Raw genomic sequence first — 72,089 nt, 5'->3', positions numbered from 1 at the left:
AGTTCTTGGGAGGTTCTCTATTAAGAAAAATGTTCAATGGTAAAGACTGATCAGTTGGAAATACTTCTCCTAAAAAAAAGGGGGATGAGTTGAACAAAGTCCAGGACAAAGGGATTACTCAAAAAGGCTCAAATCTTATGGATGATATATACATTTTTTTCTTGTTTGGGTTTTTAAAATTATTTTCCTTTTCCAAATTATTTACAAAAGAAAAAGGAGCATAAATAACTGGACTTAATGTGGAGAGTTGCCTCTAAGGCATACTATACATGTTGAGAGAAAAAGGGGCCTACGTGCATGGCACGTTTCAGGCCTTGGGCGGGAAATTGGAAATAAAACTGCTCCGTAGCATTAATTGCATGTCATCACCACTAATCTATCATTAAGCCCCGATTCTCATATCCCATAACCTTGGTTGCCTTCTTCAATACTCATTGAGAAGGAAAAACCCCAAAATCTGTTTGTGTTTTCTGAAGCTCATTCTTCGTGTTAATCCTTCTACAGAATCTCAAGGTAAGTTATCTTTTTTGAATATAGTCTCTGAAGATTGTTCGTCTCTTAAGGATTCCTTTTAGGAATTTACTGTTCTTGCTTCTTTAAGAGTTGTCTGAAATACCTTAAGCTTTTGGAAGTCTGTTTGGTTTAAGACTTGAAAATCTATTGGAAGGGGTTAGATATGGTTTTGAAAAAACATGCATGTTGGGTTTTGTTGAGAAAGGTGATGAATAGAGTCAGCATGACTCTATTTGGCTGGCTTTAATGTTTTCATTCTTCACTTTGTATTGCATGACTTTTTGTTAGGGTTAGATAATTTTGCCCATCCCATAAAAATTATTGAACATATATGTGATTTCTGGAAAATTTTCTATAAATATGAGTATGAATGGGTAAATTTTTTAGGAGATATTATTTCACTTTGAGATCAGGTTACGTCAATACTCATAAAGTCATACTCATAAAGGATTAGTCTCTTGTGTAGATGAGATACAAAACTATTGCAAAAAAAGCCAAATTCGACCGGAAGGTATCTCCAGAAAATTCTTCTAGTAAGGAGGAATTCGAATCACTTGAGAAAACACCAAAGAAAGCTAAGGTAGCAGACTAAGGGTTAGCTTCGAATAAGGGAGTAGGGAGTACTTAAAAGCCCTTCTCCATAGGCTCAAAACCACCCAAGTTCTCTAGTAAGGAAGCTGACAGTGCATACAAAATAGTTTTCTCCAAAACAAACGTACTTGGAGAAAGAGATGTAACCTTAAATGACTTGAATGAACCTGAGTTTGAATTTATAGCCCACGGTTTTGTTGACAGAGGGTGGGAAAAGATCACTAAGGGAGATCCTGCTCCCGATATTCAAATTGTTAGAGAATTCTATTGGTTGTGTGAGAAGATTGCAGTTGTCTGAGTTGGATGAGTTAAGGAAGGATGCCTACAACAACTCTAAGTTGTCCAAAGAAAGAATGAAGAACTTCCATGACAAACACATCCAACGTAAGACTTTTGAGCCTAATCAAAAAGTGTTATTGTACAACTCTCAGTTACACTTGTTCCCTGGTAAGTTAAGGTCTCGATGGAGTGGGCCTTATGTGGTACAAACTGTTTTTCCTCATGGTGCTATAGAGATAATGAATCCTCTCAATGGTAACATTTTTAAGGTTAATGGTCAAAGGCTCAAGCCTTTTATTTCTAACTTTGCACCTGAGGAATCTACTCTACATTTGCTTGATCCTAATTGATGGATCTTAATCTATCCATTTCTTTTCATTGTTTTCTTTTGTTCTTCAGTTTTTATCTTTTATTTTGGTTGCATTCCTTTCAAAGCTATCCAGGTACTTCATTTTCCTCTTTCCTTCAGTTTTTCTTTGAATTTTTGGTTCTTCTTTTAGTTGTTTTGCCCCTTAACTGCTCTCTTTGTGTAAATTCTTTTCGTTTCTCTTACATCATTGAGGACAATGCTACAATCTAGTTGGGGGGTGGAAGAGAATTTATTTCTCGGTTTGCATGCCTTAGACATATTCTGGTCCACTAAAAAAAAAAAAAAAAAATTTGTTGACTACATTGTAGGCCTAGAAAGACTACATTGAGTCATTGTTGGTTGATTTACACTTCAATTGTTTGAGACTCTAATGAACCATATCCTAATGGCTTAGGAAGAAATTTGAAATGAATTATATGAGAAAAGGGACAAGCCAGGGATCCAAAAAAAAAAAAAAAAAAATCCTTTAGGTAGACTAGTGGTAAGGGCTGACTTGTGAAAGTGTGGATAGGTGCACATTCATAGGTCCGATTCCCCCACTAGGAAATCTAAAAACATAAAAAAAATAAAAATTACATTTGTGTAGTGGAAAAGGCTGCCTATTACCGGGGTCCTTACAAAAAAAAAGTAAGCGCTTTTCAAAGTGTAATAGCGTGAAAGCCGCCACTACAATGGTTTTGAATTAGAGTAAGACCATGTGGTTTTCTCAGATTGGTTGTTGTGATTGAAACTGTTAATGTCTCTTGGTAGTCGATCTTGGAATTCTAACCCCATTTCCATGCACTTGAAAGAAAGCAAGCTTTGTTACATGTAATTCCCTTGGTTGATTATCTAAATTGTATATAAATCTCTTAGTTGATACAAAATTCAAATTAATCTATCTCCAGTGTTCTTAAACTCAACAAGTCTATTTCATGGCATGTGATTCTCGAACTTCTTTTGAAATTGTAGTTGGAAATCTCACCTTTGCATGAATTCATTCACTTTATTTGCTAGAGTCTAGCAAAAAGCTAGTTGGGGGGTGTGATAAAGTATTAGAATTGCATAATTAAGTTGCTTAAATGAACGATTTATTTTATCAAATGAGAATTGAGCACTTAACTATGTATCAAATTCTAGTACTTGATGTTAAACTAATTGATGCTAATATTTTATACATAAAATTCTATAATTGTTGCAGGACATTTGTGAAAATAATAAAAGAGCAGAAAAGTGCAAACACATGCAGCAACAAGATCATTCGGACAGCCAACAGCAGACCATTCAGACCAACATGCAGAAAAACACATGCAGAAAAATAGATGCAGAAAACGTGGACCTACAAGACAGCACATGCAGAACAGAAAAATCACATGACAGCACATGCAGAACAGAAAAATCACATGATCAACAGAAGAGCATTCGGACCACAACATCACACATGCAGAAAATTCAACCATGCAGCAGACCAACAAATGTAGACATGCAGAAAAATGCAAACATACAGACCAAACTCACATGGACAGCACACCAATGCAGAAAAAATGTTGCTGGAAGGCAAGCTTTTCTTGCTTCTGCACATGGAAGAAAAATGCACACATGCAGGAGCACATCACAAGGACGCTAGTGAGTGAAAAGAGGCTGGAAATTAATAAGCTGAAAGTCATACAAAGCTGCTGCCTCTCCACCGAAATTGACATTGAAGAAGTAGGCTGCCTCTCCACCGAATTTGACATGGAAGTCATTAAAGGCTGCTGCCTTTCCACCTAATTGGACAATATTGGAGAAGGAAGACAGCTGGGTGGTTGAGACACACGGCTATAAAAAGACCTTAGAGAACAAAGAGAGGACACACGGTTCAGTAGCTAGATTTGTTATTGTCTTTTCCTTTGTTTCAGACACTGGGCAGCCAGTTTTATTTAGTTTGTCTTCTTTGTTTCTTTGTTTTTTTATTCGGCTACAGCAGTAGCTAAACTTTGTTTTCATTGTTTCTTTGTTTTATTTATTCGGCTACAGCAGTAGCTAAACTTTGTTTTTATTGTTTCTTCCAGTTTTTCATTCGGCTACAGCAGTAGCTTAGTTGAAGTTTTTTTTCTTCTTCCTTTCATTTCCTTTGGGCAGCGTTAAGTTTCATTTAATTTTCTTAAGTTTTATTCATTTAGTTAGTTTTGATTTGTTTTATCTCTTTGAGCTTTGACCGTTTGAATTGATGTTTTTTTTAGTATAGATCATCTATTTTGCATTTTAAAATTTATTCTATGTTAGTAATTTCTTTAATTTTTAATATGAGTTTATTTAGATTACTTTTTATTGTTAGAAATATTATGCGTAGCTAATTTCTTAAGCTTGGGTTGCGGAATGGGACGTGATTTGTTTTGGATTTTAGATCGATGCAATATTTTGTTGATAATATTGATTTCACTAAGTTACTAGTTGGATTTAAATTGAAAGTAGATTGAAGCTCTTGCTCTTGTTTTGTTGTTGACGTAAGGCACATCAAAAGTTTGAAAATTATCAAGGCTTCTCTCGTTTGTTTGCTAATGTGTGTTCGGCTAGTAAACTAGAAAATCCCTTAGGAAAATATTGCAAACCTTGAGCTTAACCTTTTTATCTTCCGATTATCAATGCCTTGATTGGGTTGTTAATCGAGAAAATTATTTAGAATCCAAAATAAAGAGAGTCCTAAACCCAACCCAAGTGTTCGTTAATTTGTTTTTTTTTAGAAACTCTAATTTCAATTTCGATTATCTTTTTGCATTGCGTTTTAATTTTATTTTCATCTCTCATACTCGATTCACTTGTTACTCACAAATCTTTTATACGCTTTGATAACCCATTGTCCTTGTGGAATACGATCCTGGACTTATCCTTGATACAACTTGACACTTCTACACTTGGAAGCACATTCGAAACCGAGTCAAGTTTTTGGCGCCGTTGCCAGGGACAACTGGTGTTTATTAGAGCATTCCTTTACTGCTGAGAGGACGTTTGTGGAGCTGTGAATCTCTTCACAGCCTGGGTGACATCTAATCTTTTTCCCTTCTCTCTGTTTATTCTTCATAGTCTTTGATTTTCTGGTCCTGTTTGTATGACTGGTTGGACTAGAGACCATACATCTCGACTGTTTAGGACAGAATCATTGACATCTTTTAGCTCTGCATCATCTTCTGTTGAATCATCATCAGACACTGTTAGCATCATGGCTGAAAATGAGCATCATGATAGGGAAGTGGAGAATCCAAACAGGACACTTAGAGAATATCTTCAGCCTGTTAGGACTAGCACACCTTCTTGCATCATTTTACCTATTAATGCAAATGCTTTTAATTTCAAACCTGGGATGATTCCATTGTTACCACACTTTCATGGTATGGAATCTGAAAACCCATATTTGCATATCAAAGAGTTTGAAGAAGTGTGTTCCAACTCTACAGGCAAATGGCAAGCCTTACCATACACTGGTCTATATGGAGACATGCCCAAAATGGTTTTAAAGGCTGTTCTATAAGCCCACAAGGCATCAGACAATCTCAAAGACCAATCCTTCCTGTTTGGGTTAACTGTTTTTTCAAGAATGTTTTTAATCTCCCTATTTGCTAGTTCAGCTTGTCCATTGGTTTGAGGATGATAGGGAGTAGAGATTTTATGATGGATACCATACTTCTTCATTAAGGCCGAGAAATGCCTGTTACAAAAGTGGGTGCCATTATCACTGATTATGGCTTTAGGCATGCCAAACCATGCAAAAATGTTTTCTTTCAAAAATTTTAAAATAACTTGATGATCATTAGATTTGCAAGGGACTACCTCAACCCACTTAGAAACATAGTCAACAGTAAGCAAAATGTATAAATAGCCATAAGAAGAAGGAAATGGTCCCATAAAATCTATCCCCCAACAATCAAAAATTTCAATCACGAGCATGGGTTGCATAGGCATCATATTTCTCCTAGTGATTCCTCCTAATTTCTGACAAGGTTCACAAGTTTTACAAAAACTAAAAGCATCCTTGAACATGGTTGGCCAATAAAATCCGCTTTGAAGAATTTTGGCCACTGTTTTGTGGGCTGAAAAATGCCCACCACAAGCTTCCGTATGGCAAAAATTTAAGACACCAGAAATTTCGTCATTGGGCACACACTTCCTAATGATTTGATTTGAACAATACTTGAAGAGGTAAGGATCATCATAGAAGAACGATCTCACCTCATGCATGAATTTTCGTGTATCTTGAGCGCTCCAATGAGGTGGTGTTTGTCCTGTCACCAAGAAATTTACTATATCAGCAAACCAAGGCAAACTTTCAACTAACATAAGATGTTCATCAGGAAAAGAATCAAGAACAGGTGTTGGTTGTTCAGTTTCAGCAACTGTGGCCTAGACAGATGGTCGGCTACCACATTCTCTACTCCTTTCTTATCCTTGATGATAATATTGAACTCCTGGAGTAAAAGTATCCATCTAATCAACCTTGGTTTTGCATCTTTCTTTGTCAATAAATACTTGAGAGCTGCATGGTCAGTGAAGATGACTATAGGAGAACCAAGAATATATGCACGAAACTTCTCTAAAACAAATACCACAGCAAGTAATTCTTTTTCAGTAGTAGAATAATTTTTTTGAGCAAAATTCAAAGTTTTACTTGCATAGTAAATGACATAGGGAAGTTTGTTCCTACGCTGTCCAAGAACAGCTCCTACAGCAAAATCACTTGCATCACACATGATTTCAAAAGAAAGTGACCAATCAGGAGGTTGAAGAATAGGAGCAGTGGTTAGCAAAGTTTTAAGCCGATAAAAAGCTTCTTGACACTCGGGTGTCCAATCAAATTTTACATCATTCATCAATAGCTTACATAGAGGCTTAGAAGTAGAGCTAAAGTCTTTGATAAATCTCCTATAAAAACCCGCATGCCCAAGAAAAGATCTAATGTCTTTTATTGACTTAGGTATAGGAAGTTTAGAAATCAATTCAATTTTTGCTCTATCTACTTCAAGTCCTCTAGACGAAACAATATGTCCCAGAACAATGCCATGTTGTACCATGAAATGACACTTCTCTCAATTAAGTAGCAATTGCTTCTCTTCACACTTGGCCAAAAAAGCTTGTAAATTGGTTAAACAACTCTCAAATGAATCACCAAATACAGAAAAATCATCCATAAACACTTCTAGAGTGTTCTCAATCATGTCACTAAAGATGCTAAGCATGCATCTTTGAAAAGTTGCTAGTGCATTGCATAAACCAAAAGGCATTCTCCTAAAAGCAAAAGTACCAAAAGGACAAGTAAAGGTGGTATTTTCTTGATCCTCTGGTGCTATTTCTAATTGATAGTAACCGGAGAATCCATCTAAGAAACAATAAAAAGCATGTCCAACAACTTTTTCTAACACTTGATCAAGAAAAGGCAAAGGAAAATGATCTTTCCTAGTGGCGGCATTCAACTTCCTATAATCTATACACATGCGCCAACCAGTAGGAATTCTGGTGGGAATCGATTCATTTTGCTCATTTGTAACAATGGTAAGCCCAGATTTTTTTGGAACTACATGAATGAGACTTACCCACTTGCTATCCGAGATGGGGTAAATGATACCCACATCAAGCAATTTCAACACCTCACCTTTAACCACTTCCTTCATTGTGGGATTTAACCTTCTTTGCATTTCCCTCGAAGGCTTTGCTTCATCTTCTAAATAAATCCTATGGGTACACTCCAAGGGACTTATACCTTTTATATCAGCCATTGTCCACCCAATAGACTTTTTATGCTTCTTAAGGACCTCTAGCAATTTATCTTCTTGTTCACTAGTTAAGTGAGAAGAAATCACCACAGGGAAGGTGCTTTGTGGTCCTAAGAAAGCATACTTCAACTCCAATGGAAGAGGTTTGAAGTCCAAAGTTGGGGATTGCTCTTCTGAAGGCTTGAGGGTTGATGCCAATGGTGGAAGTTGCTCAAATTTTGGCCTCCATGGTGGTGTAACTTGCTGACCTATTGAGGAAACAAAAGATGAGTCATTAACATTATCAAATATTTTCAAATCTTCTTCAAATTCTTCTAAAGAATCAATAAGTTGAAAATAATGTGCAGAATTTTCATCAATGAAATTTTCCAGCAAATTCACTTCATGAACTTCTTCAACTTCTTGCGGTTGCCTGCAAAGATTAAAAATATTTAGCTCCAAGGTCATATTTCCAAAACTCAACTTTAAAACTCCACTTCTACAATTTATGAGTGCATTAGAAGTAGCCAAGAAAGGTCTTCCTAAAATAACAGGTGCTTGGAAGGTAGAATGATTAGTCAATTGCATGTCGAGTACGACAAAGTCTACTGGATAGTAGAGTTTGTCTACTTGAACCAAAACATCTTCCACAACACCCCTTGGAATCTTAATAGACCTATCAGCCAACTGCAATGTGATAGAAGTAGGTTTCAACTCACCCAATCCAAGCTGAACATAAACATTATAAGGCAATAAGTTCACACTTGAACCTAAGTCTAATAATGCTTGGCCTATTTTTGAGCTCCCTATCATGCAAGCTATGGTAGGGGATCCTGGGTCCTTGTATTTGGGAGGAGTGTTGGTTTGGATAATAGCACTGACCTGCTCAGTAAGAAAAGCTTTCTTTTGCACATTCAATTTTCTTTTTACGGTACATAAATCCTTTAAAAATTTAGCATAGGTAGGAATCTGTTGAATATCATTCAACAATGGTATATTAATCCTAACTTGCTTAAAAATTTCAAGAATTTCCGCGTGATGCTTATCTTTGTGCAAAGGGGCTAACCTTTGAGGAAAAGGTGCAAGTGTAGTGCTTGGGACACTTTCAGATTTCAAAGGATCATGTGCCTCATTTTCAGAAAGAGGTTTAGAAGTGTTACCATTATTTTCTACCTCTTGAGCTGGAATGCCAATCACCTTACCACTTCTCAAGGTTGTAATAGCCTTGACTTGCTTGACATTTGAATCTCCTGCCATATTTTGAAATTGGTGGTTTTGACCTTGGGGATTAGGCTGAGATTGTGCAGGAAACTTCCCTTTCTCTTGAGCACTCATGGTTGTAGTCAACCTTGTGACTGACCCACGAATCTCAGCAATGGCTTGTGAATTTTGACTGTTGATAGCAGCTTGGCTTTGCATGAATTGCTGAAAATTGGTGGACAGCTGCTGGAAGTTGGTGGATAATTGCTGGAAATTGTCTTCAAGGTTCTTTTTCTGGGCTGGCACCATGTGGTTGGCATACTGAGATGGTCCTAGACCTCCTTGGATAGTGTAGGGTACAATTTGTGAAGGACCAGCTATGTTGGGTGCAGGTAAAGCAGCTTGATCACCTCTCCAACTGAAAGTAGGGTGATTTCTCCATCCCGAATTGTATGTGTTGGAATAAGGACCTGAAAAAGATTTAGCAACCATATTAACAGCATTAGATTGATCCAAAAGAACTTCTTTAAAAGCTGGAATGGTTGGGCAATCATTAGTTGAATGCCCTTAGCCTTCACAAATATTACAGCTCAAGGCAATCTGAGGTACAGCTTGTACTTCATTCACTTTCTTCAGTTCTATGGTTTCTAATTTCTTAGAAATCATAGCCAACCTAGCATTCAAATCATCTACTTCTCTCTGATTATATTTCCCACCCCCTGAAATTGTCCTTGAACTTTCCGACCTATCATGAACATCAGATGTATCCCATGATTGTGTATTTTCAGCTAGATAATCAAAATATTTAAAAGCTTCTTCAGGTTCTTTGTTAAAAAATGCTCCATTACACATGGTCTCCACAAATTGTCTCATTTTTGGTTGCAACCCCTCATAAAAAAAACTAATGACCCTCCAATTTTCATATCCATGATGGGGACATGCATTTAAAAGGTCTTTGAATCATTCCCAACAATGATAAAAAGTTTCCACATCCTTTTGGCCAAAATTCATGATCTGTCTCTTCAAAGCATTAGTTCTATGCATGGGAAAAAATTTCTTTAAAAACTCAGTTTGCATTTCTTGCCAAGTCCCAACGGATCTTGGTCTTAAAGAATTTAACCATGTCTTAGCCTTGTCTTTTAAGGAAAATGGAAACAGTTTCAATCTTATGACTTCATCAGTGCATGTTCTATCCACGAATGTGGAACACACTTCTTCAAACTCTTTGATATGCAAATATGGGTTTTCAGATTCCATACCATGAAAGTGTGGTAACAATGGAATCATCCCAGGTTTGAAATTAAAAGCATTTGCATTAATAGGTAAAATGATGCAAGAAGGTGTGCTAGTCCTAACAGGCTGAAGATATTCTCTAAGTGTCCTGATTGGATTCTCCACTTCCCTATCATGATGCTCATTTTCAGCCATGATGCTAATAGTGTCTGATGATGATTCAACAGAAGATGATGCAGAGCTAAAAGATGTCAATGATTCTGTCCTAAACAGTCGAGATGTATGGTCTCTAGTCCAACCAGTCATACAAACAGGACCAGAAAATCAAAGACTATGAAGAATAAACAGAGAGAAGGGAAAAAGATTAGATGTCACCCAGGCTGTGAAGAGATTCACAGCTCCACAAACGTCCTCTCAGCAGTAGAGGAATGCTCTAATAAACACCAGTTGTCCCCGGCAACGGCGCCAAAAACTTGACTCGGTTTCGAATGTGCTTCCAAGTGTAGAAGTGTCAAGTTGTATCAAGGATAAGTCCAGGATCGTATTCCACAGGGACAATGGGTTATCAAAGCGTATAAAAGATTTGTGAGTAACAAGTGAATCGAGTATGAGAGATGAAAATAAAATTAAAATGCAATGCAAAAAGATAATCGAAATTGAAATTAGAGTTTCTAAAAAAAAAAACAAATTAACGAACACTTGGGTTGGGTTTGGGACTCTCTTTATTTTGGATTCTAAATAATTTTCTCGATTAACAACCCAATCAAGGTATTGATAATCGGAAGATAAAAAGGTTAAGCTCAAGTTTTGCAATATTTTCCTAAGGAATTTTCTATTTTACTAGCCGAACACACATTAGCAAACAAACGAGAGAAGCCTTGATAATTTTCAAGCTTTTGATGTGCCTTACGTCAACAACAAAACAAGAGCAAGAGCTTCAATCTACTTTCAATTTAAATCCAACTAGTAACTTAGTGAAATCAATATTATCAACAAAATATTGCATCGATCTAAAATCCAAAACAAATCACGTCCCATTCCGCAACCCAAGCTTAAGAAATTAGCTATGCATAATATTTCTAACAATAAAAAGTAATCTAAATAAACTCATATTAAAAATTAAAGAAATTACTAACATAGAATAAATTTTAAAATGCAAAATAGATGATCTATACTAAAAAAAAACAGCAATTCAAACGGTCAAAGCTCAAAGAGATAAAACAAATCAAAACTAACTAAATGAATAAAACTTAAGAAAATTAAATGAAACTTAACGCTGCCCAAAGGAAATGAAAGGAAGAAGAAAAAAAACTTCAACTAAGCTACTGCTGTAGCCGAATGAAAAACTGGAAGAAACAATAAAAACAAAGTTTAGCTACTGCTGTAGCCGAATAAATAAAACAAAGAAACAATGAAAACAAAGTTTAGCTACTGCTGTAGCCGAATAAAAAAACAAAGAAACAAAGAAGACAAACTAAATAAAACTGGCTGCCCAGTGTCTGAAACAAAGGAAAAGACAATAACAAATCTAGCTACTGAACCGTGTGTCCTCTCTTTGTTCTCTAAGGTCTTTTTATAGCCGTGTGTCTCAACCACCCAGCTGTCTTCCTTCTCCAATATTATCCAATTAGGTGGAAAGGCAGCAGCCTTTAATGACTTCCATGTCAAATTCGGTGGAGAGGCAGCCTACTTCTTCAATGTCAATTTCGGTGGAGAGGCAGTAGCTTTGTATGACTTTCAGCTTATTAATTTCCAGCCTCTTTTCACTCACCAGCGTCCTTGTGATGTGCTCCTGCATGTGTGCATTTTTCTTCCATGTGCAGAAGCAAGAAAAGCTTGCCTTCCAGCAACATTTTTTCTGCATTGGTGTGCTGTCCATGTGAGTTTGGTCTGTATGTTTGCATTTTTCTGCATGTCTACATTTGTTGGTCTGCTGCATGGTTGAATTTTCTGCATGTGTGATGTTGTGGTCCGAATGCTCTTCTGCTGATCATGTGATTTTTCTGTTCTGCATGTGCTGTCATGTGATTTTTCTGTTCTGCATGTGCTGTCTTGTAGGTCCACGTTTTCTGCATCTATTTTTCTGCATGTGTTTTTCTGCATCTGTTTTTCTGCATCTGTTTTTTCTGCATGTGTTTTTCTGCATGTTGGTCTGAATGGTCTGCTGTTGGCTGTCCGAATGATCTTGTTGCTGCATGTGTTTGCACTTTTCTGCTCTTTTATTATTTTCACAAATGTCCTGCAACAATTATAGAATTTTATGTATAAAATATTAGCATCAATTAGTTTAACATCAAGTACTAGAATTTGATACATAGTTAAGTGCTCAATTCTCATTTGATAAAATAAATCGTTCATTTAAGCAACTTAATTATGCAATTCTAATACTTTATCATCTATGCTAATGCTTTACTAAGTGTTGATAACAATTTCATTACATCTGTGGCGAGGGGAGTTGACATGATTATCACTCCCGAGATCATAAGAGAGTTCTATGAGCTCCCAAGTGTGAAAAACCCAGGTTTTCCATACAAGGGCATAGGGACCCCATCTAAGGCCCAAATGAAAGATCTATTTTCTGGGCCCAGCACACCTACATGGCCCCCAAAAATTCATAGGCTCTCTATGAAATCTATGCTCCCCAAATATAGGTTCTTAGACAAAGTGGTTTTGACAAATCTGTGGCCCATCTCTAGGCATACTGAACTGGCAGTTGAGAAAGCCCAATTTATATATGCCCTAGTGAAAGGTACACCTATGGATCTCCCCACCCATATTGTTGATGTGATTTCAAAGGCTAGAACTGACAAAATAGACAAGGAAAGTTTTCCATTTGGAGGCCTTATCACTAAGTTGGCAAAAATAGCTAAAGTTCCATTGAGAAGCACCGAAGCCACAATCAAAATGTATGGGAAGATCTCCTCCAAAACTGTCACCAAGTCAGAAGCAGTAGTTGGTCTAAAGAAAATGAGTCAGGATGAGGCATCCACATCCTCTAATCCTCCCCCAAAACAATCAACTTAAGTAGTTGAACAACTTCAAATTTTGCATTTAAAATTTGACTCGTTTGTGGACAAATGGGAAGAGAAGATGGGGAAGATAAATCTGACTCTGATTGATGCTACCAAACATAGGGGGAGAAGGGATGAAAAGCAGGCAGAGGGAGCTAGGAGCTGGGCAATGTTGACAACATGCAACCACCACCACCATTTGTTTTGAATCTTTTTTTGAAAAGTTATATTTAAAGTTATTTGAGTTTGGGTTGTACATTAAAAAGTATGACTATCTATATGAGATCTTTGTTGGTGGTTGGTTAGTTGTTTTTGCATGTTAGATTACATTCATCCAATATAAGTTGGCATATCAATCAGCCAAAGGGGAGATTGTAAATGTAATTTATGTTTGGCTAGGATTAGATGCTTATGATGTTAGGAATAAATGTAATCCTAATTGGACTCTAGTGATCCGATAAGAATAAGTATTTGTATTATAAGACAAGAGTCAACAAGAGTCCTAAGTATGTTTAGAGTCTAAGCATTAGTTGAAGAGATAAAGAAGCAAGTCATATTGAAGAAACTGAAGCTGATCTGAACTTGATGCAATTTATAAGGATAATCCAGTCCAAGGTGTTCACAAGTTGCTAGAAACGTATTTGACTGTGATACTGGATAAACCTGTCAGGTGAGTCCTTCTCCTAGTCAATGACAACATTACATATTTATAAAGGATTCAGCTGAGGGTTTACCCTCAGGACTTGAACTACACATATTTACATTGATCAAAAGCTTAAGGATCTGGGTAGAACTTCAAGGGATTGTGCAAAGGAAAATTTTGGTGTGAAGGACTTTTTCCGAGAAGCTCAATTTGTGGAATTGAGGGGGAGATATTCCAAGAGGGAGTTGTTCTATTCGATATTCAACACTGGAGGTTCCAATAGGAAAGGCAACGGTTGGAGAGTGTCAGAGGTTCTGACTATTTACTGCAGTAGAAGACAAGCCGGTCGCATGTCTTGAGTAAACGAGTCTAGTTACAAAGGTTTTATAAACGGTTTACTTGTAGTTCTCACAATCAATGAATTGACTTTCTTGGGTTTGGTGGCCCTTTAGGATTTTATCTTTGAAGAGTTCTTCAAAGAGTTTCCTTTTGTAACCAAAATAAGTGTGTTAACATTATTAAGATATATTGGTTACTAATCGATGTTAACAACTTGTAGTGTGTTAACATGTAGAACCAGGTGTACTTGGGTAATTTTAATTATTAACTTCTAAAGTCGAGGTCGTGGATGATGAACTGACAAGTTTAAAAGAACGCCCCAAACCTCTTACCAAACTAGACTTGGTCCCAAGCACTTGCATGAATATGTCTATGTCACTAGGAGATAATTCTCAAAAGTTGACTGCCTCCCATCATTTTTTCCTGTAATTATAAAGAAAACACACAATAACTAACATATTAAAAGAAATACAAACCAACCATAATATTTATTCACATGTTGCATAATTTATTCATAGCAAATAACATCACTTACAGAATTATCTTTAGGCACAGTATCAATCCAGTCATTGTGCTAATCGGTGTGAGTAGCAGCATAGACATGAATGAGGGAGAAATTTTCAGGATCATAACATTTCTAACAAAGCCTCATAAGTAATTTTAAAAAATAATGTTCATAATTTTTTAATGGTAGTACTGAAAATAAAAGAATATGATAACAATTAGTGAATTTCTATAAGTTATTAGTGACCATTTTATTGGCAAGACACTAGAATTACGTTGAACCGGTGCGATGGTGGATAGTCAAAGTCGTTCTATTTTGTGCATTTAGAGAACTTAAGTACTACAAAACTATATACTATGTTAATTAACTAATATAAATGTAAATAAGTTATAGGGTATAAATTTAGAATACCTAATTATCTGGACTTGCAAACAGATTACAACACTTTCTCCAATCGTCTAACTTCATTTTCTGAAAAGGGGATAGAGCGGCCTCTTCCAACGTCTCAAATTTCTTGAAGTGGTCATGACATTGTCTCTTGTGATGCCGAAATAATGTAGCCATCAACTCATTCACAGTTCACACATCTTCACTATGGCCAAAATTGAGGTCGAATTCATCCTAAAAAGTCAATTACATAAAAAATGTATTTAATCAACATCTCTTAGAGAATCTACTATGGCACATTAATTCATCAGTACACTACATTGAACGTGATCCTTATTAATCTTGTTCGGAACTTCTCTGCATGAGCGCACATAAAATGGGGCATAAGCTTGGACAAGTTTATCGATCGACATAGGAGGAAAGTGAAGTTGCACTATCATACACTTCCCAAGTGGAGTTATTAGGAATGGTGTCCTTGATTTTTTTGTGCCTTTTATTTTTCTCAAGTGTAAGGCCACATGTTAGGCCACGATTGCGACGTGACAAGGCATCAACTAATAAATTTAAAATTATGAAATGCAATCTTTGGGAGTATTAGAATATAATTAATTATTAAAACATTTCCTTACTGGTAGGTGCCAACTGGCTGTTTGTCTCTTGTGTATCAACTTGTTGAGGAGTGGGTTCCTCAGTTGGGGAGTCGTCAACGAGTTTGAGACTTGGGGGGTAGGCATATTTCTTCGTTGTTGTTTTGGTGGTATCGTTGAAAATGATTGAAATGATAAAAGAATTCTATTAGAAAATTATTGGTTATTTATAATTATTATACATATGCATTCTAAATATATATTGTCCAATGTATAGTATTTAAAATTAAATTTAAATTTATTACTTATTTGGTCCTTAGCATGCTTTGATCTTATTTGTTTTAATTACTATGTCTTATGAATTAGTTAGTATGTTTTAATATTCTTATTCGATATATATTATAATATTACTTGTTCACAAATTCTTTATTTTAATTAGTATGCTTATTATACACATACTTACTAATAAGTTGGTATTCTATTTTAATAAGTTGGTATTTATTCAAAACATGGTAATCAATATATTTTAGTATTGTTTAGCTAGTGTTAATTATTTAATGTTTAATATTACATTAGTTAACCGTAGTATATTTTATTATACATGATATGTTTATAGTTTAATAATGAGTAATGCCCATATTATAGACAATCAGATGCAATCCTCGTAACACAACTAAAAATTCAATCACCTCAGGTAACTCCACCTCCCATTCAAACTTAGTAGTTGCCATTAGAACATTATCTTGAGGATCTCGCAGCAATGCCCCAATTCCTGCTTGATGAAGTTTATGGAAAGTGGCTCCATCAACATTTAGTTTTAGATAGTTCTTAGGTGGTGGACTCCACCCACAAAATTCTTCGTGGTAGCTCATGGTCTAGCTAGACATGCTTGTTTATTTGATCCTATTTAGTTGTAGTGAGATGGATTTTTGGATATTATCTCTCAAGCCATTTAGCTTGATAGCCGTCTATAAATCTTTATTTATTTTAATGGAAAGTTCTAATTATAAAAAAAAATACAAATTTATTATATATTTGTATTTTTTTAATCTAGGACATATAAGTCCTTGGACATGCCTGCTTGGTCTTTTTGTCATTTAATGCGGCGTATGACGGTCCCCCTCCTAACTTTATTGGCACGTTCTATGACGGTTGAATTCTGGCACTCGATTGTGTCCATTTTGTCCCTTCAGCATTGAGGTGTCAGGTGGTTCCCTCCAGGTCAAATCATAAAGTATGTGCCACGGGATTTGAGACGAGTTTACTGGCTTCATGGGGTGCTTGTGTCCCTATGACTCTAGGATGCCAACTATTGTTCGGAGCCTATATAAGGGTAGTTCTAACCTCCTTTTGCCCCTTTACTGCATCCTCATCTCCTTGTGCCCTAACCTCCTTTTTCCTATTCAACTCCTTTCTTCTTCTATCACTTCCTTTAACTTCAAGCCTAATGCTTCCAGGAAGGCCGTTCAACCCAAGATCACCCTGAGATCTTGTCGTCATTAGTTACAACTGGTGCTTGGTGGCTACCCTTGAGATCTTGTCATCATTGGTTTCCACCTACCACATCCCAGAGAAGGTGGCTTTTGAGGTCCCTGGATCACAAGAAGGGGCAATAAAGGATGAGGGTCATGCCTTGAAAGTTGTCGTTTCCCCCAGCATGTTTTCTGTGGGTTAAGGTTACTTTTTCATCACCCCATTTGTAAGGTGTTGGACTGTCTCAGACTGGCCCCCTCTTAGCTTAACCAAAATGCTTGGAGGATCTTGATGTGCTGCTGCATTCTATAGCAGCGCGCCTTATTGAAGTCTAACCTCGAGCATGCTGATCATACTGTCTGTGAATTTCTACTGACCTACAATCTCATAAAGCGTGAGAGGAACCTTTACAATTTTAGGGCAATGCATGCCCTCGTTGCATTGGAACTGCGCTATCCCAAGGTCAAAGACTGGACTAACAAGTTTTTCTTCTTGTCAAACCAAGGATGGAAAATTCTAGTTGGGTAGTTAACTCCCCGAGCCATATGGGGAGCTGTCCTTGATGACAAAACAGTATGACCGATAGCTTCTCCCAAAGATTTACGCCATATCACCCTTATTAAGGAGTGGGTGAAGAATCACTAGAATGTTGTCCTTTCAAAGGTCCTTGGGGAGGAGAATACAAGGGTGTATCTACCTCCCTTCAGTCACATCATCTTCGGTGTTCGCACCATTCCTATATGGTTGCAAGCCACCTCGGCAAAGAAGCATTCCCGCAACCCTCCCCTCGTAGGCATGGGGAAGACACCTTGCAGGGAGGTGACAAGGGCTAACAGAAACCTAGTATCCCCTTCTCAGTTTCCTCAGAGGCAGTCATCGAAGGTGGTCTAGGTGCGCCGGCCACCACCCGTGACACCTACCCCACTACCAGCTCCTTCCACTCATCACTCGAATCCTCTATAGACAGGAGTGAGAGAGCCCTATCATTCTAGAAGAGAAAGCTAGTCTATAATTGCTTTAGTCATGGAGCTCGTGATGGTTGTGGTCCCCATAGCACAGCCGCGTCGATAGTTCCGCGTAGGCTATCCTAGTGGGACAACATACTCTCGATTCAATTCTATAGGGCCCTTTTGGAGCAGGCTCCTTGTTGGTTGACCTTGGTAGAGCCTTATCTTGAGGTGAACATGGAGATTATCCCTTCTTCCCCATTTATTAGGCAATTATCCATCAAGGGTCAAGTCTTCGGGGGCGCTGATGATGATCATGCTAAAGGTCCCAACCCAAATACAGAGAGGGTGCCTTTACGTGAGTCCCCTTCTGGCCAACCCTCAAAAGTGAGTCTTGCTCATTTCCCTACTGTGATCGAGCCTGTGGTGGATTCTACTAAGAAGTCGGTCAAGAGAACTCCTGTGGGGAGTAAGATAAGTTGAACTTGGCTGTGACTTCTAGCCTCGCAGCCAAGAATTCAATTGCTCTAGTCTCTCCGCCTAACATTTTTGTATCACCAATTGTTGAAATGGAGTGGTTGTGGAGACGAGGGTTGAGGAAGGAGGTCTGCGTGACCCTAGCAAGAGGTGGGAGCACTCAAGTCTTAGAGAGAAGCATTTTTTAGCCTCTGAAGACCCCTTTCATTCCCAGATTTTCCTCAGCCTTGCATAGGGGGTCAATGGCGCAGCTGAGGTGGTGGAGACCACTATTTGGCCACCTCTTGAAGAGAGCCAAGTGGAGACTATCCCCTCCTCCACTCTGTTTGAGGCTGGGAGAGCTCAGGCAGAATCCTTGGAACGAGTGACTAAATCCCTAATAGGCTTCTTCTCAGAGGTCTCTTACAGTTCTCGACTTATCTCTTTCCCTCTTTTTCCTTTTTTTTCCTTTTCCCATTTTGACCCTTTTGGCGTTTGCTTTCATTGGTGACAAAGAGCAACTCGATTGGCCACCTTGCTAGTGAATGGCTAGGAAGTAGTCGAAGGGGAGAACTTGGCCCTCTACTCCTTGGTGCAGCAAGCCCTTTGATGCTTGCACGAGGAGAGTGAAGAGAAAGAGCGATTGAAGGTTGAGCTAGTGAAGGCCTAGTTTGCTCGTACACAAAGCCAGAAGCGGACTGAATACCTTCGCTAGTGGCAAAAGACCTTGAAGAATGAACTAGCCTTGGTGAATGAGCATGTCAAGTTTGCTTGCAATGACATCTTGATCACTTCGGCAGCAACAAGGTCTACCCAAGAGTTGGTTGATAAATGGACTACTAAGGTGACGACCCTCAAAGAGTCATTGAGCCAACAACAAGGAGAGAATGCTGAGTTGAGGGGGCATTAAGACTCTGAGGCTCAGCAACATAAGCTGTTAGAGGAAGAATGTTGGTCCCTCTCAGAAGCTTTAAAGGGATGGGAGGACTCATTGTTGGCTGCTTAGGCTATTGTTGACCAAGAGAAGAGAAGGGCTGAATAGGCTTCGAAGGAGTTGGAGAAAACCGACAAAGGGTAGCTTCCCAGAACAGTCATTGAGGATCTACGGAGCGACTTGCTTTAGGGGGACCAAGAGGTCGTTCCCCACTTAGAGGGGTAATTGAGGTCAGTCGTATTTGTCCTCGACTAGGCTTGGTTGTATGAATACATTGAAGGCATCAAGAGGATGCGGGACTACATTCTTTCAAAAATCTCTAGCAGATTCGAGGGCGCTTAAGGTACACTTAAGGGCCCTAAACGTCCATGATTTCCCTCTAGACGCTGATGCTCTTGAGCATGGCTACAACTTGGGCTAAGACATGATTCCCAACACCTTCCCTCCCAACTCTGATGCTCCTGAGTCTAATCCTGAGGTAGACTTTGATGCTTTTGTTCCAGACCCCAATGCGCCTTAGGTGAACCTTAATACTCTGGAGCTAGATTTTGATGCCTCTCTGCGTTAGTCTTTGTTTATGTTTTCCACGTTGTAAAATTCCTTGTAAAGATATAATTGTTTTCCTTTGTAAAAACTTCAATCATAAACAAACACTCATTTTTTCCTCCATTGTCCTTGTTACTCACATTCATTTACTCACTGCTTACATTTTACTGGCTGGCCTAATGGATCTTATAGGGGGGGGGGGAATAAGTTGAGTATGCAAAGACATGGTGCTTGACTCCCCCTACCTCCTCGTCAGCCTATTCCTTGGAGACAAGGGTTGGGAATTTGATTTTCCTTCTTCTTTTCTCTTATCCTTTTTTGAGTTCGCCTCCTTTGCTTTCCTTTGTTTGTGCTATGTATATCTATTTTTTCTAGCTTTGGGGGAGTGTACCGGGTGAGAGAATATGTCATTCACTTTATAGAAAATCTGTAAGTAGAATTGACCCGTCAATGTAATCAAGTAACCCCGATCTGGTGGAGCTCTTAAGGAGTTAAGTTGCATCGGGGAGAGATTGGGCCCCCATTCAGCGGGAAGACAGGTTAGGATGCCTTAGACTAATCCCTTCTCTTTGGTCTCCCTAGGGGAGGGATGAGTTTTCACATAGCTAAGAAGTTTAACACATTGCTGGAGTTATGTGGGATATGGACTTGACCCTATAGAGTGTGTACAAAGGTGATTGGGTAGGCAAGTGACTTACCTGCCTATTCGGGCACCTTTGAGGTCGGGCAGTCCTTGACCTTTACTACCTGTTGACTTGTTATAAAAATGGTGACAAGTTAGGAAATTTAAAGATCGGATCCATTTATTTAGCTCGACGGAGGTCGAGCAGTTCATAAGACTGGACTCATCTTATACGTTGAGAGAACATCAAGCAGCACATTTAGGCTGAACTAGCCTCGTTGCCCCTTGCACTTGGCATGGGGGCTGAGCAGTGTTAAGGCTAGACTCACCCTAAACCTCTAAAGGAGGTTTAGCAACACGTTCAGGTTGGACTCACCTTGTTGGCCCTTGCGCTTGGCAAGAGGGGCAGAGCAATGTGTTAAGGCTAAACTCACCCTAAGTCTTTAGAGGAGGTCAAGTAGCACGTTCAGACTGGACTCACCTTGTTGGCCCTTGCGCTTGACAAGGGGGACAGAGCAGCACGTTAAGGCTAGATTCACCCTAGGTCTTTAAAGGAGGTTGAGCAGTGCGTCTAGGCTAGACTCACCTTGTTGGCTCTTGCGCTTGGCAAGGGGGCTGAGCAGTGAGTTAAGGCTGGCTTTGCCTTAAGCCTTCAGAGAGGAGGTCAGCATTTGCTGGAGGAGATGCTATCCCTAGAGTAATGTCAGGTAGACGGGAGACTGAACTTGCACTTCGCCATGAAGCAGGATGTGTCACCATAAGGCTAGATCAGCCTGTCGACACTCGTTGGAATTCCAATCCTCCCATTTCTGTGTTAAGGAAAGTTGGACCAAGAGCATCCTCCTCACCAGACCAATGCGTAATGGGTTGTACGTGTTTCCCTCCTCTGCTTCTTCATCTTTACAGCCTTCCACTCATATCGGTGAATGCATTCCCTCTCTCAATGGCATCAACGTTTGGGTCACCCATCTCTCACCACACATACTGCACAACAACTGCTTGAATTTCTCTCCAAGCAATGTTCCTTTTGTCTATTCAGAATGTTGTGTGGCCAAGAGCCACCAGTTACCATTTTCTTCTAGTCGGGCCATGTATAATAGGCCCTTAGAGTTAGTACCTGCATTATCTAGACTGGGCTTGAAATATTATGTATCCTTCATTGATCATTTTACTCAATACTCATTGTTTTTTAATTTAAAACTCAAGCCTAATGTGTTATCTATTTTTTTTTTCTCAATTTCTTCTTTAGTTGAACATCTAGTTAATACCAAATTAATCACCCTTCAAACGAATGGAGGAGGCGAACTTACTTACCTTACTCCACCATGCCAAAAATTTGGTATTACTCATAGATTTTCATGTCCACATACATATCACAAAACGGTATTGTTGGGCGAAAACATCGGCATATCATTGAAACTGGCCTTGCTCTTCTTGCCCACTCATCTATTCCCACAAAATTCTAGCCTGAAGATTTTGAAATGACTGTGTATCTCATCAATCTTCTTCCCACAAGATCACTTAAAAATAAATCACCTCATTTTTTGGTTCATAATCATGAGCCCGTTTACAATTTTCTTAAAGTTTTTGGTTGTGAATGTTGGCTTAATCTGAGGCCTTACAACAAACACAAACTTCTTCCTCAGTCCATCTCTTGCCTTTTTCTAGGCTATAGCCCAGTTCATAAGGGTTATAAATGTCTGGACTTAAAGTCCAACAGGCTTTACATATTTTTCTAATGAGGCTTCTTTTCCCTTTCGTGGCCCAAAGCCCCCTTCTGAACCAACTTCATCGTCCCAGCCCACCGTTCCTCTTCCTCTTTTCACTTCTTCTATACTCGGTCTAGGCCCAAGCCCGTCTACCCCCCCTCAATTATTTAGTCCATCTCAATTTAATCCTAACCCTAATTCCCCTTCTCCCAATTGTACAAACCCCTTTGAGTCTTCTTCACTTCCGCCGCAACCTTCAATTCCCCCCTCCCCAACTATTCTGCAACCTCCTCTTTCCCCTATCATTACTCAGAGTCATACTCACTCCTCACGACCTCTCATCTCTGCTGATGGCACAATACCATATCCTCCACACCATTGCCTTCTTTCTACAAATCCTGTTCCAAATGAACCTACAAGCTACTCTATGCATCCAAGTTTCCTGAGTGGCATGCAGTTATGGCTACTGAGAACAATGCCCTCCTTTAGAACAATACCTGGAGCTTGGTACCTTCTAACCCTTCTTTGAATATAGTTGGTTTCGTTGGGTGTATTGTAATAAATTTCATTTGGGTGGTACATTTGAGCGAAGAAAAGCTCGATTGGTAGCTAAGGGCTACCACTTACAACTTGGACTGGACTATAATGACACCTTTAGTCTAGTTGTAAAACCATCCACCATCTGATTAGTACTTTTAATTGTTGTTACCTCTAGTTGGCCCCTGTACCAACTTGATATTCAGAATGCTTTTTTGCATTGAGAGTTATCTGAAAATGTCTATATGCAGCAACCGCACGGTTTTATTGACCCAAAATTTTCCACTCATGTATGCAAATTGCACTAAGGCCATTTACGGCCTTAAATAGGCACCGAGGGCCTAGTTTGGTAAATTAACATCTTGGCTAAGTGGTTATGGTTTTATTGCTTCTCAATCTGACCCCTCTTTGTTTATCTTGCATCGTGGTGACCTTCACATATTTCTTTTGATTTATGTGAATGACATGGTTATCACCTCATCACACCCACATACCATTGATGTTATTATTTGTGATTTGAGCATGACTTTTCCTATTAAGGATCTTGGTTCCTTATCTTATTTTTTGGGACTTAAAGTTGATTATTGTGAGTCTAGAATTATATTATCTCAATGCAAGTACATCAAGGACTTGCTTCAAGCAAAGTCAGTTTCCTTTCCTATGGCAGCATCCCTTAAACTCTCTCAATTTGATGGCCCTACCTTTGATGATTGTACATTGTTCAAGAGTATTGTTGGAGGCCTACAATACCTGTCCTATTCAAGACCTGACATATCTTTTGCTGTAAACAAAGTATGTCAGTTTATGCACTGCCCTAAACTCACACATTGGTCTACTATTAAAAGGACACTTCAGTATCTTAAGGCTACTATTAATTATGGGTTTCTCTTCAAGTACTCATCATCTTTTACTCTTCAAGCATACTGTGATACTAATTGGGCTAGCTACCTAGATGATAGACGTTCTACTGGTGGTTTCACTCTTGGTAGTCACCTTATCCCATGGAGCTCCAAAAAGCAGAAAATAGTTGTAAGATCCAGCACTGAAGCCAAATACAAGGCTCTTTCTCACGCGGCAGCTGAACTTATTTGGCTTCAAACCATACTTCTGGAGTTAGGTATTAGTCTTTCCAAGCCTCCAATCTTATGGTGTGACAACATTGGTGCTACTTACCTTTCTGCCAAACCAATCTTTCGCTCTCGCACTAAACACATGGAAATTAACTACCATTTCGTACGAGTCAGAGTTGCTACCAAGACATTGAAAGTATCTTTTTGTGGCTCAAATAATTAGATTGCTGATATCTTTAGAAAACCTTTAGTCTCAAAAAAGTTCTCCATTTTTCAATCAAGTCTCAATGTTGGTGAAGCCCCCATCGACTCGCAGGGGCGTATTAAACTAGACCGCTCTGTTGTACATACTCCAAGGACACCTTAGTATTTTTTTAGTTACACTAGATCATTTTCCCTTGTAACAAACATTATTCCCTTATAGGTGTGTATAAAAAGGGACCTCTACACAATACATTAATGAGATGAGAATTCAGGAATTTTGTTTCCCTGACAAGTTCTACTGAACTTTCAATTTCTTCATTGGACACGACGTCAAAATGGACACCAACATCTTCAAGCTCACTGGAATGATATTTTGCATTCTCTTCATGCTTGTATGCTAGATGGACTCCACAACGTACGAAGATCATGAACTTTGATATACAATTAAATGTAAACCTTAGATTGTCCTCTTCATTGTAAAGTGAGAAAAGGCATCCTAGCCATAAATGGTCTGAGTCTATCATATCAAACATGATAGTTGAAATATGTGACATTGTCCACCCACATGAGCCTGAATTGCAATATGCTCCATTTCTAGATTGGCCACCACTCTAGATCCAATAACCGCACATAAAGCAATTCCTTTTATGGCATCCCAATATTGATTTCACATGATTTACAATCAAAAGCTTCCTTCCAGTGGTTGAACCAGCCCGGATCTTATTCCCTGGAAGCATAGCGCCCCAAATTTCTTTTTGAAATGCTAGTTCACTCCAATTTTTTTTTCCTTATGATGTCTCTGTGATGCAAATATTAGAAGTTTTCAGCAATACAAGCTATTAACCAAGGCACACACAAACACATATAAAAGAAAGAGATTGACAGGAACAAAGACATATGTACCTTGTCCCACAAAGGATTTGGCACAAGATTCCCTATATTGTCTAGCACTTTATGGCATCCAGATAAGTCAATCCATCTCCATGTATAATCCCATTCATTGAATTTGATAAAATGTTTTGATACATCTGGACAAATTTCCAATGAAGTGGGTGTAAGAATTTTTGTTCTTTCTTTGTATCTAAAATCACACTTGATACATAATTTTAAAAATGGTGCATCCTATGAGAGGAAGAAAGAATTTACGAGATTGATGTGCTAGCTGTTTAGCATCAACTCCTAGGAGAGGCCAAGAAACACAGCCTCGAGTAGCTTTCCTTGTGTTCCTAATCAACGTAATAATGTTATGGTTGCGTTCTCTAGCTCCACCTACTCAGAAATTCTAACGGGGACCCGGAAGATGCACAGAATTTGAGCAAATTTACAAATCTAGAAAAATTGTAGTGTATATAAAGGATGGTGAAAGAGAAGTATCATGTCATAATACGACGATCTTTTCAACATGCCTGACATGGATTGTCAAAATATATGCAGACATGAGGCATACAACTTGGAGTCATGTAGATAAACAAAACAAGGATGAGCTAGCGGATCGTGTCCTTGTACTAATTGTGGAAATTCAGCAACACTCTTAATTCAATAATTTTGATTTATTCAAACTTTATTCGCACTAACATTGCTTGTGATTGGGCTGATTTTGTATTGGATTAGACTAAAAGTAACCATCGGGAGACGATGGCAATGGCACTTGCTCAAGTGTATAATAATTTTCACTACCTATTACACTGCAAGTACCTTGAGTATGAAACACATGGTGCTGCTATTTTTGGAGGGACAAAGATGGTTGAAAAAGTCATTTAGGAATCTTTATGTTAGAGATGGGCGAGTGAAGACTTTAAGGTAACAACTTAGGCATATTTTTTGGAGTTTATTAGGAGATATAATTAGTAATTATTCATGGTCAACATAGGTTTGATCATTTCATACAAAAATAATATTCAACTTGTTACATAAATTCTAGAACTTGTCAAGGCAGAATAAACATAATAGGAAAAATCAAAGGATAAATCACACGGGTGGTAGAAAGTTTTTTATTCGGCTATTGGAGGAAGAGGTAAATATTATATCTTCAAAATGAAGCCTCTCTTTAATTTCTTTCTCATCAAGAAGAATTGATGACAATGTTTAATTGTTAATTCATTGATGCAGGAACAAGCTCCATATTATGTTACTTTTTATAGAGAGGTACATTGGTCTACAAAGAATGGGAGATTTATTACTAAAGTTGCTGAGCACAATTACTCAAGTAAAACAAACTATGCAGTTATTTTTGTGACATTATATAGATCATTGTGGTTTAATGCCTAATATTGAAACATTTAGATTTTAAAGAATATGATGGTTGAAAGGTTGAATGAGATAGATAATTATTAGATTACCAAAATTAAAATATAAAATTAAATACATGAACCGTCATAATAAAAAGACAAACTTAGGAAGTATAGTATCATTTTCTCAAACACTTATCCATGAGATAACTAATCTAATACTAGTGCTTTAGTAGATATATTGGTCTTTTTTACTCTAAAATTTGAACATTCTAATCTTTGAATTTTTCACCATTTATCAAATTATTCCATTTGTCATTGCATTCACACCAATAGACCATTTAAAACGTCTTGTCGGCTAATAATGGTTCGAGATGTGTCATTTTGACATGCCTTACATGAAAATTCAAAAACAATAATAATGTTTTTTTTTATTGAAAAATTTACTAGAAAAGAAAATTGAAATAAAAATCGCAAAAATTAGATTTCAAACAAAAAAGGAAAAAAATAGATTTTATTAACAACGCTTGTGATCAATTGTATTCATGATTTACTTAATTATTTAAAGTTTAATCACGACCAAACATTTGGGATGAACAAAATGACGTAAGATATATCTTTGCTACTTAAGTACTATATATGACCATCTTCATATTTTTTTTTATTTTTTATAAAGAGAACAGTACACAAATTTATTAATTGCCCTCACTTGTAGCGAAGGAAAACCATGGTTATATTTTATACTTGTCGGGGTTGCACAATATGAAATAAAACATGAAGTCAAAATACTAAAACTGAATACAAACTATAACCATCTTCATTTATAAAGAAGTTGCTTAATGAAAAAACTAGGGTCAGGGATGGGAATCTTGAACAAGTAGAATTGCATTTCAAACAAAATGTGGCACTAGCTTCCGTCAAAAGTTATCGGCCATCTAGCTCAGATATTGAAGCTTCATTTATTGAGCCTTGGATAGCGCTACTTCCATGCCTATCTAGTCTTCTTATACCAACTCTCATGTTCTCCGATTGGGATGACACATCTGATCTGGTGCTGTGTATAAGAAATCCAGGTCTTGTGGGAACTGGTAGAGTAATAAAGTGGCTATTAAACATGAGGACGACTGTAGCCATGGTTGGTCTGTCAGTCACATTTTGTTGAACACATAATAATCCAATGTGGATGCATCTCATTATTTGAGTTGTTGACCTGTCCTTTAATGTGGCATCTACAAGATTTGAGGTTGTCTCCTCTCTCCAATTTTTCCATGCCTGCATGATGGTTACATTGAGAGACACCACAATAAGATAGACATTCATTTGTGACTTACTATCTGGTCGGACTTAATTGAGATAAAAAGGAAATGCATATAAAAAAGAAAATATTTGCACTTACATAACTTAAAAGGCCGCCAACTTCATTCTCTCCCTGCAAACTATAGTTATTTGTTTTACCGCTCACTATCTCCAGAACTAACACGCCAAAACTAAACACATCAGATTTTACTGAAAATTGTTCACGGATTACATATTCCGAAGGCATGTATCCACTGCAAGCGAACATTATCAGTAGCATTAGTTTAATTTGAAGGACATCATAGCTTTAGGTACATGTAGTTTTTTATGAAGTTCATTCCATCTTCTTTATTGGAGATGGTTTAAAGGATTTCCCATGTTGTTTGTTTCTTTGGCACAAACTGTATGTGTTACTTGTATATAGCATGCTACATCCTAGTTACTAGCTATAGATTATGTGGATATACTTACTAGGTCCCCACAATTCTGCTCGTTTTGCCTTGAGTTTGATCTGGTACAAATAATCTTGCTGTGCCGACATCTGAAATCTTTAGATTCATATCTGCATCTAACAAAATGTTGCTAGCCTTGAGATCACGGTGAATAATACGAAGTCACGAATCTTCATGAAGGTAAAGAAGCCCTCGAGTGATGCCTTCTATAATTTTCTGATGCATTTCCCAATTCAGTAGTGCACTCTTGTTTGGATCTGCATAATCATGCAAATGTACTGTGAACATGTTGAAGCAATGTACACGGAAGACAGGACAATTCCGTTAAGATGTAATCACTATGAATAGAATTTGGGATTTGAGAGGAATGGTAAACATACCAAATATGAACTTTTCAAGGCTTGCATTAAGTACAAACTCATAGATTAGAAGTCTTTCCTTTCCTTCCAAACAGAATCTTAGGAGCCTTACCAAATTCCTGTGTTGAAGAGTAGCGAGTAACTTGACCTCATTCTTAAATTCTAGATCTCCTTGTTGAGGAGCCTTGGACAACCTCTTCACAGCTATTTCTTGTCCATTTGGAAGCGCTCACCCTGAAAGATATGTATATACCAAAATCTAGCATTTGTAACCTCAACATTCATGATATTAGACTTAAGTAATTATGACGAGTAAAATGACATAATTTACGACTCGATTGCGTCTCATTACCTTGTAAACAATACCAAATCCACCTTGTCCAAGCTTGTTTGCAGCAGAAAAGTTGTCGGTAGCAACTTTAATTGTCCGGATGTCAAATTGCAAGGAATCAGAATTAATAATTTCATCCACGCCTTCACGTAAGAACAGGTTATGCATCTGAATTAGATTAATGCATTGCCACAAGAAAAGTAATACAATTTGCTATTTTCTTCATACAAAGAAACAACATGCTCTGCATAATTTAATGTCATGCATCTCATTATTTGAGTTGCTGAAGTACTGGCCTTGATTTCTAGAACTGATTGACTGTCTGACTGATGGTAGCAAATTTTGTTTTATATTACAGAATCCCCATGGTAAAGCCAATGCTTTATGTAGAAAGATGCAACCAAAGATAAATCTTAAAAAGCAATAACCGAAGTTAGTTTTACCAGTATTGCTTGGTACGTAGAGAAGAGACGCTTAGTACTTAGTTTTACCAATATTGCTTAGTAATTATAGAGAAGAGATGCATCACGTCAAAGGCATACAGCAAGGTGTCTAGATATCATATTTTCCCGGCTACTTAAAGAATGATAGCAACAATGTAAAATAAACAAATATTGAACTTACTTTTAAGTTTCTCCCTTGGCTTCTTCACTCTTAAATAGAAGAGGTAGAAACATGACATGCAGAAGATTAGTACAACAGAAACAACATCCGACGCCATTATACCAACCGTAGTTCTCGATGAGTTACTTTCCTTCCCGACACTAGAGTTCTACTTCTATCAAAATAAAACTAAAAATTCGTTTAAAAGAGACTGATTTTGAATTAGATATCTGATATTAGGTTTAAATAAAATTGTATGATCGAGTCAGTCTTATTCTTTTCCCTAATTCGACTTAAAGATATTATCAATTTTTAAACTACCAATGCAAGTAGTTGATCAGGACAAAAAATAACTATGGATTCTAGCATTTCATTTCTTAAGTACTTTGTATTATTATTGTTGGTTTTCACTGAAAATAAATAAATGTCACTAATAATTGAGTAGGTGGGAAAAGAAGCTTAATTATTTAATTAATTTTTTAACAATTTTCTCACTTTTTGATCAAATTCTTATTTAATTTATTAATTTACTTACTTTAAATAATAATATTAAATATAAGTTTAAGGTGGGCAAGTTTTATGCAAATCCTATATATAAAAAAATACTTTTTACCCTAAAAAACAGACCTTTTTTTTTTTTTTTTTTCTCTTTTGAGTAGTTCTACTCTTTTCAAAGGACTTACCTGAAACGTGTAAATTAAAAATTTATAGAAATTAATTTTTTTTTTAATTTTTTTTCAGTCGGATAAGATGTGGAGTTAGAAATAAATTTTAAAATTAATTTATACGTTAATACTTAATATCATTTGAAAGGCTAAATTAATAAAAAGCGATGAACTGAATTATATAATTTTATATTCTAAAAATATAGATATGGACCACACGGCATCTCTGCATGCGAGGCACTACATAAGAAGTCACTCCAGGGATTTAGTGGGTACAGAATTGAAAGGTTCGTTATTTCAAAATTTCAGCTGGGGAGACTCCGAGACGACACCGCCTAGGGTACCATTCGTTTGCTAGTGCACGAAACACCCAGAAATATGCGTCTCTTTCTTTGTGGAATAAAGTTTATTTAGACAAGAAAATACAGTGGTGCATAAAGACAGCTCATTTCGGGAGGTGAATTGGTATATTACATAGTATACGTCCAGCCCAAGTTCAAGATGCTGCAGCCCAGAAACAAGCCCAAGCCTCTACTTCATACTTGAGTGAAGATACCAGATATGAAAAAGGATAGCTTGTTTTTTGCTCATTTTGTCTTAGATGCATTTTTATTATTTGTGTAATTTTCCTTCAATAAACTGTATTTTCTATTTTTAGATGATTTAGTTTGTTAGAGAAAATGTGTATAAATAGATCATGGCACTGTACAGAAAAGAACAATTTTCATATATACGGGATTTTACCCTGCATCCATACGGTGTGCTTCTCTGCTATTCCAGGCTCTTCTTCTCTTCGGTTTCGTTACCTTACATGGTATCGTGAGCCAGGGAAGCATCTCCATGGATGATCATGCCGATAGTTCATCTGATTCTTCCCCAACCCGTTCCGTTGCTTGCTCCGTTCATCCCCATTCCCCAAACGACCTTCGTCCCAACCAGTATTCGAACCTCAACGACCCGAATAACCCATTTCGACTTGATCACGGTGATAATCCAGCCGTGATTCTTGTCACCGACCTCCTTACTGTTGATAATTACCCTACTTGGTCAAGGGCTATGCGCCGTGCCCTGCGTGCCAAGAACAAATTAGGGTTCATCACAAACGAAATCCCTAAACCCCAGAATCCCGATGACCCTCTTATCGACCTAGGGGAACGCTGTAACGACATGGTGGTGTCGTGGTTATAGAATTCCATCAGTGCCTCTATCAAGTCGAGTGTCGCCTTTGTGGATGATGCCCATGAAATTTGGTCTGACTTGCAAGATCGTTTTTCCCAACAAAACGCACCCCGCATCTTCCAGCTTAAGAAATCTCTTGCTAGCATTCTCTAGGAAAATGATTCGGTGAGTGTTTACTATGGAAAACTCAAAACCTTATGGGATGAGCTTTCCATCTACGATCCCATTCCTGTTTGTACTTGTGGTACTATGAAGATTATTGTTGATAGATATCAAAGAGACTGTGTTTTTCAATTTTTAATGGGTTTACATGATATTTACTCCAATGTTCGTGATCAAATCATGTTGTTAGACCCACTGCCCTCTGTTACTCGAATTTTCTCTCTGATCCAGTAGCAAGAACGTCAGCATTCCCTCATCCAACATAACCCATCCCCAGACAATATGGCCTTTGCCATTAACCGACCCTTTCCATCACCAAAAATGTTCAACTCCTCCCGATCCAACACCAAGAAAGACCGGCCATATTGCACTCACTGCAAAATTATTAGCCATACTCTTGAATCCTGTTTCAAAATTGGGAATGTTGCAGCCCCTGTTTGTAGTCACTGCCATATGAGTGGGCACACTATTGAAAAGTGCTACAAACTACATGGTTACCCACCCAGCCATAAGTTTTTCAACAAGCTTCCACCATCCGCTGCCCTCACTATCCAATCCACCACTCCTCCTTCCACCCACCTTGAGACACACAGTGATGATAAAGTTAGTTTAACTAAGGCACAATATAAACAATTAATGGATCTTCTCCAGCCAAGGGATGCTCCCATTGCTGCTCAGCATTCAGCTCATCAGATTCAGTCCAATTCCACCATTCCATCCACCTCTAATTTCTCTGGTATTTCTCATGGTATTTCTCTTTGTTTATCTACTCACACACACAGTACACCAAATATATCACACTTACCTTGGATAATCGACACGGGTGCAACAGGCCACATGGTCTGTTGCCCCTCATTGCTCACTTCCATCACCAAACACATTTCACACTCTGTCAAACTACCCAATGGAGCTGATGTTCCAACCACACATTTGGGCACTGTTCAGTTTAACAATTCTATTTGTTTGACTGAGGTCCTTTGTGTTCCCTCTTTTAATTTTAACCTTATTTCTGCCAAGAAACTTGCTGCTTCCCTCACTTGTTGCCTTGTTTTCTTTGATGATGTTTGTTTCATTCAGGACCTTGCCTCTTGGACAACGATTGGGAAGGGTAACGTGAGGAATGGCCTATATCATCTTCAACTACAACCAGTCTCCCCTTCCAGTTTATCTGTTAAAATTTCACAGTTTTCTTCTAGGATGTCAACTTTTTCAGCTTCTGTTTTTAGTATCAATGCTGTCAATGACCTTTGGCATTATCGCCTAGGTCACCCTTCTTTTCCATGTCTTAGTTTAATTACTGATCCTATTGTAAAAAATAGCATCAAATCTATTAATTCTGGTCCTTGTTGTATCTGTCCCTTAGCTAAAATGCATCGTCTTCCTTTTCCCACTAGTGAACACAAAACTTCTCATCCTTTTGAATTGATACATTGTGACCTCTGGGGTCCTTGTTCTACCACTGCAAATGATGGATCCAGATTTTTCTTAACCATTGTTGATGACTTCACCCGAACCACATGGCTTTATCTTCTTAAAAATAAATCTGAAACCAGAAAATGTATTGAACTTTGCCATTAAAATTATAAGGAGTGACAATGGAAATGAATTCCATATGATTGATTTTTTCAACTCCAAAGGCATTATACACCAGAAATCTTGTGTTGCCACACCCCAACAAAATGGCATTGTAGAACGAAAACACCAACATATCTTAAATGTGGCTCGGGCTCTAAAGTTTCAAGCTGGTCTCCCACTCACATATTGGAGTGATTGTGTCCTTACAGCCACCTACCTCATTAATAGAACCCCCAGCCCCCTATTACAAAACAAAACCCCATATGAAATATTGTTCCACTCCTTACCATCTTACTCTCATTTAAAAATATTTGGATCTTTGTGTTTTGCATCAACTATTGCTGCTGGTAGAACTAAATTTGATCCTAGGGGTCGCATGTGCATTCTTCTAGGCTATCCTTTTGGTGTCAAAGGTTACAAGCTTCTCGACCTTGAAACCAAAACCATTTTCATTTCTAGGGATGTTGTGTTTTATGAGTCTATTTTTCCCTTTCATTCCCTAACATCTTCAACTGAAAGTCCAAATCTGGTTTATACTAAAGCTTTACCTGACCTATGGCAGTTTCCAACTTTTCCCACTCATAACAACCCTTCATCTCCTATAAGTTCTCCTCCTCTACCTCCTCAAACTTCCATTTCTGACTCCACAACTTCACCAATCCTTTCCCCCACCACTATACCACATTCTAACCCTTTTCCCCAGCCTCCTCTTCGAAGGTCTTCTAGACAGAGGAAAGCACCAGATTTTTTGAAAGATTTTCACTGTCAACAGGCCTCCCTCACTGACTCCAACCTGTTGCTGCCCAAGACTCGTCAAGGTAATTCTTCCACTTTTCATCCTCTCACTCATTTTTTGAATTACCAGAAATTTAGTCCCTCTTTCAAAGCTTTTTCCACTTCAATATCTACCATTTCTAAACCTTCCACATATAAGCAAGCTTTAAAGCACCCTGGCTGGTGTCAAGCCATGGAACTTGAATTAAGTGCCTTAGAACAAAACAAAACTTGGGTTATCACTGACTTGCCTCCTGGTAAACAACCTATTGACTGTAAATATGTTTACAAAGTCAAGTTTAATTCTGATGGCTCAATTGAAAGACTGAAGGCAAGGCTAGTTGCCAAGGGTTTTACCCAAAAGGAAGGTGTAGACTACACCAAAACCTTTTCTCCAGTGGCCAAACTGGTCACAGTGCGTATGCTGCTTTCTGTAGCAGTAGTTAGAGGCTGGTTCCTGCATCAATTTGACTTCCACAATGCTTTTCTTCATGGTGACTTGGCTGAAGAAATTTATATGAAGAAACCTCCCGGCTACAACAAGGGTGCTCCTCATCAGGTATGCAAACTGGTCAAGAGTCTTTATGGCCTCAAACAGGCCTCAAGACAATGGTATTCTAAGTTCTCTACTTCCCTCATTGCTTATGGTTTCCACCAATCAAAAGTAGATTACAGTCTTTTTACTAAGCTTGATGGCAGTGCTTTTACTGTCCTATTAGTATATGTTGATGACATTATTGTGGCTGGCAATTGCTCAACTTCCATTGACTCTCTCAAACATTTTTTGCATACCCAATTTAGAATAAAGGATCTTGGATGTTTACGTTATTTTTTGGGTTTGGAAGTTGCTAGATCCTCAAAAGGGATACATTTATCCCAAAGAAAGTATACTTTGGATATACTTTCAGACTCGGGAACTCTTGGCTGTAAGCCACTCAAACTGCCCATTGAACAGAATTTCAAGTTGAACAAATCATCTGGACAGCCCCTGCCTGACCCTAGTACCTATAGAAGACTCATTGGCCGGTTGTTGTATCTCACAATTACACGGCCAGATATTTCTTATGCTGTCCAGCTCCTTTCTCAGTTCATGGATCATCCCACCACCTCTCATCTTTCAACAGCTCACAAAGTGTTGAGATATCTGAAAAATTCTCCTGGTCAAGGCATTTTATTATCATCCACATCCCAGCTACAACTTCAAGCATATTGTGATTCTGATTGGGCTTCGTGTCCGGACACCCATCGATCTACAACGGGCTATTGTATTTTGCTTGGTAATTCACTCATTTCTTGGAAGTCAAAGAAACAATCAGTCGTCTCTCGATCATCAGCTGAAGCTGAGTATCGTTCTATGGCAACAACTTGTTCTGAAATCACTTGGCTCAAATATCTCCTTGCTGACCTACGGGTATCCCATCCACAGCCTGCCTTGCTTTATTGTGACAATCAGGCAGCCCTTCACATCGCTGCAAATCCTGTGTTTCACGAAAGAACGAAGCATATAGAGTTAGATTGTCACCTCATTCGTGACAAGATCCAAGATGGCAGTATCACCACCTCTCACATTCCATCTCAACTTCAGTTGGCTGATATGTTCACAAAAGCTTTGCCTGCACATCTCCTTAATTTTCATTTATCCAAGATGGGAATAGTAAATCTCTATTCTCCATCTTGCGGGGGGCTATTACATAGTATACGTCCAGCCCAAGTTCAAGATGCTGCAGCCCAGAAACAAGCCCAAGCCTCTACTTCATACTCGAGTGAAGATACCAGATATGAAAAAGGATAGCTTGTTTTTTGCTCATTTTGTCTTAGATGCATTTTTATTATTTGTGTAATTTTCCTTCAATAAACTGTATTTTCTATTTTTAGATGATTTAGTTTGTTAGAGAAAATGTGTATAAATAGATCATGGCACTGTACAGAAAAGAACAATTTTCATATATACGGGATTTTACCCTGCATCCATACTGTGTGCTTCTCTGCTATTCCAGGCTCTTCTTCTCTTCAGTTTCGTTACCTTACAAGGTAAAGTTAAAGATATGTATACCTACTACTATAAGAAAGAATTGTCTAATCGACTAACGAAATTCTAATTTATATGTAATATTCTTCTCTCAAAATCCCTTTACGGTCCATAAATGATAAAACGTTGGCAAAGTAGGATTTATATACCTTTTAGAACCAAAACAGAACGAAAAGCTCGCTTACCATACATACCTTTTGTGGGTGGAAGCAGTTGTACTGGTGGTGGGGGAGCTGGCTGCGGTGGTGGAGGCGACGGAGGTGGTGACTCAGCTGCAGGGTCATAGAAACTGTATGTCTCATACCTTAAATAACAACTTGGTGTTACAAATACTCCTCCAACCTTTCGGCCATTACAACAATATGACGTACATCCAACCAACCGTAGCAGGGCAGTTGTTGCAGTCCAGGAGTTCAAATCAGGAGTACACTACAAAAGTGAATAGATTGTTTGGAAGTCTGGGGCTGCCTCGCTTTTCAGAGCAAACTTGCGAGTAGAATTTCCAAGTGCAGCGCTATTTCTTAGCCTATCTAGCAGGGGTCTTAGCAAGTTGTTGGACCCTTCTATGTTGGATGCGTTTTGTACGTTATAAAAAGCAAGCGGCTACTCCATAATGCCAAATATAGACCTGTTTTGAGTGTCTTACAGTACATTCACCGGATCCGCACCACATGATTGCCTCCTTCTGATTGGGACAAGACTGTAAGAGATCTTGACTTGTCGAATTGATACAACCACGGCATACATCCGGCGTAACGTCTCCTTTACAAAGTGCAATCGTGTTCACTTTGTCGTAATTTTCTCCAGCGGTGAAATTGTAAAATCCGTAATCGATCTTCGTGTTGGAAGACATGGAGGCCAGGAGGCCAACTAGGTTGCCCTGTAGGTACTGTTGCTGGTGTAGTTACCAGTTTGACATCAGTACTGCTAAGCCGTGGGAGTAACACAATGTAAGAGAACGATGCCGAGCAATAAAAGTCGATTTGAATAACACATGATCTTCGTTGTTCCTCTCTCTTTAGCCTGCAAATTAAGGAAACAATATGATTAAGTTTTATGGAGAATAGGAAGGATGGACTTGCGCTATACGTTAAAGATACTAATCTGGAAATTTGTGTTGCTTCTGTATTATTTGTAACATAAAGCAGTGCGGGCAATTAGATGTTGAAAATTCCAAGTCTCTGTTCATACACGCGTTCATTTGTCATTACCCTTCCAACTAATTAATAATGTATCTAATGATATATTAATGGCATTAACCATCAACTTTTAAATAAAAACAATTCATTTATTTAATATTCATTTAAATAAAAAAAATTTAAAGATGATAAAAAAATATAATATTTTATATAATAAGATAAAAATACATTATAAAGTATTACTAAATGCAGTCAACATTGCGAACTCTCCGTGGACCCAACGTGGCCAATACATTAATTAATAAAGAGTTCTGCTACATACAAATACAGTCGTGCACTAATCTGTGTATCAATACTGATTTATTCATACTTAAAATTTAAATTAATATTGTTTTTAATAAAATCTACTTTTTGACCAATCACATCATATTGGTGCACAGATTAGTGCACAATTATGCTTGCAACTATATTTTTCCATTAATAAAACACTTTTGCACAGACCCGACTCTCTTATCTCTCATCTACTCTCTAGCACAGTAGCACTTCCTTTATAGTCCATGCGACTTTTATGCATGCAAAAGTTTTAATATTGTTAATAATAAAGGAAAGTATTTTTAAGAATATTTTCAAAAATTATCAAAAATAGAAATTCTTTTAATATATTTTGACAATATTTTCATTATATAATCTATTCTTTTTATTTTTTAAATTAATTAATATTTTAGTTTAGCTTATAAATTTAGATTAATTTTAAATAGAACATACTTATATGACATTACATATAGAAAGATATTGTAAATATAAAAAAATACAAGAATATCATTAGTAGTTAGAGAAAATATGTAAAATGAATAAAAAAGATTAAAAAGTATAATATTTAAATAATATAAAAAAATAGATAAACTGATATAGGGTATATTGTAAAATTCAGTATATAAAATAGAAAAATAGATTTTAGGGACATATTTTAAAGGATAGGATATATAAATAATTGAGAGTGCTCTTATGATCTTATTTCATCTTATCATTATGTTTTTTTAAATTTTCACACAAACTATAATAAATAATTTAATTTTTTAAAATCTTAAAATAATAATAATATTAAAAAATAATATTATAATAATATTTTATTTAATTTCCCACTGTCATCTTAATTTATCTCATTTAACATGCCTTCTTTGAACGGTTACGTCCTTCACAGTCCTTTAATGGTAACAAATAACAAATAGACACGTTAGTAATCCACACTAAATCCCATGAACCACATTATAGGGGATATCAAAGTGTGAACGGAGTTGGACCAGTTCTTCTCTTATCGCAAACATTTTTTGTGAAGCTTTGGATAATGCTAGAGGATGGAGACCCAATCCATGTAACCTCTTGCACCTGTTTCAAATACAATGAGTTATGCAAGATTCAAAACCAAAATATAGGTAAAGGATACCATCAAATTCAGAATTTGCAACGTAAAGGAACCATATTCATCCAAAAAGATGACACTTTCGCAAAAAACCTGAGGACCAAGATGGAGATCAAATTTTTGAATAAATGACCGAAATCTTTCATTTTCCAGTAAAAAGAAATCCAAATCAAGAAAGAAGAAAAACTTAAAAGTAAAATATAGAGAAGCCTGTACATTATCAAAACGTTGATGAAATCAAAGGGGCTTCCGGCAGTGGAGCTGAGTTTGCAAAGAATAGAAATGACAAGATCATCAGGCAAGGCATCGAACAAGTTAGACTTAGTGTTTCTGTCAATGGCTTCGATTTAAGATACCAACTATTTCTCTTGCTTGCTCTGCCTTTCTCTCTCTTTCATGGAAACAACTAGTTCTTTGTTTTTGTGTTGAGCAGTGTGTGAAAGGAAGTCTTTATTTTCACGATCTGAATTTTTTCTTTCTTCTGAACCATGCGTTTTCACCAAATGGGCTTCTTGTTTCGTGCATAAGCCATTTGCCTTTTGGTTGTTGGAAAAAGTTGCTCTGTTTTTCTCTATTCAAGCCAACAAAGTTAGGGTTAGAGAAAATAAGGGTTCTTTGCTTTTGCATTTTCTTTTACCCTTAACTATAAAAAAGTTTTGAAGGTCCTAAAGAAGTGGCTCTGCAAATTACGGTTTGTTACGTGAGGTAAGTTGTCCAATTTTCACTGAAATTTTGGTTGCTTACTGCTTAGGCTCTTGGTGGCTAGGGCTCGAGGGAGGGAGTGGTTCCAGAGAGAGAGAGAGGGAGGGAGGGAGGGAGGGAGATGGAAAAGGGGGAGTTTCTTTGCAATGCGGCTAGAAGGTTTGAAAATGAAGTGTCTACATGGCACATTTTCATTGGATGCTGTTTTTTAGGGGAGAAAGGACACGCCGCCGTGAAGGTTTTCTCATCATTTAATTCCCAGTCAAAATGGCACCAGTCTCCATTCAATGTTCTTTTTTCTTTCCTTCACTTTTACCAAACCAGATGAAGACTGTAATGGATTTCGTCGCACCCATTGTGGTAGATTATGTTGATGCTTTAAACCTTCTTTTTATTTAATTAGATGCTTGAATTTAGTGCTTCCATGGAGTTGAAGGCCAAATCTGGTGAGATGTTGGAAAGCATAGATACTGACTTTGCTGACATTTAGTTTGAATAGTTATTAGCATAAGAGAAGGATTTATTTTGGTATGTTGATTTGTATAATGACCTCGTTTTTCTTTGTGTTTGGGTTTTGCTTATATATCGCTTATGGCCAAAGAGCTTCTAGCTTTTGCTCGATCTGATGAAGGAGCTTAGGGGCAGAGAGTAGGCGATCTTGGTCCAGACGGCATGGCTGAGGAGTGGGGAATGACTGGCCGATCTGAGGCCGAGTCTCACCAAGCATGGTGGGGAGAGAGAGAGAGAGAGGATGGAGGAAAGAGAAAATGAGGATCTCAGAGTGGTGGAGGAGATGAGCCACTCGATTAGGCATGGGCTTCGACTCCGACAGAGTCGAAATCGCAATTTCCGACCTCCGACTCCGACTGGAGTCGAAACCGGAAGTTCACTTTGACTCTGATTGGAGTTCAGAATTCGAAACTCCGATTGGAATTCCGATAGCTTCCGATCGGAATCGGGCTCCGACCTCCGCCCAATTCCGATTCCGAGTTCTAAAAAAAAAAAGTGATATATATATAATACATATTACATCTTTAATACATATTACATCTTTAAGAAACTCTTTTACAATTGTCCAAAACATTGATAATAGTTTAAATGCTACTCCGAACATCTTCCAATACCAAAATAAAAACATCTTCGAATACATCTTCCAACATAGAGGTGCTTCAAAACATCTTCCAATACATCGTGGTTTGTCGTTGGTGATACCTGAAATTAAATAAAAAGTCACAATCAATAAAAAGAAAAAAAATGATTCAAAAAAAATGATTATAATTTCTTACCAATATTTTTTAATCGCAAGTTTATCAACTTAGCCACACTCCAAGTATCAGTCATCGGCAAGTATGCTAGGGTTCACAATTATATCTATGAAATCATAAAAAGTGTAAGGTTAATAGATTTATGAAATCATAAAAAGAATTAAATAAATCAATTGAAATACTCAAATAAAGTTACCCGATTCAAGCTTATAGCTATCAGTATCAAAGCCAATGGTATCTAGTCCAATGGGCGTATCACTTAACCAATTCTGTGTGCAAACGTGGGCCTCCATAGTTGACGGTGACAATAAATTCCGGTAAGAATCCAATACTCGACCTCCAGTGCTAAATGCTGACTCAGAGGCAACCGTAATGATTGGAATGGCCATCACATATCGAGCAATACGAGAAAGGATCTAATACTTGGTGGAATTAACCTTCCACCAAGTTAAAAGCTGAAATGAATAGCTAGGTGCCTCGACCTCTTCCATAAAATACCGTTTAATCTCAGAAGTACACTGCATAATATTCCTCGTTGTAACGAGCTGATGATACTGATTCACAATATTATAACCTCGACGAGGTGGATTTAATGAGTCATTTGAGCTACGGTCATCGAATAGAGGTGTCGGCCTCGAGTGTGAGGTGCCCGCTGCGGATGAAGGCTGACCACTATTGTTGTAGTGAGAATATAAATCATCAAGATCCCTTTTAAGCACTGTAATAAACCGTACAGCTTTCACTGCCCCCATTGTGGAATTTGCCCAAAATTCTATCAAGGCCAACTTATATCTATCAAGGCCAACTTATATCGGGGGTCAAGGATCACAGCCACAAAAAGTAATCTATTTATTTTCTCAACATCCCCCTAATATTTATCATATTTGGCCTGCATCATCATAGCCATACTAGATAATAATCCGCATGAACCCGTACAACCTTCTTGCAAGTGGTAGTAAAGCTTTGAGAGCTCGTTGAAGAATAAGTTTGTAGTTATATATGCGGATCTAGATATCCACACAGTCATATCATAAAAAACTTGTAAAAATCTCACAAAGTGCCCCACACTAGTCCAATCATGTGTGTCTGGCGCACCAAGCCCCTTTCCTGTAGGCTCCAGCAAAGCATACTTAAGTGCCCCATCCTCAACTTCCATCCGGTCGAATGCTCTTTGGTACTTTTGTGCCACATCCAACATAAGGTATGTTGAGCTCCATCAGGTCAGAACATCCAAACACAATGTCTTAGAACATGAAATTCCAAGCTGGCTTGCTATTGCCTTGAACTTTGACAGCCTTTGAGGGGAAGCCCTCACATACTGCACAATATTGTGGACTCTGGTAATGAAATCGTTAACCTCTTTTAAGCCCTCACTGACAATCAGGTTGAAAATATGAGCACAGCATCGAATATGAATAAATTCGTGGTTGCGGATGACATTAGCTTTCATATTCGTATTCTTCTTGAACCATTCAATTGCGGTGTCATTGGCACTGGTATTGTCAACTGCAATACATAGAACCTTTTGAATTCCCCAATCCTTTAAACAATCATCCATCAGTGTCCCAATTGATGCTCTCTTATGATCAATAATTTCTTTGAACCCAATAATCTGTTTTCTCAAATTCCATTCACTATCAATGTAGTGTGCTGTGATACACATGTAGGAAATGTTCTGTATGAAAGTCCATGTGTCAGTCGTAAATGACACTCTCTGGTTAGTGGTAGTGAACATCTTCTTCATCTCCGCTTTCTCTTTTGCATGCTTCTTCATACAATCCCGCATCACCGTATACTATCATGTCAATGGAAATTGTGGCTCAATAGTCTTGACAAACTTTCGGAAGCCTCTTTTATCGACTGTGGTAAAAGGTATCTCATCTTCAATTATCATCTCTGCAAGCATATCCCTCACTAATTTCTCACTGTATTGAGGGATGACCATTTTCTTAATCTGTGTACCATCAGTGGCCGTAGAAGCTTCGTAATTTAGCTTGGTCTAATCATTGATTGCCTCTCCCATCGACATTTTATATCGTTGGCAACCCCTAAGATGGACGATTAAGACAGCAGTGCCTTGCTTCTTTGAATGACAACCACAAAGTGCCCCACAGTGGTGGCATCTCGCCTGTGGGTTCTCACGATTACCAGGGATGTTGGTGAAATGCTCCCAGGTCCAAGACCTTTTTGTCCTATTTCGTGGCTGAGATGGAGTTGCAGATGGAGGTGGTAGATCCCCAATACCCATCTCCTCATCCTCATTAAACTCATCCTCATCTTCTATGTCTACTAGCATGGGGAATCGGCTACTTGCATAAGATGTAGCTGCTTTAGAAGTGGTTCTAGATCTCGGTGACGGGATTGTGGCACTTGGATTCCCTTCTGACCTTCCACTAGGTGAAGTTTCCATATCTATCAAAAATAAAATAAAATAAACAGTTAATATAAATAGAAAAATAAAAAACTTGAAGGCACAAGCATAGAACAAAAAAGGATCTTCAATGCAAAGAAATTTTGCTAGTACAAAAAAGAGTCGTTCTTGAGAAACAAGAGAAGTTAGGATGACCATTTCTCACATATTTTCTTTACATATTCACCATATTTGAATGCAGGAACTAAACATATTTTCTTTACACATTCAACATATTTTCTCTACACATTCAGAAACAGAGCAAACTGGGGTATGTTAAGTATGTAAGAGCTGACAAGAAACAGAGCAAACAAGTTTCTAATTTGGGAGAGAAATCATCAAGAGCCCTTTCCTGCAATTCGTAACACAAAAAGTAATGGTTGGCAATGTTTTCATGGAATATAGTCTCTCTTCCACCTATTCTTGGTCTAATCCACTTTTCTAAAATCATGTTGAGTATATAAGAGCTGACAAAAAACAGAGCAAACAAGTTTCTAATTTGGGAGAGAAATCATGAAGAGCCCTTTCCTGCAATTTGTAACACATAAAAGTAATGGTTGGCAATGTTTTCATGGAATATAGTCTCTCTTCCACCTATTCTTGGTCTAATCCACTTTTCTAAAATCACGTTTGCTTTCCAACTTCGTAATTTGCAGTTTTCTATTATTATTATTATTATTATTATTATTATTATTATTATTATTATTATTATTATTATTATTATTATTATTATTATTATTATTTATGTTTTAATTAGTTGTAGGGTGATTGCTCAAGAAAAGTTTCTCTGAAATGAGTTTGGAGGTTGAGCAATGGAGTAAACTCACCAAGCAGTGATTGTGTGTTGAAAGATGTACTCACCAAGCAGTGACTGTGTGTTGTGTTTATGATGAATTTAGAATCAAGATTGGGTCTTGCACTGTTTTTATGCCAAAAACCATTCAAGACGTAGAAGTCCAGTAAAAAGCTCATTATATATCTAAATTTGAACCTTGATGAAAAGAATTGAAAATACTTGAAAAAACTTGGCTAGATCACCAAAGGGAGGCTAACATATGTGATTTCTATAAAGGGTGACAAGGTGGTGATTTTATGAAATTATATGTGTTCTGAAAGGGATAGTAGCAGCAAGAGGGAATTATCAATTATGGCTAAGCTGAAATGAAGATGTTTAATGCCCTTTTTATAAGAAAAAGTTGTGGTTTTCTTGGGCTATATTTTTTTTTTTTTTTTGATGGAAAGAATTTTCTTGGGCTATATTAAAGTTGATGAAAGTAGGTATTTAGGGATTCTAGAAAACTCCCAACTTCTATTTGCAAATAAGGAAATTCCCTAGGCTCTTTGAGAGGCATGGCAGACTTGCCCTTAGGGTTTCTAGAGACTAAAATTTTGATTTGGAAGCTGTCCCAGTTTAGGCAACTTTTCCTTTTTCCCATACAAGCCTTATTAAGATCTAATTTGGCAAGTTTTTTTCATCTACTTGACTTTTATACCTTATCAGCATTTAAATAAAGCCAAAGCAGTAACTAACACAATAGATCAACACTTTAAAGCAGTCAATTCAGTTGGAAATACAAAAATAAATAAAATTCTAAACTACTCAAACTAGAAAAATAGAAACTCTAATTTCAAGCCCTAGGTACTCGGGTATGACAAGATTGCACCAAATATTTGCAAACTCTAGAAACTCTGTTGAGACTTGGCAGGGCGGTTAAAATGTATAACCGGTGAGAGGAAATAGAATCATCAAGCTGGATCACTAATTTGTTGTTTACAAGTAAGAAGATATTTTATTGATACTGAAATAGGCTGGATCAGTAATTGAAACACATTTGGTACTTTTACTATTGAAGCTTGGGGAAAAACCCTAGAATCCTCTTGCCAGTAAGTGCAAGTAGCAAGAGGGAACCAAGATTGCAATTTAAGGCTTGCAATATGGAGTTGCAAATGTGGATAGATTCATTGGAAAGTGTTCGGATTTGTTTCTGGATAAAGTTTGAAGGAAAGGTTTCTTGAAATCAAAGGATTTCCCATACAAAAATCTAACAAGTATCAACTATGAGAATAAATAAGATAAAGAAAATACTAACCCTAAGTGGATGTAATTTTGTGATTTTGTACTGAGGAGTGACTCGAGTGAGGCGTGGCGCCGTGGGACACTGGGCCGTGGGCAGCAGCACAGTGATTCTGTGAACACGGTGCCGTGGGCACTGGCAGCGGCACAGCTTCAATTCTTTCAAAGGCAGCACAAAGAACAAATGAAGGGAATTGGAAGATGAAATGAAGAAAAATGGAAAAGAAGAAAGGGGCGGGCCGGCGACTGAGTTGCTGAGCAAGGGATCGGGACAGATGAAATGAAGAAGAAAGGGGGATCAGGGATGGCCATATAGGTTTAAAATTATGAAGCAAACGACGTCGTTCCTATTTCAAGGAACGTCGTCGTTTAAGTTAAGTGGGGGGAACAAAGATTCAAAACGACGTCGTTTTGAATCTTTGTTTTTATTTTGTAAAAAATTAGAGTTCAGAGTCAGAATTCGGAGCCCATGCGGACTCCGACTCTGACTCCGACCTCCGACTCCATTTTCGGAGTGCCTCCGATTCTGACTCTGTTTTCTGAAAATTTCGACTCCATTGGAGTCAGATTCGGAATGGAATTCAGTTGGAGTCGAAATTTTTAGAAATGTGCACACCCCTACACTCGATGCAGGTGGAGGGAGATTTTGGTGGTGCGGGTTGGGTGGAATTCGGTTGCTGCAAAGCTTTGTTTTGGGACGTGTATGGTGTGAAGGAGCTGCACAGGCCGAAGATGGTGGAGGATCTGCATATCCAGACGTGACTTTTCTTGTTATTTTATTGGTAAAATGACTCAAATAATTTGTCGGTGAGATCGGGTGAACAATTTCGACCATTTCCCTTTATTTATCATTATCTTGCATCACATGTATTACTTTTGTTTTTGTATTTATATATAAAATTGGGGGCAATTTTGTTTTTTAACATTATCCTAAATTGAGAAGGAAAAGTATTAAAGAGTTGAGGGAGTTTAGGCATAAAAAGGTGTTGTGTTCAGGTGTAGTGAGATGCTTGGTTATTATGCAAATATGATGACGTGTTGCATTCGGATTGGAGGGCTGATTTTCTGAGATAACCAAGTGTGCTGGTTAGAATATTTTCTCAAGAGTTGATTAGTCAATTAGATGGCTGGACTAAAACATAGACTCGGATCGATACAAATATGTATAACAAATGTTGACCGAGACAAATGACAATTGCATGATATATATTTTTCTAAGCAACAATTGCATATATATAATTGTAGATGTTATTATCCCTAGTCACATCATTATCGTGGCGGAGTACTTTAACTAAGTTTTTTATACAAATGAAACAGGAAATAATTTAAAATGAAGAATAAAAAATTTTCTATACATGCATTCAATCGACACTGATAAATCAAAGTGAAGTTGCAAAGGATGTCTTTTTAATGCATACGATGCTGCTGGTGGGTGGCTGCCAAGGTTAGCTACAGCCTACAGCTCATCTTAAGTTGCATTGACCAACTTATTGTATTTTACATTATTTTGATCAAATACGTATATACAAGAAAGTTTATCACAATGAATTAACTTTTGAACAATATTAAAAATGCCCTAAAATAATGATAATGATTGTAAGCATCGCTTTCTAATAAGAAGTTTTTCTTTGTTTCTGTTTTTATTATTCTTTATGACTCTTGTTGTTGTGTCAGCAACAAAACATAAGATTGGTGTTAAGATAAATTTGTTTAGCACTTAAGATAAGTTTCTTTATGACAAAGGTGTGGTACTGTTTGTTTCTAGCTAGTAAGAAGGAAAGGGGTGTAACTGACACACTTGAGATTGAGTTGTTGTCAAATCTAAGGGGCCTTCAACTATGCATACACAGAGGCACTAACAACTTAATTATTGAGGGTGATTCTTTGATTATGGTCCAAACTATTCAAGATGAGAGAGCCTCGCTCCTTATCACTGCCGGGAAACTTAGTTCAAGATACCAAGGGGCTTATGCATATGTTCTCTCAGTGCAGTATTCAACATGTTAGACGTCTTGGCAATGAAGGGGCGGATAAACTAGCTAAGTATGCTTGGCATATTGAAGACTTGAGCGTGTGGGATGGGTTTATTACTGATTGCAGGTGTTAAGTCTGTTGTTTGGGTAGGGTTGTAATGTTTTCTCATATTTTAAAGAATTAAAGAAGTTTCTTCTTTGTATTGAAAAAGAAAATAGAAAAAGGGACTAGAAATTTTGAAACGATTCTTTTATGGAGAAATATTAATTAGCGAGATTGATAAGTCTAAAAAAAAAACAGAAATGATAAGTCACTAATGGCTCTCGTTCTTGTATTGTTGAAGATATTTTATATATAATATTTGAAAAATATACAAATGTCTTAAATTCATCATCCAAAATGAGGAAAAAAAAAATAGTCAACGCATTGTCTTTGTCAAATGTCTAAATAAAGATTTCTAATTACTTCCATCAAACTTTAGCGAGCATCTAGATCAGTAACTGAAACTCCGTTTCTTGAAGCTTGGAAGGACTAATTAGGAGACATGTCTGATTCGATATTGCCATACATAAAAAATGCAGGTTGTGAGGGAGCTGGCAGAGTGTTAGAGCCATTATTGAGCATCACAACAACCGTAGCCATCGTTGGTCTGTTTGTTGCATTTTCTTGAACACATAGCCATCCTATGTGGATACATCTCATTACTGCAATCCAGACCTCATTCTGGGGTCTACAATATTTGAAGCAGTTCCCATGCTCCAGCTTCTCCATGCCTGCAAGACATAATTTTAATGAATACCAGAGAGAAAATTCCTCTAGCATGTGCACTTATTGGCGTTGCACTTACAGGAAAAGGGAAGGGAAATGTACCCAAGTATGATTTTACTTACATAACTTGGAAGATGCTCCAGATTCTGTCCATTTCGAAAGGAATGGATCCCCTGTCCACTCACTATTTCTAGCACTAGTACTCCGAAACTAAAGACATCATACTTCACAGAAAACTGCTTATGTATTCTATATTCTGAAGCCATATATCCACTACACATTGACGACAATATTATTAGTTTTTATTGAATACTAAAGAAGTGAGACCATAAATTTCTACAACATTTTAGTCTCCCTTTAATTTTGATAAGAAGCTAAATCTTAGTAGATTAGAGATGCAGTTTCTACCACATCAAATACATATCAGTTCTTTACTTCCAAAAGTACTTACGGGGTCCCCACAACTCCGCTTGCATTCTCTCGTGTTTGATCATTAAAAAAAAAACATTCTCGCTGTGCCAAAATCTGAGATTTTTGGATCCATTTTTCTATCTAGAAGGATGTTACTAACTTTAAGATCACGATGAATAATACGGAGTCGAGAATCTACATGAAGATAAAGCATCCCTCGATCAATGGCTCCCATGATTTTGTAATGTGTTTCCCAATCAAGATGTGCACCTCTGATTGGATCTACATATCAAAGCAAGTATGTGGCTAATGATTTGAGAAAAATATGCGACAAAGTAATCTAACAAGAGAGTAAAGAGATATTAAAGATACAGTGACATGAAATCAAAAGCGCAAACATACCGAAAAGAAATTGATTAAGGCTTGCATTTTGCACAAACTCATATACTAAAAGCCTTTCATTACTTTCCATTTCCAAGCAGAACCCTAAGAGGCGAACCAAATTACGGTGTTGTAGTTTGGCCACCAACAAGACCTCATTCTTAAATTATAAATCTCCTTGTCTCGACTCTCTTGATAGTCTTTTCACAACTATAACTTGGTCGTTAGAGTGTATACCCTGTGAACGTACAAGGGTAAAAGCTTGAAAATTAGCATCTTTTAAGTGATCATTAGTACCCGCCTCCAAAAGAATATATCTATTTAACTTGTAAACAACACCAAAACCACCTTCTCCAAGCTTATTTGCTTTAGAAAAGTTATTCGTTGCAACTCTGATGGTGCCAAAGTCAAACTGCAAGGATTCCATGCTTCTAATTTGATCCACAACTTCACAAGAGAAATAGGACAGCACTTCATGAATGGACTAAAGTTTATCACTGAAGATGGTTGACATAGATTATAATTTGTTCATTCTAAAGCAATGGGCTCTCCAACACAAGTGATTAAAACAAACTACCTTCCAATTACTTCCATATGGTAATGTAAAAGCAAATATCGTCAAATATAGAATCTGAAATTATGTCCTTTATTTTTTAATTGATAGATGCTGGAAAAGTTGTTTTCTTTCCGAATTACGAGGACTGCCTAACTTTTGTATTATAAATAGCAATACTGAGTTCTTACAATTACTTTCAACTTTCTTCCTTGGCCTCCTTGATTTTGTCTAGATGCAAATGGAGATGACTACGAGGATAAGAACAACAGTTGGCACAACTATAATGATGATTGTCCAAAATGTGTGTTGGTAAATATTTTGAAATGCTTTTTAAACTAGAGAATATGTAAAATAACAAGAACAAATTAGAAAAAGAGAACCCGATGTTGAGGCATGTTGTGATGGACGCTTTCCTTTGATGCTATAAAGGAATGAGAAGACTCGTAGTCGATTATTTAGGCTACTGTTGACCAAGAAAAGAGAAGGGTCGAATAGGCATTGAAGGAGTTGGAGAAAACCTAACAAAGGGTAGCTGTCCAGAATAGTCATTGAGGATCTGTGGAGTGACTTGTCCCATGTCCAAGAGGTTGTTCCCCACTTAGAGGGGTAGTGGTCGGTCATATTTTTCCATGACCAGGCTTGGTCATACAGATACATTGAAGGGCTCAAGAGGATGTGGGACTACATTCTTTTAAAACCCTCAATCGGATTCGAGGGTGCTTCTGGCACACTTAAGGGCCCTCAACGTCCGCGATCTCCCTCCAGAGCTTGATACTCTTGAGCATGGTTGCAACCTGGGCCGAGACATGATTCCCGATGCCTTCCCTCCTGATTTTGATGCTCCTGAGCTTGATCCCGAGGTGCCTGAGATAGACCTTCATGCTCCTGTGCCAAACCCTAACATTCTCGAGGCAGACCTTCATACTCCGGAGTTGGATCCCTATGCCTCTCTACCTTAGTCTTTGTTTATGTTTTCCACATTGTAAAGTTCCTTAAAAAGATGTAATTGTTTTTCTTTGTAAAGAATTTAATCATAAATAAACACTCATTTTTTCCTCCATTTTCCTTGTTGTGCACATTCATTTACTCATTGATTTTTCCTTTGCTTGCTACTGGTCAGCCTGATGAATCTAATGGACCAGATAAGTCAAGTCCGGGTGCTTGACTCCCCCAATCTCCTTGTCAGCCTAGTTTGTGGAGATATGGGTTGGGAATTTGATTTTCCTTCTTCTTTTTTGAGTTTGCTTCTTTTGCTTCTTTCCTTTGTTTGTGCTTTGTATATATATTTTTGTGGGATTTGGGGAGCGTACCAGTTGAGAGATGATGTCATTTGCTCTGTAGGCAATCCATAAGTAGAATTGACCCTTCAATGTAGTCGAGTAACCCCGATCTGGTGGAGCTCTTAGGTAGTTAAGCTGCATCGCTAAGAGATAGGGCCCTTATTCCGCGGGGAGAGAGGCCGGGAAGCCTTAGGCTAAACCCTTCTCTTTGATCTCCTCAAGGGAGGGACAATTTTCCACATAGCCGATAAGTTTAACACATTGCTAGAGTTAGGTAGCATGTGGACTCGACCACATAGAGTGCATCGAAGGTGCTGGGGGCAAGCAAGTGACCCACCACCTATTTGAGGTCCTTCAAGGTCGGGTGGTGCCTGACCTTTCCCACATGTTAACTTGTTATAAAAATGGTGACAAGCTAGGCAGTCAAAAGACTAGACTCATTTCTTTGGTGCGATGGAGGCCGAGCAGTGCGTTCAGCCTGGACTCGCCTCGTTGGCCCTTGCACTTGGCATGGGCGGAGTAATGTGAAGGTTGGACTCGCCCTAAGTTGTTAGAGAAGGATGAGCAGCACATTTAGACTGGACACTCCTCATTGGCCCTTGCGCTTGGCAAGGGGGGCTAAGCAGTGCGTCAAGGCTAGACTCACCCTAAGTCTTTAAAGGATGTCAAGCAACGCGTTTAAACTGGACTTGCGTCATTTGCCCTTATGCTTGGCAAGGGGGGTGAGCAATGCATTAAGACTAGGCTCACCTTAAGCCTTTAAAGGAGGTTGGCTTTTATTGGAGGAGATGCGATTCTTAGAGTAATGTCGGGCTAATGAACTCGCACCTCGTCATGAAGTAGGCTGGGCTGCCTTAAGGCTGGACTGGAATGTCAACCCTTGATAGGAAGTAAGTAGAAGATGTTTGTTAATGCATCAAAAGTCAAACCAGTTAGCGTAAACAACCTCTGACATTCACAAACCTGAGCTATCCTGTTGAGGTGCAACACAAGTCTGAGGCATTATTAGTTTGGCATTCCGTTGCAGGAGTTGGCAGTAGTGGAAGGACTAGATCCATACTCCACTAGGAGAGGGGTAGGGATGCCTTAGGCTAAGCCTACCCCTTTGGTCCCACAAGGGAGGTAATTTTTCAGATAACTAGGAAGCCGATCCACAGTTCGCCATAATGTGGGCAAGGTAAGTTGTTCGATTAACTAAGAGATTGGACCTACTCCCATCCATTGACACCACAGGGAATGTAAGTGTTGGGTCAGGCTGGCATTGATCCCACTCTTCATTGTGGTAAAGGTTGGCGTAAGTTATTTAGGCAGCCGAAAGGCTGAACCTGCTCTCCTTCGTGAGGGAGGTCAAGTTGCCACAGAGGCTGGGCCCGCCTATCGTCCCTCACGGGGTGGGGTTTTTCGGGCAATTTGAGATTGGACCCGCTCCCACTTGCTAATATCCATGAGGAAGGTAAATTTTGGGTATTCGAAGGCTAGCCCACACTTCACCGTGAGATGGATAAAGTAGCCTTAGGCATTACACTCATCCCTTTGGTACCTAATTGAGCTATAATATTATGATTATTTTGCATTTAAATTCGAGTCAATCACATTTTTCTTACTAGTAATTGAATAAGTTGAGTCTCGATAAATCAATTCTAACTCAATTGATAACAACCTAATTTTATGATATTAATATTTCATTTATTACATGAAATTGAGGAAGTTAATTGTCATGCATATATGCAGGTGGGCATGCGGAAATTGTTTGTCTTCAAGTGCGCATGCACATTTTGAATTTTCATCACCATACCTTGTAATATGCTCTTCAAGTTAGATGGAAGTGGACCCCAAAGCCTCTCTTCAAAGTGGACCCACCTTGACTCTTTCTTCAACTAAAGCACAATATTGTATCACACGGTAATATGCAGGAGGAGGTAGCTTTTTGGCTCTACATGCATGCTTATCTTCAAAGTGGACCCACCTTGACCTTTTTTCCAAAAGCACAACACGTAAATATATCTTTAAGTGGTCTTCAACAATGAATAAAGCATTCCTTGGAATTGACTTCAACATGGAAAAAGCACTTCAAGCACATGTGTCAAACGAAAAGTAGCATTGCTTTTTCCCTTATCTTCAAAGTGGACTCGGCTCTCTTAAAGGCATAACATGCAAATCACAGAAATATGCAGAGCAACTTTTGACTACAAGCATGCTTTCTTCTCCTAAAAGCATAACGAGTAAATCACGGAAATTATCTTGAAGACCACAATCACCTACGCCAAAAGCAAATTTAGCTTCACCCTTCACGTCCAGCTCGTCTAGCCCCTGCTACTCACTGATGGACTTACTTCACAACAACTTCATCTAGACGCATGGTCTTCAATTTATGAAAAAGTTTATCCCGTCAAACCAACAGATGGAAGCACCTCACAAAAAGCTACTCTTTCCCTTCTTGGACATACAGCCCTTGCTCCATGCGAAAATTAACTGACATACAGCCCCTGCATCAAACGGAAATCATGCCAGCTTCGGCCTAAAACACAGATGCAAATTTAGACTTGTATTGGGTCTTGAAAAAATGAAAGGCAAATAGTAGTTTTGCTCTATTGGAAAGATGTAGCATGAGAGTCACGAATTTGAGCTCTGTTGGTCCAAATCACAGAACGGCAATGTTGTGGTTACCAAAGAAGTGAGAAAAAATGGGTTTCAGAGTCTAAAGAATTCTCCAGCAAAAAAACCACCGAGTGCATGCTCCCCCTTCCATTGAGTCTGACATCCACATACCACTTACCACCGAGTTTGCTGTAAAAAGCCATCACTTGAATATGAACTCCATAACAAACATCACTCCGAAATTCACTCTATAATTGAAAGCATTGCGTTGGATTCCTATATTTGATATACCATTGATCAATAAATGGCATTTCAAAATTTATACTCATAATTGAATACCTTTTTTGTTTGTTATGAGTGACAATTATTTAACAAAAGTTATTGTAATCACATGATTACTGAGTACAATTTTTTTGCATTTATATTCTTTACTTTTCTATTAATCATACACAAACATTAAATTCATATCATATAGGAGCATTTGTCATATTTAGAGAACATTACAACATAGACTTCACAAAAAGAATAAGTGATTCAACTTGGTGCAGACCTTGATCAACTTAAGCAACAATGTCATAAAAAATTAAATGCGCTCTCAATTAATCCTATAGAAGAAGACACATAATGATCAATTATCTCCCAAACAATTCAAACAGTATTTTCATCTGCTGAAAAAATATTTGCATTGTCTATTCTACTTTTAGAAAAATCTAGGACTTTAATTTGTCTATGTCACTCCACAAATTGTATTAAACTATGGTCTATTTGAACAAATCTTTTCATTTTTTAATTTATTTAAATATGTAATTATTATACTTCGCTAGCTTATCATTATTTAAAGATATTTTCTAAAATTTTCTTTTTTGTTTTTTGTGCATTAAATTATGCATTAATTAGTTTTTTTCTAAAAAATCATATTTTTTTATTAAAAATATTGTCCCACCCAACTATATAACAAACTTGTTTTGCACGTTATTTTGACTCATTATATATATATATATAGGCGGACAAGTGAAATCCAAACAGGGCAGAAGCCGAGCCAAGCACCCTTCCTGGCCTTTCAAAATGGGCAGTTGCTCGCCCGTCCGCCTGTCTGGCAGCATGATGCAGGAGACGACCCTACACACCGCAAGCAGGAAAATTAGAAAATGGCCCAACATAAATTGATTACACTACCTGTAACACTACCAGGCCTAAGCTGTACCACCACCACAAGTATATCCCCACTATCGGATTCTTTGCCCGCTCGTAGGGCTGAACAATAGGATACTGGACCGGGTATCCGGGTATACCCAGCCCGGAACCCGGATTCCAAATCCGGGCCGGACTCCGGCCTGGATATAGCCGGTTATGACCCGGTCTGGAACCCGAATTGATTCGGGTTTTTACAACCTAGAAATCTGGGTTCCGACCTCTACCCGGACTCTCTCACCACCATCAGACTCTCCCACCCCTCTCCCCATTCTCACTCTTTCACACCACACCCATAAACCCAACCACCGTGACCACGTCCTCCGCTTCCTCATGGCCCATCTTAAACCGCTGTTCAATCGCTAGGCAAAACCTAAAAATGTCTGGCTAATATCAAAGAATTTTTCTGAAATCCGATTTCGGTCCACTGAAACCCTAACCTTCTACTCACCTGACCTCTCGAATTCCGTTCGGTCCTGAGAGGCTTATCTCCAAGACTCCATCTCGCTCTCCAATGGCGAAGACACCCAAAACCAAAAGGCGAAGGCTTGTAAAAAAACCCAACACAATCCCTAAACACTGATTCCGAGAGGTCGATACCACCTTCACCTCCAACAAAAAACCCAAAACCTAAAAGCCTCGGAAACCCCAACCCCAGCCACCACCACCACAACAACAATCCCTAAACACTGATTCCGGATCCGATTCTGAATCCGACTCCCTCCCCAACCTCCTGGAGCTCTTCTCCAAAGGCCAGCTTATCAACCTCATCTCCAGCACCGCCCTTCAACTCCCCTCACTCTCCCGCCTCGTTAAATGATGCTGCGGTTGCCTTTGAATGTATGAAAAAAATGATCGAGGGGAGGCCTAATGTGGATGACGGCGACGACTGGATGAGGCTAGGGTTTCGAAAAAATTCGTTGAGAGAGAGAGAGAGAGAGAGAGAGAGAGAGAGAGAGAGAGAGAGAGAGAGAAGTCAGATTGGGGGGGGAATCGGATGCTGTATAACCCAGTGCCAAAACGGCGTCGTTTTGGCACTGGGTTTTGTGATGACCCGCTTTTAAGTGTATTTTCGCTTAAATAATTGTTTTTATTTAATTAATATATTAGTTTATTATTTTAATTTATTTGCGTTTTAAAATTGGTTTTTAATTTAATTTAATTTATTTGAGGTCGTGTTTTATTTCTTTTAGATGTTTTGTGGTTTTTAATCCCTTTTCGGCGGTTCGTTTTGTTTTCCCGGAGTGAGGATGGGACCTCACCCTTTCCCTGCAGCTCTTTCCTTTTTCTCTTCTTTTTCCTTTTTATCTTTTTTCTTTTTTTTCTTTTTCCTTCTTCTTTTCTTTTTCCTTTCTTTTTCCTTTTTTCTTCTTTTTCTTTTTTCTTTTTCTCTCCCGCGTCCGAACCCCCGCCGATCGGCTCTCTCTCTCTCTCTCCCTCTCCCTCACGCCGAACACCTTCTCTCTACCGGCCCACCGCCGTCCAGCCACCACTCAGCCCCCCACCGGTCCCATTCTCTTCCCCTCCCTCCGGCGCACCACCCCTCCGAAGGCCACCCCCAACCGGCCGGCCGTTTGGCCGGAAAAGCTCCAAGAAAGGCGCACGGATTTTGCTCCGATCCGCCGCCGTCGCTCCACCTCCGGCCACCACTTCTTCACCACTTCATCACCGACTCCTTGCCATCCTAACCCACCCATTTCCGGCCTCCAACGACCACCGGAACAGCTCCTACGAGCTTAGTTTCCGATTTGCACTTTCCGGCCATTTTCCGGCGATTCCGCCGCCACCCACGGCCGTTCATCACTTCCAATAGCTTCACAACCATCCCTAGACCATTCCCTATCAATTTCGTGTCCTAGTTTGTCCCCGTTCAAAAGTGGGTTTTTCACAACCCACGGCCACAGTGAATTTTCACTGTGACGTTGCTTTTTCGGCGCCGTTTGCAACGCCGCGTGTTTTCTAAAATTGTCATATAGCGCTGTAAGTATTTTCCAAACCCTATTTTCAGATTTAAATATATATTGCTATTTCAATTAATTAATTTGCTGGTTGGTTGATTCCAGACTGAGTCCGAGGAGTACGGGGGTCGGATGGATGGAGGACGGAGTTGTCTGTTTACTTGTTTTATGTTGTTTGATTATTTTATTATGCATTGTTATGGCATTGCATGGTGCATGCACGTGTGTTTGTGGAATTGTGGGAAAAGCCTGTGTATTGGCGTGAGTGGTTTTACGGGTGCGTGTGTATCACGACCCCAAGCCGGGATGGGGTATTATCCCAGTGGAGCTCCTCTGGTCACTCGGGAGCGGAATAAACTGAGTGATGTCCCCTGAGTTGTCGCTAGACGACGGGAGCGGGGGCTAGGGGTTGCTTGGCTATGAACGCGCCGGGCGCGGAACCGGGCATCGCCCTACGCACCGACTCCGTGGCCCTTCGCTGGTGAGGGCTAGAGGATGCTTGGCTACGCACGCGTGGGGCGCGGAACTAGGCATCGCTTGTTAGGTGTCACACGCGTGGTGGTACTCTGCGGAGTGGCACTGGAGCCAGGGTGTGCGAATGACCCCTAGGGGAGGTCATGGTGCACGCGGTTAAAATTTGGATAATGGTTTGAGAGGCCAAATGGGACTTTTGGCGTGTTAGTTAGAAAGGTTGTGTGTTTTTGGGCCAAATGGGTTTTTGGCGTGTGTGGAAAACTGGCGTTTTATGGGCTTTGTGCATTGGGCATGTTTCATGCATCTTGTTTGAGTTTTATGTGTTTTTATCTGGTAGTGTTTGGGTTTTGCTTACCTGCGGTACCATTCTTGGTTCCGTAGCTTTTGGTGCAGAGTTAGAGGACGAAGAGGAGGAGGCTGAGCCCGAGGATGCGGCTCCGCCGGGTTGCTGATGCTTTGATTCATATTTGTTTAAAACTGTATTTGTGTTTTGTAATATTTTATCTATGTACGTTTTAAACAGCTTGTATTACGTTAAGAAAAATTCTGGTACTTAGTTATGACTTTCGTTATCCGCTGCGTGTTCTTTCGTACACATTTGTTGCCTTTGCACACACTTGGCACCCGTCGATAGGATGGTGACCCGGGTTGTCACCATCCGGACGTCTCGATTTCCCCGTGTTCGGGAGTGGGGATTTGGGGGCGTCACAGGTGGTATCAGAGCGGTTTGGCTCTGGGTAAAACCACATGTCCCGTAAGTAGTACAAGAATGTTTTTAAAGTTGTGTTTTGAAAATTATGCTAAGTATAGTTGTTTTATTCGTTTTATTTGTTTGGGCTTGTTTGCGTGTTTTTATTTTATTTAGTTATGTTTTGGCATGCTGGTTTCTTTTGTTTCTTGTTGTGTAGTGTTGTTTTTGTTTTTGTCGGTTTTATGATGGTTTTATTTGTTTTCTTAAAGGAGGGTCAAGAGTGGTGTTGTGACAGGAATATGGGGAGACCAGGGAGACCAAGGAAAAATAGTCAGGAGCCACGGGACAATACCTCCAGGGATGACTCCATAGCCGAAGCAATTCGGCAGATGACGAAGTTTATGCAACAGAGTGCGAGGTCTCAACAGGCAGGGCCTTGGCCACCACAAGGACCTTGGCCACCACAAGGGGGTCCTTGGCCACCATCAGGAGGGCCTTGTCCACCATCAGGAGGGCCTTATCCACCGTCAGGAGAGCCTTGTCCGCAACAAGGAGGGTATTGGCCACAACCAGGAGGTCCCTGGCCATATCAGGGAGGGCCTTGGATGTATCCAGGAGGGTCCAGTAGCATGGTGCAAGCCGGATGCACCTATGAGCGCTTCCTGGTGCATAGGACTCCACACTTCACTGGAAATGAGGATCCACTTCAGGCTGGAAAATGGATCAAAGATCTGGAGAAGACTTTTGAGGTGTGTGGGTGCACTGAGGCACAGCAAGTACTTTACGCCAGCTATCTCTTGCAAGGTACCGCTTCTGATTGGTGGGATACCAAGAGGGTGCTGTTGGAATCTGAACTGGGATCTTTCGCTGCGGTGACCTGGCAGCGTTTCAAGAAGGAGTTCAATGACCGCTTCTTTCCCGCATCGGTAAGGAAGCAAAAGGCAAGAGAGTTCTCCAATCTGGTCCAAGGGGGCGCGACAGTGGAGCTGTACGCCCGGAGGTTCATAGAACTTGAGCGGTTTGCTCCTCACCTTGTCGCCACTGAGGAGATGCGAGCAGATCGTTTCCAGGAGGGGCTGCGTCATGACATACGCCGTATGGTGGTCAGCCATCGGATATCCACTTTTCAGGAGTTAGTGGATGTGGCCACCCTTATAGAGCGGGAAAATAATCTGAGTATGGGCTCCCCTCCAGGGCAAAAGAGGCGGAGTTTTTCTGGTGAAGGAAGCAGCTCGGGTTCGCCTCAGAAGTTTGTTCAGCGGACCAGAACTCGACCTCAAGCATCCTCAAGTGTTCGCATGGGAGGACGTGTGCCTGTTTGTGGAGCTTGTAATAGAGCTCATGAGGGCGAGTGTCGGATGAGTAGCAGACCCCAGTGTTATCGGTGCGGCCAAGTGGGACATATTGCTCGGGATTGCCCAGTTATAGTTGAAGGAAGCCGTGGAGGTAGACACGGTGGAAGAACCAACCCGAGACAAGCAGTGCAAGCCCGGGTTTATGCTGTCACACCCAGAGAGGTGGATGATGAGGCACCAGCGACCCATGATGCTGGAGTAATCACAGGTATGGATTAATTTAATTTTTAAGTTGGATTTAACTTTTGGTGCATTTGGTTTCTTCGTTGTTTTTTGGATTTCATGGGTTGTGTGTTTGGTTCAGGAAGAGTCTGTTTGTATGAGTTTTATGCTTGTACTTTGTTTGATTCCGGTGCTTCACGATCGTTTGTGTCTTCCACGTTTGCTCGGGTGTGTAATTTGGTCACGGAGCCGTTGCCGAAATCTATGGTAGTGGCTCTACCCGATGGTGAGATGGTGTGGTGTTCCAAGGTTGCTTTGGGATGCCCGTTAAATTTTGAGGGAAGATTCTTGGATGCTGATTTGGTGGTGTTCAAGCTGTTGGGTTTTGATATCATCCTCGGGATGGATTGGCTATACCGATATTCTGCGAATATTAATTGCAGAAGTCGGATAATTAGCTTTCAGCTTCCAGATGGTGATTGTCTGGAATTTGCAGGGAGTAGATTAAAAGAAAAGCCAATGATTATATCGGCGATTCAGGCAAAACGAGAGATTGCATGGGGAGCGGATGCATTCTTGGTGCAGATGGTGTCCACGCCGTCTGAGAAGAAGTCTTTGGCAGACATCCCAGTTGTGGAAGAATTCCCCGATGTGTTTGTGGATGACTTGCCCGGACTACCCCCTGTTCGAGAGATGGAGTTTGTTATAGACTTGGAACCTGGAGCGGCTCATCTGTATAAAGCTCCTTATCGCATGGCACTGGCTGAATTGAAAGAGTTGAAGACTCAGTTGCAAGAACTGGTAGAGAAGGGATTTATTCAGCCTAGTACGTCGTCGTGGGGTGCACCAGTTTTATTTGTTAAGAAGAAAGATGGAACCCTCCGTATGTGCATTGACTATCGGGAATTGAATAAGGTGACCATCAAAAATAAATACCCTCTCCCGCGGATTGATGATTTGTTTGACCAGCTTCAAGGAGCAGCCGTGTTCTCTAAGATTGATCTGAGGTCGGGATACTACCAGCTGAGAATCAGAGACCAAGATGTGCCTAAAACTGCTTTTAGGTCGAGGTATGGGCATTATGAATTTAAGGTGATGCCGTTTGGGTTAGCTAATGCCCCTGCTGCTTTCATGGATTTAATGAATAGGGTGTTTCAACCTTACCTGGATTCCTTTGTAGTAGTATTTATTGATGATATACTGATTTATTCCCGAGATGTTGAAGAGCATGTGTATCATCTTAGTTTGGTACTTGAGAGATTGAGAGAACACCAGCTATACGCCAAGCTCAGCAAGTGTGAGTTCTGGTTGGAAGAAGTTAAATTTCTTGGGCATGTAATTTCCCGGGGCGGAGTGGCAGTTGATCCTAGTAAGGTAGAAGCCATTTTGTCATGGCCACGCCCAACTATAGTGCGCGAGATCCGGAGTTTCTTGGGGCTCGCCGGATACTACCGAAGGTTTGTAGAGGGTTTTGCTCGCCTATCCGGACGTCTCACAGCTTTGACTCGGAAGAATACAGAATTTGTTTGGTCAGAGAAATGCGAGAGTAGCTTCCAGGAATTGAAGAACAGGTTGACAACGGCACCAGTGTTAGCACTCCCAGAACCGCATAAGCCATTCGTAGTCTTCAGTGATGCGTCTAAGTTCGGTTTGGGTTGTGTCCTTATGCAGGAAGGACGGGTTGTAGCCTATGCATCTCGTCAGCTAAAGGACCATGAAAAGAATTATCCGACGCACGATTTAGAATTGGCTGCGATTGTTTTTGCCCTTAAGATCTGGCGACACTTCTTGTATGGGGAAGCTTGTGAGGTATTTACTGATCATAAGAGCTTGAAGCATTTGTTTTCCCAGAAAAATCTGAATATGAGGCAAAGGCGTTGGCTGGAGCTAATCAGTGACTATCAGTGTGAGATCAAGTACCACCCGGGGAAGGCTAATATAGTTGCTGATGCTTTGAGCCGGAAGTCTCACTTGGAAGATGAAGCTGAGCCGTCAGAATTGGAATCGTTGCTTTGTGGGATGAGAAGGCTCCTTATAGAAAGTTCGCAGCAAGTAGAGATTTTGTCTTCAGTTCTTGATATTCGGGTAACTAATTTTGAAGAATTGAAAACTCTCCAAAGAAAGGATCCGAAGCTGCTGAACATCAGGAAAAGAGTCCGAAAGTCTCGAGGGCCGTTGCACTATAGCATGGATAGTGATGGGATACTTCGGTTCCGAGATAGCAGAGTGGTCCCAAAGGACTCAGATTTCAAAGAACGGATCATGGCGGAAGCTCATGCGGCCCCGTATTCAGTACATCCCGGCAGTACAAAGATGTATCGAGACTTGAAGAAAAATTACTGGTGGGATGGAATGAAGAAGGACGTTGCCTTATATGTGATGAAATGTCACACATGCCGTCAGGTAAAGGCCGAGCATCAGAGACCTGCAGGTATGCTCCAACCCCTCCCTATTCCTGAGTGGAAATAGGATGATATCACGATGGACTTCGTAGTGGGTTTGCCGAGAACACCTAGTGGGAAGAATTCTGTTTGGGTGATTGTGGACCGGTTAACGAAGAGTGCTCATTTTCTACCTGTTAATAACACCGACTCTTTGGGTAAGTTGACCCGTTTGTATGTCAAAGAGATAGTGCGACTACACGGCGTACCAAAGAGTATAGTGTCGGATCGAGACCCGAGGTTTACGTCGCAGTTCTGGAAGAGTTTGCAGGCAGCTTTGGGTACTAAGTTGAAGTTCAGTACTGCTTATCACCCGCAGACAGACGGCCAGTCAGAGCGCACCATTTAGACCCTGGAAGACATGTTGCGAGCATGTGTCCTGGAATTCCAAGGGAGTTGGGAAAATCATTTGCCGCTCATCGAGTTTGCCTACAATAACAGCTTCCATGCGACCATTCAGATGGCTCCGTATGAAGCTCTTTATGGGAGAAAGTGTAGGTCGCCCTTGTGTTGGGATGAAGTTGGGGAGAGTAGGATAATTGGACCCGAAATAATTCAAGAAATGCAAAGCCAAGTCCGGATCATCAGAGACAAAATGGCGGCAGCTCAGAGTCACCAGAAAAGCTACGCTGACACCCGGAGGAGAGAGTTGTCTTTTGAAGTTGGTGATTGGGTTTACCTTAAAGTCTCTCCCATGAGAGGTGTTAAGCGTTTTGGTAAGAAGAGGAAACTAGATCCGAGGTACGTCGGCCCTTTTCAGATTCTGGAGAGAGTAGGGTCTGTCGCCTATAGAGTTGCCTTGCCAGATTATTTTGGGGATGTTCATGATGTCTTCCACGTATCATCCCTGAAGAAGAGCTTTGGACAGCAAGAGCCACGTTTCGTCGACCCAGCAGGTATTCAGTTGCAACCGGATCTCACCTATGAAGTTGTTCCGTCGCAGATCATGGATTGGAAGGAGCAACAGTTGAGGTCCAAGACGATACCTTTGGTTAAAGTGGCTTGGGGAGATCCGTTAGCTCAAGACTTCTCTTGGGAACGAGCAGCGGACATGAGGGAGCAGTACCCGTACTTGTTTGAATGATGAAGGTATGTATTTTAATCTTGATCTCAGTTGGTTTATGAGCGTTTATGTAGCTTGCTTTAAGTTGGTGGTTGATTTGCAATTTCGAGGACGAAATTGTTTTTAAGGAGGGGAGGATGTGATGACCCGCTTTCAAGTGTATTTTCGCTTAAATAATTGTTTTTATTTAATTAATATATTAGTTTATTATTTTAATTTATTTGCGTTTTAAAATTGGTTTTTAATTTAATTTAATTTATTTGAGGTCGTGTTTTATTTCTTTTAGATGTTTTGTGGTTTTTAATCCTTTTTCGGCGGTTCGTTTTGTTTTCCCGGAGTGACGATGGGACCTCACCCTTTCCCTGCAGCTCTTTCCTTTTTCTCTTCTTTTTCTTTTTTCTCTTTTTTCTTTTTTTTTCTTTTTCCTTCTTCTTTTCTTTTTCCTTTCTTTTTCTTTTTTTCTTCTTTTTCTTTTTTCTTTTTCTCTCCCGCGTTCGAACCCCCCCGATCGGCTCTCTCTCTCTCCTCCCTCTCCCTCACGCCGAACACCTTCTCTCTACCGGCCCACCGCCATCCGGCCACCACTCGGCCCCCCACCGGTCCCATTCTCTTCCCCTCCCTCCGGCGCACCACCCCTCCGAAGGCCACCCCCAACCGGCTGGCCGTTTGGCCGGAAAAGCTCCAAGAAGGGCGCACGGATTTTGCTCCGATCCGCCGCCGTCGCTCCACCTCCGGCCACCACTTCTTCACCACTTCATCACCGACTCCTTGCCGTCCTAACCCACCCATTTCCGGCCTCCAACGACCACCGGAACAGCTCCTACGAGCTTAGTTTCCGATTTGCACTTTCTGGCCATTTTCCGGCGATTCCGCCGCCACCCACGGCCGTTCAGCACTTCCAATAGCTTCACAACCATCCCTAGACCATTCCCTATCAATTTCGTGTCCTAGTTTGTCCCCGTTCAAAAGTGGATTTTTCACAACCCACGGCCACAGTGAATTTTCACTGTGATGTTGCTTTTCCGGCGCCGTTTGCAACGCCGCGTGTTTTCTAAAATTGCCATATAGCGCTGTAAGTATTTTCCAAACCCTATTTTCAGATTTAAATATATATTGCTATTTCAATTAATTAATTTGCTGGCTGATTGATTCCGGACTGAGTCCGAGGAGTTCGGGGGTCGGATGGATGGAGGACGGAGTTGTCTGTTTACTTGTTTTATGTTGTTTGATTATTTTATTATGCATTGTTATGGCATTGCATGGTGCATGCACGTGTGTTTGTGGAATTGTGGGAAAAGCCTGTGTATTGGCGTGAGTGGTTTTACGGGTGCGTGTGTATCACGACCCCAAGCCAGGATGGGGTATTATCCCGGTGGAGCTCCTCTGGTCACTCGGGAGCGGAATAAACTGAGTGATGTCCCCTGAGTTGTCGCTAGACGACGGGAGCGGGGGCTAGGGGTTGCTTGGCTACGAACGCGCTGGGCGCGGAACCGGGCATCGCCCTACGCACCGACTCCGTGGCCCTTCGCTGGTGAGGGCTAGAGGATGCTTGGCTACGCACGCGCGGGGCGCGGAATTAGGCATCGCTTGTTAGTTGTCACACGCGTGGTGGTACTCTGCGGAGTGACACTGGAGCCAGGGTGTGCGGATGACCCCTAGGGGAGGTCATGGTGCATGCGGTTAAAATTTGGATAATGGTTTGAGAGGCCAAATGGGACTTTTGGCGTGTTAGTTAGAAAGGTTGTGTGTTTTTAGGCCAAATGGGTTTTTGGCGTGTGTGGAAAACTGGCGTTTTATGGGCTTTGTGCATTGGGCATGTTTCATGCATCTTGTTTGAGTTTTATGTGTTTTTATCTGGTAGTGTTTGGGTTTTGCTTACCTGCGGTACCATTCTTGGTTCCGTAGCTTTTGGTGCAGAGTTAGAGGACGAAGAGGAGGAGGCTGAGCCCGAGGATGCGGCTCCGCCGGGTTGCTGATGCTTTGATTCATATTTGTTTAAAACTGTATTTGTGTTTTGTAATATTTTATCTATGTACGTTTTAAACAGCTTGTATTACGTTAAGAAAAATTCTGGTACTTAGTTATGACTTTCGTTATCCGCTGCGTGTTCTTTCATACACATTTGTTGCCTTTGCACACACTTGGCACCCGTCGATAGGATGGTGACCCGGGTTGTCACCATCCGGATGTCTCGATTTTTCCGTGTTCGGGCGTGGGGATTTGGGGGCGTAACAGGTTTGGCCCGGGTTTTTAATCCGGTACCCGGCCTGGGTGAACCCGGGTTTTAGAAACCGGATACCGGCCCGGATGTTTTCCGGGCCGGTGCCCTTAACTGAAACCCGGTTATCCGGGTTTCAGACCGGGCCGGAAAAAAATCCGGCCCAGTTGCCCAGCCCTACCCGCTAATCCACCAACAACCGTCCGCGCTGCTTATTTCCAATATTGTAAGTGCAGGTGAGGTTCATCTTCAACGTACGCCACCATCTTCGACGTGGGATTATGTATACATATACATATATATATATATATATATATATGTATGCTTTTGTTTTATCTAGAGTTGGTATCTGTCGTTCATGCTTTTCCATCTTTCGATGCAGCGATGGGAAGTGATAATCTCTATTTGTCAACTCACTGCAATAAATCTCAACGAATACTTTTCTTGTTATATATATATATACACATGGATCATGCTAGGTATACACCGAAATCCTCTACCGATTAGTGCAAATTTTTTTTTTCTTTTACCATTTTTTAAACTATTTAAATTTGTTTTTTTAAAAAATACGTATTCTTTTAAAAATACTTACTTAACAAATAAGTAAAAATAAAAATTGAAAAACATTTTGATAGAGAAAATCTTTTTGAAACTAGTATTTCCCTATATATATATATGGATAGGTCTACACCCACCTTGGATTCTTGTTGGGAGCTCATGTTAGTAGATTTATAATTTTTTTAAATATTTTTAAATATATTTTTAAAAAAATTCACAATATTATTAAATAATATTTTCTTAATCAGTAAATAAAAAATAAAACAAAGAGCGAGTTATAGAATCCCTAACTTTTTCCTATATATATATATATATATTAGCCAAAGTTAAAAAACTCATGAAAATCAAGAAAATAGAAATCTAGGGCAAGTAAATAAAGTCTTAAAGAAACTTAGATTATAACCAACTTATGGGCTCAATTTTATACTATTCTTTTTCCATGCTCTTATTGATTTTCTTTTTCTCAGTAATTATTAATCTTACTGAAAAAAAGTGTATAAAACACCAGTTAAGTTTTATTTTCTATTTTTTAAAAATTAAATTGAATTTAAAAATTAAATTATAAATTAAAAATTAAATTTAATGCGTACATATACCCTCGCAGCTTCTTTTTCTTGGTCCAAAGGTGGACCCCTAGCTCCATAAACCCATGTATAATATGCAGTGGACGCTACGAATTTCTTATTTTCTTATATGATAGAGATCATATTTATCTATAAATTACTGCTTATTTCAAGAAGATTTTGCAATGAAATTATGCCAATATATATATATATTTATATAAATATAATATTTGAAATATTGAAAAACCTGACACTTATTGACTTCTTTATTATTTTTTTTTTCTGAATTTCCTACTGTACTTGGAAAGAATTGCGGATCAAGCAAGGATTAGGCATGCATACGTGTCAGATAATGGGGGCAGGAATTTTTCCATTTATATGAAATGAAATTTCAGAACTTCTGACCGTTGACTACACAAAACGGCCTTTTCATCGTTCTTCAGATGTAGCTTAATTTGTAAATTTAAGCAGCTTATAATTACAGAAAAAGTCAAAGACTTTGAAAAGTTCTTATGGAGATTAATGATCAGTGCATTATGCAAACTTCAAATCCTTATGTAAACTTTAAATGGATGTATATGAACATATAAAATTTGTAAAAATGCTTTGAGATGACAGCTTTCTGCTGTTCATTTTTTTAAGCATTCTAGAAGCGATAAAATGGATCATGATTTTAGTAACAATATTAACATAATTATTTTCATAAGAAAAATTTTATACACCATACTATAATTTTATTTATATCATATTAAATAAGACGTGTCATATTTATTATTATTAAATAATCATTTATTACATATTTTTTTATTATTAAAAAATAATAAATACGTCATATTATATATAATGAGATACAGAAGTGAGATAATAATATGATATATAATATTTTTCAACATCCATGCACACGAAATAATTACACTTCAAACATCAAAGTCCTAATTAGGAAAGGCAGAGATTTTTCTCTTTGAATGATCATCATAAATAATAACAGATAATTCAGCAAAAAAATTTGTCAAAGTTCTATCTTTTGTTTTTTTTTTTTTTTTTTTTGATGAAGTCAAAGTTCTATCTTCAACGCGGGATTATATATGCTTTTGTTTTATCTAGATCAGTTGGTATCTGTCGTTCATGCTTTCCTATCTTTCGATGCTGCGATGGGAAGTGGTAACTCTATTTGTCAACTCCCTACAATCAATCTCAACGAATTCTTTTCTTGTTATATATATATATATATATATGGATCATGCTACGTACACGCCGAAATCCTCTACGGATTAGTACAATTTTTTTTTTGTCATTTTTTCTTTCACCATTTTTTAAACTATTTAAACATTTTAAAAAATAAAAAAAAATCACATATTCATTTAAAAATACTTACTTAATAAGTAAGTAAAAAGAAAATTTAAAAAATACTTTTAAGTTTTTTTAAAATACTTTTAAATATATTTTAAAACAAATTCATAATTTTATTAAATAATATTTTCTTAATTATTAAATAAAAATATAAAATAAAGAACGATAACTCGAATCCCTAACTTTTACCTATATATATAAGTCGAAGTTAAGGAATTCATGAAAATCAAGACCATAGAAATCTAGAAGCAAGTAAATAAAGTCTTAAAGAAACTTAGATTATAACCAAGTTATGGGCTCAATTTCATACTATTCTTTTTCCATGCTCTTATTGGTTTTCTTTTTCTCAGTAATTATTAATCTTGCTGAAAAAAAAAAGTGTATGAAACATCAGTTAAATTTTATTTTCTATTTTTTATACCATACAAGTTACGAACATCAGAATGTAGAGTCCTGAGCGGCAACTCGGCCCATCCCAACCCATACACCCAAGCAGAGGCCCAGCTTCGAAAAATAACCGGCCTGCTAAATGTAATAAAAATAACCCTCGCAGCTTCTTTTTCTTGGTTCTTAGGTGGACCCCCGTAAATCCATATCCAATATACAGTGGATCCTACGAAGTTCTTATTTTCTTACGTGATAGAGATGTTTATTTACGAATTACTGCTTATTTGATTTTGCAATGAAATTATGTCAATATATATATATATTGATATATAATATTTGAAATATTGAAAAATCCGAAACTTATTGACTTATTTATTTTTTTCTGAATTTCATACCGTATTTGGAAAGAATTGCGGATCAAGCAAGGATTAGGCATGCATACGTGTCAGATAATGGGCAGGAAATTTTCCATTTATATGAAAATGAAATTTCAGAACTTCTGGCCGTTGACTAGACAAAATGGCCTTTTCATCCTTCTTCAGATGTAGCTTAATTTGAAATTTTAGTTAAAGCAGATTATAATTAAAGAAAAAGTCAAAGACCTTGACAAGTCCTATGGAGATTAATGATCAGTGCATTATGCAAACTTCAAATGGATATATATAAACATATAAAATTTGTAAAAATGCTTTGAGATGACAGCTTTCTCCTATTTATTTTTTCAAGCATTCTAGAAGCGATAAAATCAATCATGATTTTCAGTAACAATATTAACATAATTATTTTTATAAAAAAAAATTTATAAACTATATTATTATTTTATTTACATTTTATTAAATAAGACGTGTATATATTTATTACTATTAAATAATTATTTATTATATATTTTTTATTATTAAATAATAATAAATACATTACATCATATATAATGAGATATAAATAAAATAATAATGTGATATATAATATTACTTAAGATCCATGCACACGAGATAATTACACTTCAAACATCAAGGTTTTAATTAATAAAGGCAAAGATTGTTCTCTTTGAATGATCATCGCAAATAATAACTATAATTCATAAAAAAAATTATTTATTAATTTGCTGAAGAAAAGTACATAGTCTTGACAATTAAGTTTCTCAAAGTTCTATGTTGTCAAATCGCCGTGAAATTTGAATTTTCTATGTACGAAGTTTCTTGTGGGAATCCATGATCTCTCCCTGGCCAATAAGCTGGATGCACGATGGAATGGTTTCCTACAAAGTTACAAAATATTTACGTTATATGCAACAGCTGTTATAAGCACCATTGTACGTACAGTTTTCACATTAATTTTCTAGTATTCAACAAAGTACGTATATAGATCCCCATAACACTATAAATAAGGAAGCTCGCATCCTGTTTTTAGTGCATAAATACAAATAAAAATGAAACCCGTTAGCTCTTCAGTGCTTATTCCATTTGTTATTACTCTTCTTTTCTCATTTTTGTGGGCAACTTCAGCTCACAATCATGAAGAGTTCCTTCAATGCCTGACCCTTCATGCTGGAAATTCCACCCCCTCGATTTCTCAAGTCATTTACACCCCCGCCAATTCCTCATATTCATCTGTATTGGAATTCTCCATACAAAATCCTAGATTCTCAACACCTACTACCCCGAAACCTCTAGTCATTATTACGCCATTACATGTCTCCCAAATTCAAGCAACCATTAAATGTTCCCAAAAACATGGCATGCAAATAAGAGTTAGAAGCGGTGGTCATGATTTCGAGGGCCTTTCTTATGTTTCTTATGTTCCATTTGTCATAATCGATCTGATAAATCTTCGTTCAATCAACGTTGATGTAGAAAATGGCACTGCATGGGTTGAAGCCGGTGCCATTATCGGTGAAGTATACTATAAGATTACCGAGAAAAGTAGAAACTTTGGCTTTACTGCGGGAGTTTGCCCGACTGTGGGTGTTGGTGGACACTTCAGTGGGGGAGGGTGGGGCACCTTGTTGCGCAAATATGGCATTGCTGCAGATAATATTGTTGATGCCCAAATGATTGATGTTAAGGGCAGAATCCTTGACAGAGAATCCATGGGAGAAGATCTATTTTGGGCCATTCGAGGAGGTGGAGGGGCTAGCTTCGGAGTCATTGTTGCATGGAAAATCAAGCTGGTTCATGTTCCATCAACTGTGACTGTATTCACAGTTAATAGGAACTTGGAACAAAATGCAACCAAGCTTGTTCATCAGTGGCAATATGTTGCAGACAAGCTTGATGAAGACCTATTCATTCTCATCACCTTAAGTGCTGCCAATTCTAGCCAAGAAGGGAGGAGAACAATACAAGCTTCATTTAATTCCTTGTATCTCGGAGGGATAGATAATCTCCTTTCATTGATGCAAGAGAGTTTCCCTGAACTGGGTTTGGTAAGAGAAGATTGCTCTGAAATGAGTTGGATTGAATCTACCCTCTACTTCGCGGGGTTTCCAAGTGGGGAACCCTTGGATGTACTGCTAAGCAGGACTCCTCTAACAAGGCCAAATTTTTTCAAAGCAAAATCTGACTACGTGACGGAACCTATTCCAGAAGTTGGCTTGGAAGGGATTTGGGAGAGATTTTACCAAAAAGAGGCAGAGAAAGCTAGTTTGGTTTTGGTTCCGTATGGGGGAAGAATGAGTGAAATCCCGGAATCTGCAATTCCTTTCCCACATAGAGTTGGTAACATCTACAAAATCCTATACTTGGTGAATTGGGAAGAGGAAGGAATTGTGGAATCCGAGAGGCATATAAGTTGGATCAGAAGGCTTTACACTTACATGGCTGCCTATGTTTCGAAATCCCCAAGAGCTGCATACGTAAATTATAGGGACCTTGACATAGGAACGAATAGTAAGAAAGGCAACACAAGCTACAGACGGGCAAGTACATGGGGTACTAAATATTTCAAGAGCAACTTTAACAGGTTGGTTCATGTGAAGACCATGGTCGATCCCACTAATTTCTTTAGGAATGAACAAAGCATCCCGGCTCTTTCATCCTAGTGAGAGGTACTGATTTTAAAGCTGATGCTTAATTATAGAAAATATTGTACTCAACAATAAATATCCTCTCTCTATCACGTTTTACCTATTATTCCATTTAATAAGCACATATCATAAAGGCGATATATATCGATATTTTATGTGCATTGTAAAATAAAAGGGTTTCCACACAAATTGAGGCATATATGCATCTCTTTATACATATATAAATATATATATATATATATATATTTTGTGACATGTTTATGTTCCATTAATATAGTTTTCATTTATGTCAATTATATATTTTGATTTGTTGGTTTGGTTGTTATGAATTAATGATACTCAATTATATCATTTACAACTAGCTAGTTCTTACAATTGTCGGTCAGAGGAAGTGCGCCGCTAACAAATTAATGCGTTCCAATTTTCAACAAAAATTTGACATATCATGGGCAGCAGATGATGGAAAAAATACACAGTTATTGTCCATATTTCAACGGATAAATTAATTTTGATTAAAATAAATGATTAGGTGGCTTATTTGATATATACAAAAATAATTTTAGATAAAAATCCGAGCTCTATATATCTATATATAGTACTTGAGGGTATTTTATATCTAGAATTCTAAAAGCATTGTCAAATAAAACATATTAAAGCAGGTTCTACTTAAAGAAATGGCATCGTGCCACTTAAGTTAAGTTTTTCTTTTCCTTTTTTTTTTCATTTTTTCTGTCCCTATCGTTCCTTCCTTACCCCCTTCCTCAACCCCTAAAACTCAGTTTCGTTGTTCCTTTCTCCGTTCCTGTCCAATTCATCATTCTTTTGGAGTAATTACCTTGGATAACAAGCCTTGAACAAAGCCTTTTATGGTCTTTCTTTCTCTATTTCTCATCAATTTAGGGAAGGTAATATGGTTGTGGATTTTTTGTCCCGGAGTTGTGAGGAAGGAGGTGGTAGTATGTATGAAGAGTATGACTTACTTCCTAAATAGTTGAAGGGTTTTTTGTGGTCAGAGAGGTTGGGTTTACCTTATATTCATCGGTAATCTTTCGAGGACTATGAGTTTGTCCTTTTTTTTATTGTTTTTTTTTTTTTTTGGTGCTTTTGTTGGGGTATTGGTTTGATTTGTCTATTACACGGTATTTCTTCACCTTAAGTGTGATTTTTTTTTTTCAACAAAGTTTGGAGGTTCCGTCCTCCTTTTATTTAAAAAAAAAAAAAAGAAGTTTTGAATAGAGAGGTAGCTTTCTGGATCTTGCAGAGCTCGCCCTCTGGAGCACAGAATGATATAGATCTAGTTTCTCAAACATGAATTTATTATCTAAACAGAATCCCAAAGTGGAATAAAGTTTGAATATTTGAATTTAAACCACATTAGTCGAACTGAGTTTATGCGAGTTTTCGTCGTTTAATATTCAAACCAATGTTAGTACTTAAAACATCTCGTTTATTAAATGAACTAGATTTGAATTGAGTATATACGAGCCAAGCTTGAACTGTTTACGAGTTGCTCTATTCATTTGCAACCTTATGGGGGGAAAAGCAAGGTTTAAATGGGATGTGTACATTTTGTTACTGTTCATGGTACAATTCAACACACTACAATAGATTGTACATTTTGTAACTGACGAAACCGTTGTACAAAAAAAAAATCAACTTTAAATACTTGACGACGTTGACGTAATGGAAAAAAACGATCACCCAATCAACACACAAACCCCATCAGGAAATTGATGTGTCGATTTACTGTTTAACTGTCACAGAATATATTTTTGTGACAGTTGTATTTCCACTATTCAGTTTATTGTTCAAGCCTAACATCCAATTTATGACGGTTTATTTGTGACACCCAAAGAACATTCGAACATTATCGTCAAATGTTGTGGCAAATGCATATTCGAACATCATGTTGTAGCATTCAATTATAGTGTGAGCAAAATGTAATAAAATGGTTTGAACCAATGGTTGAACTGGCATTTTTTTTTAGGGGTGGCCAAATTTTCTAGTGTGTGATATATTGAGATTCAAAAATCATAAAAGCATAACTATATATAAAATTAGATTTTGATAAGTTGCAATATACGTGTATAAATAAAATTCTAAAAATACAATGTCTTAATATATGTTTTAGATTTTTGACGATAATATTTCATGAAGTAATATTCAT

The 72,089-nt window shown here is 38.6% G+C and overlaps 2 protein-coding genes and 1 pseudogene across 2 annotated transcripts; 1 reads left to right on the top strand and 2 right to left on the bottom strand.

The window, feature by feature from the left end:
* Positions 1 to 26,943: 26,943 nt before the first annotated feature.
* LOC122277551 lies at positions 26,944 to 28,835 on the bottom strand (annotated as a pseudogene).
* Positions 28,836 to 41,835: 13,000 nt separating this feature from the next.
* LOC122276911 lies at positions 41,836 to 42,285 on the bottom strand. Its single transcript, XM_043086803.1, has 2 exons — positions 42,052 to 42,285; positions 41,836 to 41,991 (listed from the first exon to the last, which is right to left on the bottom strand). The coding sequence occupies exons 1-2, from the start codon at positions 42,283 to 42,285 to the stop codon at positions 41,836 to 41,838; spliced, it is 390 nt and encodes a 129-aa protein (XP_042942737.1).
* A 26,002-nt stretch (positions 42,286 to 68,287) lies between these two features.
* LOC122277550 (berberine bridge enzyme-like 18) lies at positions 68,288 to 70,273 on the top strand. Its single transcript, XM_043087566.1, has one exon. It carries the CDS (start codon positions 68,327 to 68,329, stop codon positions 69,935 to 69,937), a length of 1,611 nt encoding a protein of 536 aa, XP_042943500.1. The 5' UTR covers positions 68,288 to 68,326; the 3' UTR covers positions 69,938 to 70,273.
* The last annotated feature ends 1,816 nt before the right edge of the window (positions 70,274 to 72,089 follow it).

Source organism: Carya illinoinensis, chromosome 9, assembly GCF_018687715.1.
Source record: "Carya illinoinensis cultivar Pawnee chromosome 9, C.illinoinensisPawnee_v1, whole genome shotgun sequence".
In the NCBI taxonomy this organism is placed as follows: domain Eukaryota; kingdom Viridiplantae; phylum Streptophyta; class Magnoliopsida; order Fagales; family Juglandaceae; genus Carya; species Carya illinoinensis.
This window is presented reverse-complemented; position numbering and strand designations above follow the sequence as displayed.

Coding starts and splice junctions, on each gene's coding strand:
- LOC122276911 (XM_043086803.1), bottom strand. CDS start 42,285: ATGGGTATTGGGGATCTACCACCTCCATCTGCAACTCCATCTCAGCCA. Junction 41,992..42,051: donor ATAAAATGTCGATGGGAGAG/GCAATCAATGAT, acceptor GATGGTACACAG/ATTAAGAAAATGGTCATCCC.
- LOC122277550 (XM_043087566.1), top strand. CDS start 68,327: ATGAAACCCGTTAGCTCTTCAGTGCTTATTCCATTTGTTATTACTCTT.